Source organism: Grampus griseus, assembly GCF_964374135.1.
Source record: "Grampus griseus genome assembly, chromosome: 5".
Taxonomy (NCBI): domain Eukaryota; kingdom Metazoa; phylum Chordata; class Mammalia; order Artiodactyla; family Delphinidae; genus Grampus; species Grampus griseus.
Window position 1 is genome coordinate 134,834,397 of NC_138998.1, and position 71,819 is coordinate 134,906,215.

The following is a 71,819-nucleotide window of genomic DNA, read 5'->3' on the forward strand; positions in this document are numbered from 1 at the left end:
CATGTGGCCTTGCGTTATCCTGATGGAAGACTATGTGTTTTCTTTTTTTTTGATAATGGCTTTTTTTTTTTTTTTTTGGCTGTGTTGGGTCTTCACTGCTGTGCGCAGGCTTTCTCTAGTTGCGGTGAGTGGGGGCCACTCTTCGTTGCGGTGCACGGGCTTCTCATTGTAGTGGCTTCTCTTGTTGCGGAGCATGGGCCCTAGGAACGTGGGCTTCAGTAGTTGTGGCACGTGGGCTCAGTAGTTGTGGCACACGGGCTTAGTTGCTCTGTGGCATGTGGGATCTTCCCGGACCGGGGCTTGAACCCATGTCCCTGGCATTGGCAGGCAGATTCTTAACCACTGTACCACCAGGGAAGTCCACTATGCATTTTCTGTTAACTAATTCCAGACTTTTCGTTAGGTGCTTTCAGTTGGTCTAACTGGTAATAGTACGTGTTGGAATTAATCGTTTGGTTTTCTGGAATGAGCTCATAATAGAGGACTCCCTTCCAATCCCACCGTATACACAATATCATCTTCTTTGGATGGAGACCGGCCTTTGGTGTGGTTGGTGGTGGTTCATTTCACTTGCCCCACGATCTCTTCTGTTCCACACTATTGTACAATAACCACTTTTCATCACCCGTCACAATTTGTCGTAAAAACAGAACATCTTTGTTACATTTCAGTAGAGAATTGCATGCAGAAATACGGAAATACGGTCAAGAAGGTTTTTTTTGCTTAACTTATGTGGAACCCAAACATCAAAGTGATTAACATAACCAAGCTAGTGCAAATGATTTTCAGCGCTTGATTTGGGTATTTTGAGTATGTTGGCTATCTCCCGTGTGGTATAACGCTGATTGTTCTCAGTGAATGTCTCTATTTGATCGCTATCAATTTCAACTGGTCTACCTGACCAAGCAGCACGGTCCAGTGAGAAATCTCCAGCATGAAACTTCGCAAACAACTTTTGACATGTTCAATCGGTCACAGCACCTTCTCCATACACTACACAAATCTTTTTTGGTATTTCAGTTGCGTTTTTACCTTTTTTGAAATAATAAAGCATAATATGCCAAAAATGTTGCTTTTTTTTTTCATCTTCAATATTAAAATGGCTACACAAAAATTCACCAATTTTGATTATTTTTTTTATTTTTTTTTTTTGTGGTACACGGGCCTCTCGCTGCCGCGGCCTCTCCTGTCGTGGAGCACAGGCTCTGGACGCGCAGGCCCAGCAGCCATGGCTCACAGGCCCAGCCTCTCCGTGGCATGTGGGACCTTCCCGGACCGGGGCACGAACCCGCGTCCCCTGCATTGGCAGGCAGACTCCCAACCACTGTGCCACCAGGGAAGCCCAATGTTGTTGTTTTTTTAAGTGCACGCTGATATGACAGCTATCACTATGCAATCTAACAAAATTGTTTCAAATGAAGTTAAGGACAACTAAGTGCTACTAGAGCCATCTTACAGAAAAAAACCAAAGGAACTCTTTGGCCAACCCAATATTTAGCATATAGTAAATCTGAAGTAATGTACGCCAAACTGTTTATATGTTCTGGTAAAGGTATTGGGGTAAATTTTATGTTTTATATTTCTGTATTATTTGAATTTTTACAAAGAAAATGTATTTCTTTTACAATTATAAAAACGCAGTGAATATTTTTAAAAACCTTTTAACTCTTTCTTTAACCACAGTATCTGACAGCCCTTGACTTATTCATTTCTTTCTTTCTCCCTTCCTTCCTTCCTTTCTTTTTTTTGCCACGCCTCATGGCATGCGGAATCTTAGTTCCCTGACCAGGGATGTAATCCATGCCCCCTGCCGTCTTAACCACTGGACCACGAGGGAAGTCCCAACTTATTCATTTCTATATACTACTAACTTAGCCCAAGGCCCAGCTCAAAGTCGATACTGAATAAATGTGCACGAGCAAAAGGACTCAATAAGTTGCAATATGAGAAAGGACTCTTTTTATCAGGATGATAATTTTCAAGGTACATCCCAAAAGTACAGTCTTCATTTCATTAATAAGGTTTCAAATCACGTTGACACTGGTGGGCATGTGATGGCGTTCTTCAGTGTAATTCATGTCCAGCCTGGTCAAGCACCTCAAGTGCACATTTTTGGGTCACCAACACCCATGGCACCCGGCTTCAAACTTGGGGCCCTCCAGCTGCAAAAGGAAAATCAAAAAGGAGTAGGTGTCGCTAAGAGATCTCTCTAAAATGGAGCCAGAGGCCACTGAGGAAGTGACTTATGCATGTCTCAGCCCAGATAGAATCTGACCTTTTGACCACCTATCTATCGTCTAACAAAGGTATCCAGCACGATGTTCCAGAAATTCAAGATACTTATCCAGCCCTTACCCTAAATAACTAGTGACAGTCTATCCCTTAAGGACAAATATTTCCTTTTTACATCAAAGTCAATCATAATTCCTGCAAGACAACTTTAACAACCTTGTGGTTTTTGCCTTTATAAGCCTCTGACTCTTTCTCTTTCCCAAACACTCTTCCTATTTTGCTGGCACCTATCCCCAGTTGCAATTCCCAAGATCCCAAATAAAGCTCTTTGCGGCTTCCATGCTGATTACTGTTTGACAAAGCCTCTAGGTTCAGTTACCGCAGTCACCCATTCGAGCCTACGGGTGCCTCACGCATGCGCCCTACTCTGCAGGGCCCCGGAGCTCGCCTCCTATCTCTCCCGCTGTCCCTGCTCCCTTAACCCCCAGTGCGATTTACCTTCCCTACACTCCCAATTCCACAGCGCCAGGAGGCGGAAGTGAGTGGGCGGGGTCACCCGCGCGCTCCGCCCAGGAAGTGGGAGGGACCTCGCGGGCTCTACATTTGTCGCCCGCCGCCTCCCAGTCGGATTGCGGCCGAGGCCGGTCCTGGCTTTGTAACTTGCTCAAGATGGCGGCGCAGCCACCCAGCGGGATCCGCCTCAGCGCGGTGAGCAGCCGCGAGGGGTGGAGCGGGCCGTGTCCCAGGAGGGCGGGCAGGCGGGCAAGCGAGGGGGGGGCCGGCAGTGGGCGGTGGCGACTCGTCGGCCCGGCGCGGCGGCTGGGGCCGCGGCGGGGCCGGGGGAGGCGGCGGCGGCCATCTCGCTACCGACGGCGGAGCTGCTCGGCGGCGGGCAGGGCAGGGCAGGGCCGGGCGGCGCGCGCCGGGCTGCGTTTCTGTTTTGCCTCCGCGGCTTCGGGGCGGGTCGGGGCCGCGGCCCCTCCTCCTGGCTCCCTCTTGGCTGCTCCGCAGCTGTCGTCCGAGGGCGAGGCCTCGGCGGCCAGTCGGCCCGCCCCTCGGACCGCGGGGCCTCTGACCCATCCCGGCCTGCGGGCCCGCGGAGTGTCCCGGAGGGGGAGGGAGAGGTGGTCTGCTGCCAGAAATGCCCAGCGGCCTTGACCTCCTGGCGGTGGGACGGGGTGCTGCGAGCTGGGACTAGTCTTCCTGATTCATTTAAATTCCTGCCGCTTCCCTCCAGTTAAGCCCTCGGGCCCAAATCGCTACTAGGTCACCACCGAGCTCTCCCGTTTCCCCTCTAGTCTCCGGGTCGTGTCTGTTCCGGAGCGTCTCGGGTTCTTGGGGATCCTTGAGCATGTTTTTTGTATCTGTGAGTCTTTTTCGGAGGGAGCGGTCACACAATATGAATTAAAATTTCACAGCCTAAGGTGTGGGCGTGGCCTCCCTACATGATTCTCCTTAAAAAGTTGGCGTTGTTATACAAAAATGTACCTCTTCTCTGAAGGGTGTTGGTGCTGGCCAAAGAATTGCTGCAGCAATCTCATTATTCGAATGGTAATACCATTGCGTTAAAAATGGTATTTTGCCCATTGACTTGCATTCATTTAGCCAGATTCCTGCCAACATCTGTATCATTAGACTTTAACGTTTTTCCTGATGAGTGTGAAATGGTATCTGTTTACTTTACGTTTACTTGACTGAAGTTGAAAGTTTGTCACATTTCACCCTTTTTGGTTTGGGATTTTAAAAAAAAAAAAAACAACTTCATCTCCTTTGCCCATTTTTCTATTTTCTTTTTCTTTGAGGGGTATTTTTATTGATTTGTGAGTGTTCTTTACATATTAGGAATAAAGGCTCTTTGGTTACCTAACTGGTTTATTGAATGAGATAGTATTTAGTAGATGGAAGACAGAGAGGAACTTTACTCTTTCTTACCACTGGCTTTAAACATTATTTGCTAATTCACCTGGGTGAATCTGGACAGATTCTGATGCTTTCCATTAGCCTCAGGTACACTTAAGTCAGACTTTAACTACTTTTAAAGCTCTTATTCATTTTAAAGCCCTGCTCTTTCCCCTCATATTGGGCCAAATTCTGGCCCAGAAAACTGTGGTGAGAAAAAAGGAGTGAACTGGGTTTTTTTTTTTTTTTCTTGCTATTTCTGCACTTTGATTCTTTTCCCCATTCCCCAGCTCCTCCCAAGTTGCTATCTCTGTCTCTTCAAGATTGAGAAGACCGGGAGCAAAGATAAGGGTCAAACAGTCTTGAGAGACTGGCATTGTTAGTTAGCTGGCTCTCTGGGTGTAGCAGCTGTCCATGTGCTAAATCTTTCTTTTGTGGGTAATAATGGGCCGTTTGGAACCTCATTGACAGAAATCTCCCATCTGCAGCTTCTGGAGTGTATTTACACTGGTCTTTTGCTTTAGGATAGGAGTTGGCAAACTGCAGTTTATGGGCCAAATCAGCCTGCCACCTGTTTTTGTATGGCACACGATCCTTAAATGGTTGGGGGGAAAAAGATAAAAGAATAATATTTCGTAACATGAAAATTATGTGAAATAGACATTTCATTTTCCCTAAATGAAGTTTTGTTGGAATAAAGGCTTGCTTATTCCTTTGGTATAGCTCTGAAATGCTAATACCATTTTGTGACTGAGAGCATTGGTTCTGGAGCTCACATGCCTGGGTTCAAATCCTGACTGATAACTGTATATGTGACCTGAAGAGTGGGAATAATAATCTTACCCACTGGAAAGTTAGTTTAAATGAGCCAGTGCCTGTAAAAGTCTTACAAAAGTCCTGTTCACGCCATAAATACTCAGTAAATATTTGCGGCTTTTTTTTTTTTACTGTTCGCAGTGAAGCCTATCCATTTTTCCAAAAACAGGTGTAGCTTCTTGAGAACAGAGTACATGGGAAGAAAATTTATGTCTTTTCTTGGAAATATGTTTTTGCTACCCTTGCTCTTTACATATAATTTGGCTGGGTTTGTAATTCTAGATTAGAAATTATTTCTTTTTAGAATTTTAAAGGCATGCTTTATTGTTTAATAGAGTCCTATGTACTGGTAGTTAGGCTGGAAACTCAAGTCCTTAATATATGGAAATTTTTCTCATTTATTTGGTGACAGTTTTCCGTTTATTTTTCTGGTTTCTTTTGTCTCCTGTTTTCCTTCCCATTGCTTTTTCTTTCTGGGAGATTTCCTCCGTTTCATCTCCTACCTTTCTCTTACCATATATTTAATTATTATAAACACTGTCTTATTCTCTGAATATCTTTTAAAAATCTTTCTCAACAAAATATTTGTTTTTATCTCTGGGTATATTAATCATAGTATTTGTGAAGTTTTCTTTTGCTCACTGCATTGCCTCTAGTTTCTTTACATTCTTTTTACTGTATGTTTTTTGTTCTAATTTTACACATTCTCAAATGTCTGGAGATGGTCAGCCTTCTACTTATATCTCCAAGTGAGACACTAAAAAAATGGATGTTCATACCCGAGTAGAGCTAGTCCTTTGGTGGGCTTCAGTGTTGGGTGATCAGGTAGAAGGAGCCAGCAGTGTTGTTGGAGCACTCTCTGTCAGTATCTGTTGACCGTAAAGAATGGAAGTGTTAGACCATAAAGTAAGTATGTTTAAAATAACTTCTAAAACTTGTAAAATAATTTTTTTTCAAGTGAGGGATAAAAAAAGCTATCCAGAATGGCCTGGCACAATTGTAAAAGAACCAGATAGAAATTTTAGAAATCATTCCGTTTTCCGGAGAGGAATTCTACATCTAGTCTCCTGCATGGCTTATATAATCCTGGCTGCTAGCTCTTCTGAAGCAGGGAAAAGGAGATAGGAGTATCCCATTGTTCAGTTTGCATATTTGGTTTTCATTTGTTTACTATTATGGTAAAATACACATAACATAAAATTTACCATCTTAACTATTTCTAAGTGTGCAGCTCAGTACGTTAAGTACATTCACATTGTTGTACAACCAATCTCCAGAACTCTTCATCTTGCAAAACTAAAACTCTGTACCCATTAAAAAATAACCCTCCGTTCCCCCTTCCACCAGCTCCTGGCCGTTTTACCTTCTGTGAATTTGACTACTCTAGGTACATTATGTAAGTGGAATCATACATTATTTGTCTTTTTGTGATTGGCTTGTTCCTCTTAGCATAATGTCCTCAAGGTTCATGCATGTTGTAGCATGTATCAAATTTTCTTTCCTTTTTAAAGCTGAATAATATTTCACTCTATGAATATACTACATTTTGTTCATTCATCGATGGACATTTGTGTTGCTTCCACTTTTGGTTATTATGAATAATGCTACTGTGAACATGGGTGTGCAGATGTCTCTTGAAGACCCTGCTTTCACTACTGTATACAAAATAGATAAATTTTATACAAAATAAAAAACAGTAAGGACCTACTGTATAGCACAGGGAACTATATTCAATATCTTGTAATAACCTATACTGGAAAAGAGTCTGGAAAAAGTATGTGTGTATACATACCTATATATATATCTATGTATGTATACACACACATGCACACACATATCTTTGTGTGTGTATATATGTATGTATGTATAATGGAATCACTTGGGTGTACACCTGAAACTATCACAGCATTGTAAATCAACTATACTTCAATTAAGGAGGAAAAAAAAAGACCCTGCTTTCAATCCTTTTCAGTATATACCCAGAATTAGAATTGCTGGATCCTATGGCAAATGTCTATTTAATTTCTTGAGCCCCCTCTGTATTTTCTACAGTGGCTGCACCATCTTATATTCCCTCGAAGGGTGCGCATGAGTTCCAGTTCCTCCATGGCCTCCCCAACACTTACTTTCCGCTTTTGTTGTTGTATTTTTTGTTTTGATTTTTAACAATACCCAACCCTTTGAGTGTGAGGCGGTATCTCGTTGTAGTTTTGATTTTCATTTCCCTAATGATTAGAGATGTTGAGCATCTTTGGAGAAATATCTGAATCCTTTGCCCATTGTTTAATCTGTTTGTAGTCTTCTTGTTGTTGAGTTGTAGGAGTTCTTTGTAAATTCTACATATTAACCCTTCATCAGATACTTGATTTGCAGATTTTCCCCCCCATCCTGTAGGTTGCCTTTTCACTCTGTAGATTGTGTCCTTGGATGCAGTGGTCCATGGCCTGCTAGGAGCCAGGCCACACAGCTGGAGGTGAGAGGCTGGCGAGCGAGTAAAGCTTCATCTGCTTCATCTGCGGCTCCCCATCGCTTGCATTACCGCCTGAACCATTTCTTCATCCCCACCCCCCGCTTCCCAGTCTGTGGAAAAATTGTCTTCCAGGAAACCAGTCCCTGGTGCCAAAAACGTTGGGGACTGCTGCTTTGATGTACAGAAGTTTTAAATTTTGGTGATTTCAGAAGTCATTGCCGAGTCCAATGTCGTAAAAGGTTTCCTCTATGTTTTCTTCTAAGAGTTTTATGGTTTCAGCTCTTTGATCCATTTTGAGTTAGTTTTTGTTTATGGTATAGGGTAAGGCCACAACTTCATTCTTTTTATGGATATCCAGTTTTCCCAGCACTATTTGTTGAAAAAACTGTCCTTTCCTCATTAAATGGTCTTTATACCCTTGTGGAAAATCATTTGACCATATATGAGAGGGTTTATTTCTGGTCTATTTGCTGACCTGCTTTTAACCCACCTGCTTTTGATTGTCTGTGAGCCTGCCGCTGTCAGTTTCTCCAGAGAACAGACCTCCAGCCTTACGTGGTTTGCTGAGGGTAGTTGAAGGGCTGCTCAGGTTAAAAGAAGGATCTGGGGAATCTTTCTTCTTTTAAAGACTTTCAACCTATCTTGTTTTCATACAACTTCTAGTATCTTTTACTTCAAAGGTACAAAGTCTAATTTCTAAGACTTTCTGGGGTTGCCAAGGTTCCTGACCTGCTTCTGGTTGGTTTTCTCATCTCCTACAGGCTTCGGATTTAGCTTTTTCCAGGCTATTAAATCAGTTGTCACTAGTCTGTGCTTTCCAGTTTCCAAACTACTGACTATTTTGTCTGCTATTAGTAATCACTTCTTTGATTCTTGTTGTTCTTCTGGGTTTCTGCCCCTTTTTTTCCTTCATTATAGAGCGGCTTCGGGAGGCAGCAGAGGTAAACACTGTCCATGTGTTCAGGCTTCCATCTTATATTTAAATGATTTTTTAAATTTGTGACTATTTGTTGACTCTAAAAGTTCTATTGATTCTTTTTTTTAATATATATTTTTTATTTATTTATTTTTGGCTGCGTTGGGTCTTTGTTGCTGCGTGCGGGCTTTCTCTAGTTGTGGTGAGCAGGGGCCACTCTTCATTGCTGTGCATGGGCTTCTCATTGTGGTGACTTCTCTTGTTGCAGAGTATGGGCTCTAGGCATGTGGGCTTCAGTAGTTGTGGCATGCGGGCTCAGTAGTTGTGGCACACAGGCTCTAGAGCGCAGGCTCAGTAGTTGTGGTGCACGGGCTTAGTTGCTCCGCGGCATGTGGGATCTTCCTGGACCAGGGCTTGAACCTGTGTCCCCTGCATTGGCAGGCGGATTCTTAACCACTGCGCCACCAGGAAAGTCCCTCTATTGATTCTTTAAAATATGTGTGGTCTTCGTTGTATGTCATTTTTGTGTGTTTTTTGGAGGGGAGGATTCCTTTTTTTTTTTGCGGTACGTGGGCCTCTCACTGTTGTGGCCTCTCCCGTTGTGGAGCACAGGCCCGGCGGCCATGGCTCATGGGCCCAGCCGCTCTTCGGCATGTGGGATCTTCCCGGACCGAGGCACAAACCCGTGTCCCCTGCATCGGCAGGTGGACTCTCAACCACTGCGCCACCAGGGAAGCCCGAGGATTACTTTTTAAATGTCTAGTTATTTCAAGAGATTCCTGTTTTATAGGCTGTTATTTCTTTTACCTAGTGTTGGGGGGCAATGCCTAATACTACTGTATCTTGTCTGCTCATATTTTCTCCTGGTGGATTGTTTCCTTAAATGTTATTTTAGATTGTGTACTCAAATATTCCCCAAATAATGTCTCTGGGAGAATCCTATGCAGTCTGGTTGAGGCTGTGTCTCCACAGTGGTTCTGCAGGTTATATAAATTGAAATGCTTAACCCAAGTGAAGGCATGCCTCTTTACAGAATTTCATGTTACACTTTTTTTGTTTGATTTTAACCTAGAGTCCAGAGCAAAACAGAAAGCTTCCCATTGGGCATATTCCCCCCACCCCCTTTTTTACTGAGGAAGTAAGAGGGGGCAGTAACTTCAAGTGCGTGCTTCTCTTCTGCCATGTCTCCTATCCTTGAGTCACCATTAAAATTGAAACCTTTGTATTCCATTTAAGCACCCCACTCTAATCCACATTTTCAAATTTTATTTTAGTTTTTAATTCCTTCTTTACTTGAGGCCCTTGAGGATTTTCTTTATTTATATATGAGCTCATTTGTGCCTTTAAGGGTATACTTACCTTTTTAAAAAAACATACACTTATAATGCTTATTATGTCCCAGGTGTTCTTCTAAGCATTTATAAATATTAAGTTTTTTAATTCTCTTAATGTCTTGGTAACCTGATATTATTATCATCCTCATTTTCACAGATGATAAAACTTGAGGCACAGAGGGTTAAGTTGCTTACCCAGGATCACACATCTAGTTAAAGATACTCCACAGTCCATGTCGCGTGTGTGTGTGTGTGTGTGTGTGTGTGTGTTGGCTGTTGAAGGGTGTTTTTCTTTCCAGCTGATGACATGTTCGAGAGATGAGAATTAAGAGTAGTTGAAAATAATGCTTTTGTTTAAATACCCAAAAAGCCACTGTTTAGCATTCATCTTTTCTTACTGATGCCTTCTTTGCTTTGTTCCCCCGGGACTCTTACTCAAGAACAATGTGTGCCATGTCAGTTTGGAGTTGGTATATAGGATGAAGTTATTAAATGTAAGTTGACAGTCTGCCCACAGTCTGCCGTACATCTAAAATCAAAGTATTACAACATGGACCAAAATACCCAATTTCTAACTCCAGACTTCAAACCTAACAAATTCATAAAATTGAGAGCAAAGACAGAAACTATTCTAAGGGTTTCTGGTGTTGATTTAATCGTTTTCTGCTTTGGTAGCCAGAGGCTTTACACCCCAAAGCCATGCCCCATAGTAAGATTTAGAATGGGTGAGGAGTACACTATGTATTCTTTTATAAATGGAGGACTGAAGATTGTGCAAGGGGAGGGCCTGGGACAGGACTCAGGTATACTAATTTGACAAAAGGTTTCTTGTAGAAGATGAAGGCCTGGAAATTGATTTTCTTTATAAAAACCCTTGTTTTAGAAAGTTGGGGAATTCCTTATACACCATTATTACGTGGATGTATGCTATAGAAAATATGCCATAGAAGGTCTGAATTACATATGCTCCAGTTCGAAGACCACTCTTCTACAGAATACTATTTTTCACATGTGTACTTTAACCTGATAGTAAACAAATGCTTAGGGATTGTCTAAAATCGAGGGTGGACAGAGGAAAAGTAGACCTCTTTCTGACACCTTGTGGCAGCAGCTGAACACTGTAAATGCAGCTGGTTGGATTTATAATCTAATCATATTTCTAGGGCTCTTCACATGAAACACTTTAAGTGCCTCTTTTTTCCCCCTTAAATATGAGATAATCTGTTCAAAATGAACACAAAAAAGTCCTCATTTCATGGAAATACTCTGCATATTGAAATTTCCAAGCCTCAGCCTTTTTAAACCATTTGTACATTTTTAGGCATTTGATATCTGCACTACTCAGGAATTTAGAGAGTTCCCTATAGCATGAGGTTGATTAACATACTCTTCCATACTGTATTACCATGAATCAGACATAAAATCTCTGGAGGTCAAGAAGGTTTGTTGCATTTGAACTGTTATTTGACATTGTTTGAAGGCTTTATAGATGTATACTGTTCCAGGGCTGCAAGTTCAACTGTTGATATAATGAACTTGGAGAGACCATGAGAAAAGCCTGTTGATTAATAAACAAAGCTAAGTTTCCTAAGCGTAATGCACTGAAGGAGAAAACACCCCTTTGACAAAGTCTTAGTTTTATCTCATGGTAATTTTGAGGTAGGTCTTGTAGGGTGGATAGCTTTGGGATTGGGCACTTAATGATATGGCTCTGGATTGGTGGACACAGGAGGCAAGGGTTTTGCAGCACAGCTTGATGAGAAACTGTTTAGTTGATTTACAGCCATATCTTCCAGGAATCTCATTTTCCGGGTTATGTCTTCCAGGTATATCCTGACACAAGCAGCTAAGTCATTCTTGCTTGGTCTCTCTTAATACTGGGACAGAAAATTATTTTGGCGTCTGTTCTCAAAAGTAAGACCTTAATTAATTTACGTGAATCATTGGTTTATTTCAGCTTTGCCCGAAGTTTTTACATACAAATTCTACTAGTCACACTTGGCCATTTAGTGCGGTTGCTGAATTAATAGGTAAGTAAATGCGTGTTTCGTATATAATCTGTTGCTTGCAGTTGAAGTTCTAAAAAGCTTTTTATTGAAAAATAGTATGCAGATGTGCTTTTAAAAAAAACCAAAGTGTATCTCAGCGATAACATTGGTAAAGGTTACCTAGCATAACAACTATTCAAACTGATGTCAAGTTAATCAGTGCTCAGCCTTCCCTACTCAGAGTATTTCCCTATATTACTATCAAAGTATTTTAATTTGCAAAGTCCTAAAGCATTTATGTTGAAAATATTTTTAGTCCATTATAAAAGAAATACGTCTATTGCCAAAAAGTGAGAATTATGTTTTTTTTAATAGTCTGAAAATATTTTATAACAGTGGATTAATTTTTCTGGTGTTAGTAACTAGGAGGATTATATTATGTTAGATTTGTGATAATAAATTCTTGGTTTTTCCAGTAGATAGAATGATCAAGGTATAAGATTATATTTAAAAGTGTTTTAATGAACATGAGGAAAGAGGCAAGGTTGTGTTCAGATTTGCATTATGGGTCATGATTTTTTTCTTGGTAAAATTAGTGCACATGAATTCTTGGGAATTCTTTAGATTCATTATCAAGAAAGGGTCCTATGTTGGATGTGCAAGGAAAAGAAAAGAAAGAAAATTTGAGAACCCTTCTTTTCTTTGGTGAAGTTAGATTTTCCAGAGTCTCTCAGCTAACATGTGCTGTTCAGATGTAGACTCTGAAGTGCAAATGAGATAACGTTGCAGCTATTCACGGTCATTCTTTTTCATGGCAACGGGAGGAGCTACTTAGCCTGGGGTTGTTCATCATAGTGCTTCTCTAGCTTTGGGTTTGGGCAACTGAAAGTCATGGTGCTCTTTGTGGTGTATCGGATTTTTAAGTTTTTTTATGAAGCTAAGGTGGTTGATGAAAAAGATTATTTGATTTTAATTGAGGACTTACAGAAGCATAGTTTGAGAACCATTATTTATATTATAATGAAGACTTGAAAATATACCTCAAAAGTATTTTTAGTCAGGGATATTCTGATAGATCTTAGATAGTTCACAAGTTGATTTTATTACTGCTACTGTTGAAAATTTTTTCGTTTTTCTTTGATATATTCCTCATACTTACCTGTTCTGAGAGAAACAAGTATGCTAGGCAAGGGTGTTAAACGGTGAGGTGTACAGAGATTAGAAAAATGTACCAGCCACCAGAAACTTCTGTCAGATTGAAAAGGGCTACAATTTGAAGAACTGGGTAGAAGTGAACCTTCATCTGTGTGTATAGGTTAGCATACTGCTTTCTCATTTATTCAGTAACTGTTGTGGACCTTTCATGTTAACTTGCAGTGCTGTTGACACTCAGCTCTCAGTTTCCCTTTCGATAGCTAGGCTAGTTCTTTGGGCAGAAGAAGACCTTCCTGTCTTGATCATCTCTTCAGTGCAGCGATTCTTCTGGCTTTACACTTTTTCAGTGTAGTGGGTACCAGTCTCTGCTCTCTATATAACAAATGGAGGGCTTTAGATAGAGTTAATTCTGTAATAGTCAATGAACGATATATAGCATGGTACAGTTTAGTTTCATGTTGTCAAATCTTAGGAGTTCTAAAACATTTCAGCTTTTAAATTTTCCTTAAAATATATTATTCTGTTGCTTGTCAAAGTGTTGTTCTGAACTAATTGCTCTTCTTCAAAATGCAGAATCAAAATTTCGCAAAACTTTCGTTTCTCAGATAATGCTTACGATCCTGATGTGAATGCTAAACAGATATGGATTGACAAAACAGTGATAAATGACCATATATGCCTGACATTCACTGATAATGGGAATGGTATGACTTCAGACAAATTACATAAAATGCTGAGGTATGTAAAGTGTCACACTCCTTAAAATCATTGCTTTTACCTAGTTCAGGTGTTTCATGTGTCATACTTAGACCCTGTAGTTTTTGTTTTTTAAACATGAAATGCTATACCCACAGTGTGCTCTATTCTCCTAAGTCTTCTGTCATTTTCTACTACTGTTAGATTATTATTATTTTTATTTTTATTTATTTATTTATCTTTTGCGGTACGCAGGCCTCTCCCGTTGTGGAGCACAGGCTCTGGACGCGCAGGCTCAGCGGCCATGGCTCACGGGCCCAGCCGCTCCACGGCATGTGGGATCTTCCCAGACCGGGCATGAACCCATGTCCCCTGCATCGGCAGGCGGACTCGCAACCACTGCGCCACCAGGGAAGCCCTACTGTTAGATTATTAAGCAGTCCCTGCCATTCTCATCACCCGCTCCCCATTTCTGACTTATCTAAAATTCCACCATTCCTTTAGAGTTGTAGCACATTGACATCAGTTGTTTGTGCTTTAGTGGAAATAGTTTTAGCTACTATTTCCTATAAAACTTACCACTTTGGGGAATGGGGACTGGTAATTTTAAAGTGACACAGGATGAGGAAGTAGCGTAATTGTAAGGGCTTGGGCTCTAGGGTCACAGAATAGGATGTCAGGATGAAGCCAACTGTGCCTGAAATAGAAGCTAAGATACATAGTACAGGTATGAGGTAGAGGGAGGATTTGCCTCAGAGGCCTTTCTGCTGTCTCTCAAATACTCCTTACACTGATAAAGTCAGGTTCACCCGATCGATAATCACAGTACGGCAGGCTTGCTGAGAACAAGAGAACCCTTCACACTTAGAGGAAGAGATTTCATGGGGTGAAATCTCAAGGTCCCTGGAGCCTAAATTATAATTCAGCCATTTAGCTGGGATGTGCCAGGCAATGAGCTCCTGTTTTAGTATGTGTAATCTTTACATCCCTATAATGTGGATTTGGTTTCCTTCTTTTCAGAGATAGGGAAACACATCAATATAGATTAAAAGTAATTTGCCCAAGATTGTACAGCAAGGAAGGATGAGGCTAACATTCAAACTTAGGCACTTTACTTGGTATTACAGTTTTTGAATTAACATAAATGAAGATTATACATACTTATTAAATTTTTTTTTCTTTTTAGCTTTGGCTTCAGTGACAAAGTCACCATGAATGGTCACGTCCCAGTTGGATTGTATGGGAATGGCTTCAAGTCAGGTTCTATGCGTTTGGGTAAAGATGCAATGGTTTTTACCAAAAATGGAGAAAGCATGAGCGTGGGCTTCTTGTCTCAGACCTACTTGGAAGTCATAAAAGCAGAACATGTTGTTGTCCCAATAGTGGCATTCAACAAAGACCATATCCTTTTGATTTTGAAATTGAAACTATGAAGAAATAATCTGAACCATTCCATCCTTCTGCCCTCCTCCAGATTCTTGTTTTTTAATCATACCTTCCATTCTAGCTCTTGTTCCTGTCCACTGCCTCTACTCTACATCTGGGCTAAATGTTTGTCCCTTTGTTTTCTCTATTGGAATTGTGCCATGGAAATCCTTAGCATAAGGCGATTGCATTTTATGTTAAGCTTCTTTATTTCAGTCTTTTTGTGGTCTGATAAGCTTATGATCTGGCTTGATACTTTCACCAAAAAATGAAAAAGCAAGATATCCTTAGGAAAATGTCTTCTGTATAAACATTCAAATATTGGAAATAATTAAAGTAGGAATAATAATAAACTTCTTCATACTTCATCCTTCTTGGTGTTCATTTGAAATCACACTATCATTTTAAAACTTAGAAAATAATTTAGGAAATGGTTTTTCAGTTAGTTTGAGTTGGTTTCCATATTGTAATTGTGAAAAATACGCCATTGGTCTAAGTCTTTAACTTAGGATATACGACAGATAATTAATTTAACAGAATCGAAAGCAAGTCTTGCTGCAATTCTGGAACATTCTCTGTTTTCTACGGAACAGAAATTACTGGCAGAGCTTGATGCTGTCATCGGTAAGAAGGGGACAAGGATCATCATTTGGAATCTCAGAAGGTAAACGGTAGACCTCAGCTAGTTGTTAACCATTTGGGAAGTAAAGCGCATGTGTGGGAATAATTTCATTACGTTCATGCTTTGTCACACAAGAGTGCAAATATATTGGAAGGTCCTCATTTTATGGCATAGTTAATGATTTACCTTTTCCAAGGGTATTTTATTGAGGCTACTTTGGCTTCAATTTGAGATAATTTCATATTACTAAAAATAAATTTCCTAGCCCTGCTATTCTGTCTCCATAGCACTCTATTTTCGCTCTTGGTTATACCATCTCTCTCCTCAAAAAAAAAAGAGAAATGAAACGAAAAGATAAAGCCCAGCCAACAAGTCCCAACTTGAGTAAGTTAGAGAAATCTTTGTCTGTTTGGTTAATTACATAAAGCTAAGCACAATTCAGCATCTGTTGAGAAAAATAATACAAATGAGACTTCTGTGTTGCTAAATCTTTGTGAGGATAAAATCCTTTGCAAATAAAGTTCTAAAATTTAGGGTAAATGTGTGATATTGAGAGACCTAAGATCTGTTGAACCATAGGAATAAAGCACACGTAGTGATAATCCTAAAATCTTTTAATTCTTGTGCTTTTCTGACCACTTGTATTCCGTTTTTCTTTTATTTTCTTTTTCTTACTTTCTTCCCTGCCCCTCCCATCCCCCCCACCATTTTTTCTTTAACTTTTAATTTTGAGCTCATTGTAGATTCATATGTAGTTGTAAGAAATCTCATGTACTCTTTACCCAGTTTCCCCCAGTGATAACTTCTTGGAACACTACAGTGCAATAGTACTGTTGATACTGACATTGATACAGTCAAGGTACAGGACAATTTCATCAACTCAAGGATCCCTTTTATATCCACACCCACTTCTTCCTTAATCCCTGGCAACCTCTAACATGTTCTCCATTTCTGTAACTTTGTCATTTCAAGAATATTCTGTAACTGGAATCATACCGTGTGAAACCTTTTGGGATTAGCTTTTTTCATTCAGCATAATTTTCTGAAGATTCATCCAGGTTCTTGTGTGTCCGTTTGCTTCCTCTTACTTGCTGAGTGGTAATTGCATTGTATGGATGGACCACAGTGTGTTTACCAATCTGGTTGTTTACAAGTTTCATTTATTACAAATAGAGCTATAAAACAGGGGTTCCCAACCTTTTTGTCATCAGGGTCCAGTTTCATGGAAGACAGTTTTTCCACAGGGTTGGGGGGGTGGGGTTCAGGCAGTAATGCAGTGATGGGGAGCAGCAGGTGAAGCTTTACATCTCCTGCTGTGCGGCCGGGTTCCTAACAGGCCCAGGGGTTGGAGACCCCTGCTATAAAATGTGTGCATAGAGACTTTTGTGGGAATATGGTCATCATTTTGTGGGCTAAATGCCCAGGAGTGTAATTGCTGGATCATATGGTAGTTGCATGTTTATTTTTTTAAGAAACTATCAGAATGTGGCTCTATCATTTGACATTCCCAATGGCAATGTGTGAATGAATACAGTTCTTTCCTGTACCTTCTGGGTTTCTTTTCTCCCTCTCTCCCTCCCTCCAACTCCTCTGACCTTAACTGCCACCACATGTTCGTGTTTTGTTTTGCTAACTGAAAGTTTTTTGCTTGCTTATCTTATGGTGAAGTTAAAATTTAGCTCTTATAAAAAATTATTTTTGCAGCTACAGAAGTGCAACAGAGTTTGATTTTGATAAGGATAAATATGACATTAGAATTCCAGAAGATTTAGATGAGACAGCAGGGAAGAAAGGGTACAAGAAGCAAGAAAGGATGGACCAAATTGCCCCTGAGAGTGACTATTCTCTGAGGGTATGTATTTAGCTCTCTTTGTGGGAGTGAGAAAATCATCAGATAATGGAAATTGTTAACCACTTGTATTATAAATGCTGCCAGAAATCGCTAAGTATCTCAGACATGAACCAACTTATTAAATTTGTCTTGTGTGCACTGCTTGTTTTATTTGCCTAGAAAAGTTTTTTAATTGCGAAGTCATCAGATCTAACAGTGCTTGTAAAAGTTCTTTCACTGTGTGGTTAATTATTTGAATTGGGAATACTAGAATCAGTTTGTCCTGTGATGGCCATATTGATTGATTCAATCAAAACGCCAGATTCAGAGTGTGTCTTTTAAAATTTAAAATATTCTCTAGAACACGCACACACACAGATACCCTAAAGCAATAAATTATGTATAGCCTATACATAATGCACGTTAGTATAATTTTGTGATAAATATCTTTGAGATTTGACCTTAGAGATGAGAATGTTTTTAAGATTGAAGGAATTCATATCTCAATATAACAGTGTTGATATAATAAGAATATTAAGTTTCGGGCTTCCCTGGTGGTGCAGTGGTTAAGAATCCGCCCGCCAATGCAGGGGACACGGGTTTGAGCCCTGGTCCGGGAAGATCCCACATACCGTGGAGCAACTAAGCCTATGCGCCACAACTACTGAGCCTACGCTCTAGATCCCACGAGGCACAATTACTGAGCCCGCACGCCTAGAGCCCATGCTCCGCAACAAGAGAAGCCACCACGACAAAGAGTAGCCCCCGCTTGCTGCAACCGAAGAAAGCCCACGCAGCAACAAAGACCCAACGCAGCCAAAATAAATAAATTAATTAAAACAAAGAATATTAAGTTTCTTAGTCACTATGATAAGACATATAATACTATTCCCTTTTTTTTCCTTCTTTTTGTTTTTCTTGGCTGCACTGTGGCATGTGGGATCTTACTTCCCCGACCAGGGAGAGTGGTCCTAACCACTGGACCACCAGGGAATTCCCCTTCTCCCTTTTTTTGTGCTAAAATTATTTCATAACCCCAAGCTAAGGATTCATTTGACGTTTACAAGTATACTATGTAATTTTTTCTGAGATTCTGGCAATTGGAATGGCAGCTATTACTATTCCTTGATATACTCCAGTGTGTTAGTGAAGTATGTCCTAGTTGTTAAGAAAATCTTAACTCAAGAATATACAGAGGTCGCCAGAGCAGATGGTATAATTGTTAGTGTACCATGAAAAAAATGTTTTAAAATATCATTAATGAATTTTATAAATGAGCAAAACACCACTAATTTTGAAATCAGGAGTCAGGAAAAAAAACAAGAGAAATGTTCAAGTTTTAGTTTTGTGTTGAACTTTTCATATATCCTCCTTAAGTTGTTCAGTTCATTTCCCTCAGAGATTTCTGATATCTTGGAGACAGGCACAGGAGATCATATTTTAACATGTTTTAGGATGCAAAGTTTGGTCACAATTCTAAGGTATCTAAACTTCCATGTATTAAGAATTGAAAACACGTTTAGGGAATTCCCTGGCGGTCCAGTGCTTAGGACTAGGCACTTCCACTTTCATGGCCCATGTTCAGTCCCTGGTCAGGGAACTAAGATCCCGCAAGCCTCAGTGCGGCCAAAAAAAAAAAAGAAAGAAAAAAAAGAAGACTGGAAAACACATTTAGATGACTGCTGATTTTTACAGCTCCATATGGAAGAAGTGCTGTTTGTCTACTGTGCTGAAATGTTGGTGCATTATTTATGATTTTTTTCCTTTTCAAGCTTATAATAGTCCCTTTTGTTTATATTAGATTTTGCTTATTTTTGCCGAAATAAAATTTATTGATGCTTTAAAAATTATAATAGCAATATATAGTTTTGACAGGAGAGTCAGAAAATAGTCCTTTTTGTACACATAAACATATTTTTAAAATTAAAATGAGACCATACTATACATGCTGTTTCTTAACTTTTTTTCACTTAACATATCAACATCTATGTAGGTCAGTAGATTGTTTTCTGTAAGTCATTTTTACTGGCTACAGTATATTGAGCTTGTTTTTAATAAAAAGTATTTAGATATTAACTAATACACCTTTATAGTCTATAGTATTTTATTGAAGAGTTAATATGTCTTTTATCAAAGCAAGGCGGTAGCTTCCTTTTTAAATACATGCATAAGTAATGTTGAACAAATCCATAGATAATTATGTGGAAAGGACAGATAATTGTGTGTCTTTGCAGGCTTACTGCAGTATATTATATCTAAAGCCACGAATGCAGATCATCTTGCGTGGGCAGAAAGTGAAGACACAGCTAGTTTCGAAGAGTCTTGCCTACATTGAACGTGATATTTATCGACCCAAATTTTTAGTATCCTTTATTTTGCTTGTTATGATGCTGTATATAGATACGTATCAGTCAAGTGTACTTCCCTTCCCCCTTTCTCCTTTTATCTTGATAGAGTCAATCCTCCAACTTTTGCCCTTTTTTGCACCTTTGGATTCAATAATGAGGGCTTCCCTGGTGGCGCAGTGGTTGAGAGTCCGCCTGCCGATGCAGGGGACGCGGCTTCGTGCCCCGGTCCGGGAATATCCCACATGCCGCGGAGCGGCTAGGCCCGTGAGCCATGGCTGCTGAGTCTGCGCATCCGGAGCCTGTGCTCCGCAACGGGAGAGGCCGCAACAGTGAGAGGCTCGCGTACTGCAAAAAAAAAAAGAGGAAGGGTGGTTTGAAGGGAATGAGGAGGTGTGTTCAGAATTTTCCTTAACATTTAAGACTAATAAAACTGTGAGAATTACTTTTGGATTCAACTGCAGAAATAAAGATCATTATGGGATAATGATGTATCACAGAAATAGACTCATCAAAGCTTATGAAAAAGTTGGATGTCAGTTAAGGGTAAGTTTATATCTGAAAATGTCTGTATCTTTTATAAAAGTTAGGATAACAGGGCATCCCTGGTGGCGCAGTGGTTGAGAGTCCGCCTGCCGATGCAGGGGACACGAGTTCATGCCCCGGTCCGGGAAGATCCCACATGCTGTGGAGCCGCTGGGCCCGTGAGACATGGCCGCTGAGCCTGCGCGTCCAGAGCCTGTGCTCTGCAACGGGAGAGGCCACAACAGTGAGAGGCCCGCGTACTGCAAAAAAAAAGTTAGGATAACGTTATCGGGTCAAATGTGTAACAATGTACTTTTTGCCTAATGACTTTTAAATGTCAATGTTTTTAATAACTGGTATGGCACTTGACCTTAGAACGCTTTTATATTAATTTGAGGACAGAACATTTTATCTCTTTTACAGATGAGGGAATTGGGGCTAATAAGTAACCCGCCTTAGACCTCAGGCACAGGTGCAGATATTTTCTCTACACTTGGAAAAGGATCCTTGATTTTTTTCATACTAGAATAAAATTGATTGGTTTTAATTAGTTGTTGACTCAATAGCCTAAAAAATAGTATCTAATAGGTGATTTACTTTTCTGGAGTTAGTTCCTGAATATATCAGAGTTTTCCTCCTAAGCCACTTCCATTGTTGTAGAATTCAATTTAGGATGGTGAACATTGCCCACTATGTCGATCTGTTTATCCTTTACCTGTTTTCACAGAAAATTTTTTTGTTGTGTGTGGGTGGGTGTTAAGAATTTGTGATAAATTCTGAAATTCAGCTTTGTTAAGGTTTTAAGTCCAGGCATATTTTGTTTTCCAATTCTATGATGTTCATTTTCTATTCATTTTATTTCATTCTAAATTGTTTGCAACAACATGGATGGACCTGGAGCATAGTATGCTTAATGAAGTATAATATGTCAGGAAAAGACAAGTACTGTATGTTACCGCTTATATGTGGAATCAAAAAAATAAAACAAGTGAGTGAATGTAACAAAACAGAAACAGACTCACAGACACGGAGAACAAACTAGTGGTTTCCAGTGGGGGCAGGGTGGCAGGGGGAGATAGGGGTAGGGGATTAAGAGGTACAAACTACTATGTATAAAATAAATAAGCCACAAGGATATATTGTACAGCACAGGGAATATAGTGAATATCTTATAATTTTAAATGGAGTATATAAAATGTTGAATCACTGTGTCATACACCTGAAACTAATATAGTATTGTAAATCAACTATATTTCAATTTTTGAAAAAGTAAATGAGGGCTTGCTTGGTGGCGCAGTGGTTGAGAGTCCGCCTGCCGATGCAGGGGACACAGGTTCGCGCCCCGGTCCGGGATGGTCCCACATGCCGCAGAGCGGTTGGGCCTGTGAGCCATGGCCGCTGGGCCTGTGCGTCCGGAGCCTGTGCTCCGCAACAGGAGAGGCCGCAGCGGTGAGAGGTCCGCGTACCGCAAAAAAAAAAAAAAAAAAAAAAGTAAATGAACTTTGTTGGGCTCTTCTTTGTAACCACTGATTTCAATTAGAAATATAAATCCAGAAATATGACAACCATGATACAAGGTATCAATAACTTTTATTTAAAATGCTAATTTTTATTTATAATTGGAATAGTAATTTTTTTTTTTTTTTTTTTGCGGTACGCGGGCCTCTCACTGTTGTGGCCTCTCCCGTTGCGGAGCACAAGCTCTGGATGTGCAGGCTCAGCGGCCATGGCTCACGGGCCCAGCTGCTCCGCGGCATGTGGGATCTTCCCGGACCGGGGCACGAACCCGTGTCCCCTGCATCGGCAGGCGGACTCTCAACCACTGCGCCACCAGGGAAGCCGTGGAATAGGAATTTTTGCCAGAAATACTCTATAATTATAAAGTTCTGAATTTCACTGGTAATTGGAAATGTATTTTTGGTAATAGGCCTTATTTCTCAAGTGTTTTGACTTAAGGTACATAATCCATTTTTCCAACCCAGTTAAATTTGCATTATATATAATTTCTGGTTAAGTTTAACCTTGTAAAAAATATGCTTTTACAGCCAACTTTTTTTTTTTTTAAATAAATGTATTTTATTTTTGGTTGCATTGGGTCTTCGTTGATGCGCACGAGCTTCCCATTGTGGTGGCTTCTCTTGTTGCAGAACACGGGCTCTAGGCGCACAGGCTCCGTAGTTGTGGCACACGGGCTTAGTTGCTCCACAGCATGTGGGATCTTCCCAGACCAGGGATCGAACTCATGTCCCCTGCATTGGCAGGTGGATTCCTAACCACTGTGCCACTAGAGAAGCCCTACAGCCAACTTTTAATGTTTTTCTTTACCAGAAGATGGACTGGTCGTAGTATTTGGATTCAGTAAACATTTATTAAATACTTGGTATGATTTTCCACGCTAGATGCTCAGCATAAAAAGATGAAAAGGTACACCACATGCCCCCAGAGCTCTTTCTGATGAGGGGAATGTGGTACATCCTTGGAGCAGCAGAAAGGGCTTCTTGTAGAAAGTGGTGATTGAGATGAGACTGAGTTGATTTACTGTTTGGGGAAGTCTGGCAAGAGCTTTCTAGACAGAGAAAGGAATGTCTGCGAAGGAAAAGAAAGAGGCTTCTGAGAGGATGGCATCATTAGGGGAGTTGTTATGCCTGGACCAGGTGGTAAGTGGGGAATGGGAGAGAGGAAGATGAGGCCAGAAAGGAGGTAAAAAAGAACTAAGATTGAAGGGTTCTGTGGTTTACAAGTTGTATGAAATGAGGAACCACTGATGGTTTTTAGTGAAGTAGCATTATGATTAGGTTTTCATGGTTTTGTCTATAGTTGCATCTATGAAAATTCTCAGAAGTCAGTATTCCACTTTTTCTCTTTATACTTAGACTCAGCTATAGTCGTGAACAAAATACATGTGTTAATCACATGTAGATAATCAGAAAATGACTCAGATACTTTGAGTTCAGTGTTTTAGCTAGCAGGTTTAAAAAATAACCTAGGTCAGTTGAATTGAAGTTTTTACTTCATCACAATAAACAACTGAATGTGTAACTTTGGATAAATGTCTTTAATTTTTATCTAACGAACTTACGGAATATTATGTGCCAAAAAGCCTTTGCTAGGCACTATGGATACTGGAAGGAGTTACTTGTGGTTTTTAGTAGCTAAGAAATGGCATCCCAGTAGAGGGGATCTTTTTTCCCTAGTATAAAATCGGGAATGATAATACTTGTCGACATGAATACTTGCTAACAGTGGAAGTGGTTTTGGAGGAAAGCTGCTGTTACATATTTAGGAGTTAGCTCCCAGAAAGGTAAATTACCTGCCAGACACTGTATTTCAATCTAAATGTCATGAGCATCAGATAAAATATAGGAAAATGTTTCATGCAGATCTTAAATCTTGGTGAAGGGATAATTGTTTGAAGCATCATGTTTCATGTTTAAAATGCCAGTTTTATTTTTCAGGCAAACAACATGGGTGTTGGAGTAGTGGGGATTATAGACTGTTATTTCCTAAAGCCGACTCATAATAAACAAGATTTCGATTATACTAACGAATACAGGTATGTTACCTATTTAAATGACTGACTTCTTACTATTCATTTTGGAAATACTTTCATAACTTTTTCTAAGCTGGATTTCTTTCTGTTTTGTGGGAAGCTTGCATAGAAAACACATGTAATCATTTTCTCATCCCTGGGGATTGTATTCTACTCCGTCACAAATAGAAATATATTCTCCTCTGTCTTTACTGATGAAGAATTTTTGAGATTTGTACTAAATAGAGGAAGTTCCTGCTTTCTTGGTAACATTTTTTTGTGTAATATAAAATCCAGAAACTCTGATCTTGGATGGGAACTTTAAGATAACTTAGTCCTATGTACTTGAGACAGAAGTGCTCGTATCTTTTAAGAGTGATCAGAAGCCATAAAATAAATATGACCATCAATTTTACTTGTAAATTTAGGAAGCACAAACAGTTGTCCTAATGAGCGTATATTATGAAGAAGAATGCAAACTTCATATAAAAACAAAGTGGAAGGAGGGAAATGTTAAAGAGCAAAATCAGCAAATTAGGAAACACACAATAGAGAAAATCAATAAATATTCAGAGTATAGTCCTGAGACAGAAGCTACCCCTGTTATTTGAACAGGGAAAATATAGGGAGTTGTTAACCAGAATAGTAGAAGGTGATCACTCAGAGAGGTGAAAGAGAACAGTAGATGTCCAGAACTAGCTGATACAAAAGAGCAGCAGTTACCTCTAGGTTGAAAAAGAGTAGACAATAAAGGAACTAAGAGAGGATCCTGGGTCCCTGATGTCAGAGATTCAGATCTCTTTGTAGAGGTCATAACAAACACAGCAACAGGCCACCTGCCATGGCAAGAAGCTTGCCAGAAGGCCTGGCCAGTCTGGGTCTGTAGACATGGCCTGCTGTTGCCAGGGGATGTGGTTGGGCTTGGGCTGGAGCTGTTCTGTAGAGGAGACCTGTCTGTGCCCAAGGGTGTGAGTATATGCTGGAACTGGTTCCTGCTGCTGGAGGGAAGAGCGTGGCCTGAAAGCACAGCTGGAGCTCCTTTGGGAGGCCATGGGCTCCAGCCAAATAACAATGAAGCACCAGACCTGAAGGCCATGTGTCTTGCTGCTCTCACCTGGTAGGTTCATTGCCCCGTTAACCCGGTGTAACATTCCTCAGGCTGGCAAAGGATGAATGTTTACAGGATCAAGCTCCATTATCACAAAACTGAACCCAAAAAAACCCTGTTTGGAACGGGAAGACAATAAGTTGATAATTGACACAATCAAAAGCCCAAAGTTTCTTTTTGGTAAGATTAACAAAGTCTATAAGCATCTGGCAAGACTAAGGAAAAAGAGAAAACAATAATCATCAATATCAGAAATGAAAAGGAGGACATTACTACAGATCTACAGACAGAAAAACACAGAGGGGCAGCATGAACAATTTTAGACCATTTTAGATGATATGGACACCTTCCTTTCAAACTGAATCAAATTAAAAATTTCCCACATACTTTCAAACATTTAAGGAAGTGGCGGCGCCAGCTTACACAATCATTAAAGGTTTTAAAAGACCACATAACTAGTAGTGAACTCACGAATGCATTACAAGAAAGGAAATTTATGTCAGTCTCTCGTGATTTAAGATATAAAAATCTTAATTAAACAGCAAATACCATTTAGTAACTTGTAAAAAGAATAATACATTAAAACCAAGTGGATTGTATTCCAAGATGGCATGGGTGATTTTTACTATTCAAAATTCAATGTAATTCATCATGTTAAAGAAAAATCTCATGGTTATTTTCATAGGTACAGAAAAAGCGCTTGAGAAACTACAGTATCAATTTGTGATGTAGGAAAAAAGGGAACTCTTACAAAACCATTAATAGAAAGGGCATATTAGCAATACCGACTATTTAGCAAAAAACAGCAGTTCCTAATGGTGAATTATTGACAGCTTTCCGCTTAAGAGTGGGAGTAAGATAAGGTTATCAGCTATTCACCATTGTTCTTGAGGAAATAACCAGAACAAATAAGGCAAAAAAGAAAGAAGTGAAAGAATAAGCGTTGGAAAGGAATAAATAATTTTCTGTAGGTGACAATATCAAGTATATAGAAAGTCCCAAATAATCTGCAGTGTAATACAGAGTCTAAGGTTGCTCGATAAGAAGTATTCAGAAGTTTGCTTACCAGCCAGAAAAAGAAAACCAGCCATGCGATTCAAAAATTTTTATACATAATAACATCAAAAAAGCAAGTGCTTTGGAGTAAATAAAATATGCAAAGACCTCAACACACTAAAAACTATAAAACATTGTGGAGTGAAATTTCAAATCTGAATAAATAGGTATACCAGGTTCAGGAGTTGGTAGGCTGAATATTATAAAATGTTGTTTTTTTCTCCAAAGTAATTAAATACAATTCCAGGTTAAAAAAAAATCCCAGCAGGTGTGTGTGTATGTTAATAGGCTTAATTTAAACTTTATGTGGAAAGTCAGAAGACCAAAGATAGTTAAGACAAAGAACAACAAATCAAGAGGACTCATACTACTAAATATCAGTACTTAAAAAGCTGTAGTGAAAGTGTGGTATTAATGAAAAAATAGTCTAGTGAAATAGAATAGAGAAGCCAGAAACAAATCCCTGCTTTTTATACATATGGTCAGCTGATTTATGACGAAGGTGTAGTAGGAAAATGATCATCTTTCTAAAAATGATGGTTCAGCATTTTGTATGAACAAAATGAACGTTAACTTCTCACTCTTATATGAAGCAAAAAATCAATTGCAGATGGATTTTAAGCCTAAATGAGAAAGGCAAAAACAAAATGAAAACAAGAATAGTTTCATAACCTGTAATTTAGGTGGTTTTTTTAAAACAAGATGCAAAAGTATTGATACATTAGATCAAAATGGAAAAATTATCTAAAATGAATAAGATATAGCAAATGTTGGTAAGATGTAGGGCAGTTGGAACTCCTGTATGTGCTGTTGGGTGTGAGAATTGTTGATCATTTTTGAAAGTTATTAGACTGTATTGAGTAAAGGTGGACATGAGTGCCCACCCCTGTGACCCCGCAGTTCCACTCCTATAGGTGTATTTTCAACAGAAATGGGTGCAGTCTCATGGATTGAGGAATAGAGGTGATAAGAAAAGGAGATGAGGAAGAACTGAAAAAGTGATATGAAAGGTGAACCATGTTTGGGAGGGGAGATGATACATTCTTATTCGGATGTTTATGTGTTGTTATAGTGGGGCTTCCTGGTGGGGAAAAATAGAGATAATGAATGGATGGATATGTCTGATATTAACCTGTCAGTACAGAATTTCAAATCTTGATTTTTATTTATTTTTTAATTAATTTATTTTTTGGCTGCGTTGGGTCTTTGTTGCTGCGTGTGGGCGTTTTCTAGATGCGGCGAGCGGAGGCTACTCTTCTTTGCGGTGCGCAGGCTTTTCATTGTGGTGGCTTCTCTTGTTGCGGAGCACGGGCTCTAGGCTCGCGGGCTTCAGTAGTTGTGGCGCACGGGCTTAGTTGCTCCGCAGCATGTGAGATCTTCCCTGCCCAGGGCTCGAACCCGTGTTCCCTGCATTGGCAGGCGGATTCTTAACCACTGCGTCACCAGGGAAGCCCGAGTCTTAATTTTTAAAAGCTTTATTTACTCCATTGAAGTATACTTGATTTACAATATTATGTTAGTTTCAAGTGTACAGCAAAGTGATTTGGTTATATGTATATATGTACGTCTATAATTCTTTTTTTATTCTTTTCCATCTTAGTTTATTATAAGATATTGAAATAGTTCCCTGTGCTATACAGTAAATCCTTGTTGTTCATTTTATATATAGTAGTATGCATCTGTTAATCCCGTACTCTCAATTTATGCCTCCCCACCCCCCTTCCCCTCTGGTAACCTTAAGTTTGTTTTCAAAGTCTGAGTCTGTTTCTGTTTTGTAATAAGTTTGTACTATTTTTTAGGTTCCACATATAAGTTGATATATAATATTTGTCTTTGTCTGACTTACTTCACTTAGTATCATAATCTCTAAATCCATCCATGTTGCTGCTGATGGGACTATTTCATTCTTTTATGGCTGAGTAATATTCCATTGTATATATTGATGTATACACCACATCTTCTTTATCCATTACTCTGTCGATGAACATTTAGGTTGCTTCCATGTCTTGGCTGTTGTAAATAGTGCTGCACATGTGGGGTGCATGTGTCGTTTTCCCCCCCTCACCCCCTGCCGTGCCATGTGGCATGTGGGATCTTTGTTCCCTGACCAGGGGTCGAACCCATGCACCCTACATTGGGAACACGGAGTCTTAACCACTGGGCTGCCAGGGAAGCCCCAGGTGCATGTATCTTTTTGTTTTTTAATTTATTTTATTTATTTATCTTTGGCTGCGTTGGGTCTTCGTTGCTGCTGCGCGGGCTTTCCCTAGTTGTGGCGAGCGGAGGCTACTCTTTGCGGTGTGCGGGCTTCTCATTGTGGTGGCTTCTCTTGTTGCCGAGCGTGGGCTCTAGGCGCGCAGGCTTCAATAGTTGTGGCATGTGGGCTCAGTAGTTGTGGTGCACGGGCTTAGTTGCTCCATGGCGTGTGGGATCTTCCCGGACCAGGGCTCAAACCCGTGTCCCCAGCATTGGCAGGTGGATTCTTAACCACTGCGCCACCAGGGAAGCCCTATCTTTATGAATTATAGGTTTCTCCAGATGTATGCCCAGGAGTGGTGTTGCTGGATCATATGGTAACTCTTATTTTTAGTTTTTTAAGGAACCTCCATACTGTTTTTCATGGTGCTTCCACCAATTTACATTCCCAGAAGCAGTGTAGGAGGGTTTGCTCTTCTCCACACCCTCTCCAGCATTTATTATTTGTAGACTTTTTGATGATGGCCATTCTGACCGGCGTGAGGTCATGCCTCATTGTTATTTTGATTTGCATTTCTCTGATAATTAGTGATGATGAGTATCTTTTCATGTACCTGTTGGCCATCTGCATGTCTTCTTTGGGAAAATGTATATTTAGATCTTCTGCCCAAGTTTTGATTGGGTTGTTTTTTTGTTATGGAGTTGTATGAGCTGTTTGTATATTTTGGAAATTAAACCCTTGGCAGTTGTATCCTTTGCAAATATTTTCTCACATTCCATAGGTTGTCTTTTTGTTTTCTTTGCTGTGCAAAAGCTTGTGAGTTTGATTAGATCCCATTTGTTTATTTTTGCTTTTTTTTTTTCCCTTGCCTTGAGAGACTGACCTAAGAAAACATTGCTACGATTTATGTCAGTGTTTTGCTTGTGTTCTCTTCTAGGTGTCTCATGGTGTCATGTCTTATATTTAAGTCTTTAAGCCATTTTGAGTTTATTTTTGTGTGTGGTGTGAGGGAATGTTCTAACTTGATTGATTTACACGCAACTGTCCAGCTTTCCCAACACCACTTGCTGAAGAGACTGTCTTTTCTCCATTGTATATTCTTGCCTCCTTTGTCAAAGATTAATTGACTATAGGTGTGTGAGTTTATTTCTGGGCTTTCTATTCTGTTCCATTGATCTATATGTATGTTTTTGTGCCAGTAGCACACTGTTTTGATTGCTCTAGCCTTGTAGTAGTTTCTGAAGTCCAGAAGGGTTATGCCTCCAGCTTTTTTTTTTTTTTTTCAGGATTGCTTTGGCAATTCTGGGTCTTTTGTGGTTCCATATAAATTTTAGGATTATTTGTTCTAGTTCTGTGAAAAACATCATGGGTAATTTGATAGGGATCACATTGGCTGTTTTAAATTTAAGATGTTACACTGACTGTATCTTGTGTGTGCAGACAGTTCCTGGCACAGTAGGTACTTAACTCCTTAACAAATGATTATTCAGTTGTGACCACAGTCATGTTTATCTCAGTAAGTCCTGTTGATTTGCTTTTTTACTGACACCTTATTGTGGGAAAAGTGAAAGTCTTAATTGTGGGACAGAAGCTATTTTGAATTATACTTGCTGGTAATGGTTGCATACTTTTATAAAGCAAACAGCTGCATTCTGGTTTGCATTGAAGCTTGTAAGTTTGTTGGTTGGGGTGAAGTTCAGAAAGCCTGTGGTTTTCCCAGTAGCTGGTCTGCAACACACTTCCTCAACAGAGGACCTAAAGTGTTAGTATTGTCCATCTTATTCCTAGATGGTCCTGGCTCTGTTCTATGAACTCATCTACATCCTTAGAGAAAATTGCCATTACTTTAAGTTTTCTTAACTGTGCCTTTTGGAGGCCCCTCCCTCCGTGTTCACATGATCAGTACCAGGTTGTTTATTCTTTCTCTGTTTGTCAAAGATTTAATCTTTATCTTTTTTTTCTTGAATTGATTTTATAATTTACTTTTTTTTAAGGCTTACAATAACAGCACTAGGAGATAAGCTCAATGATTACTGGAATGAAATGAAAGTGAAGAAAAATGCAGAATATCCTCTGACTTTGCTGGTTGAAGATATACAGTAAGTACATTTAAAAAATAATAAGTGACTATAATATCAAGATGTGATATTGGAGGGCATGGTGATTCTACAGTGTTCATAAACTTTTTAATCTAATCCATAGTAAGAAATAAATCCCACAACTCGAAAGCCTTTTATAAACTAAAAGAATATATACATTTAAGTTATTCAGAGAGGTGCTATAATAGAGGGTAAAATGTAATACAGTTATAAAAATTGCTTGAATTACAGTAATAGAACTTGCCTATTTTCTGTACTTTGAATGGTTTATTGTGCTAATAAGTATATTAGATTTGACACTGCAGATGCTAACTTAACATAAATTTCAGGGCAAGGCATTTGTAGTATTTTCTAAGTTTTTTAGTTTTTATTATAGAAAAAATGTAATAGTATGCTATTAAACAAGACTAAGTCACTTTGTTTAAATTGGTCTGTCACTTTTAACCTTCAGTGGTAGCCAAAATTGTTGTTTTTAAAATCTTAACTCACTGTCAAACGTTCCGGAATTTTCAGGGACAGAATTAAATAATAGGGGCATTTTGTGGTAGAAATGATGTGGAAAGTCTAGTGAAGTACTTAGATCCATATTTCCATGCTAATATTTAGTTGCTATTTTGTTACAGGAAACGTCCTGATCAGACATGGGTTCAATGTGATTCCTGTCTAAAGTGGCGAAAATTACCAGATGGGATAGATCAACTTCCAGAAAAATGGTATTGCTCCAATAACCCTGACCCACAGTTCAGGTACCATATAGTTGGTAGTAGCCTTTTTGGAAAGGCAGAAAGTACTGTTCAAGGTGTATGAATAGGCGCTGGTGACGTGTTATTCCCATGTGATTTTTCTGACTAGAAATTGTGATGTTCCAGAAGAGCCTGAAGATGAAGATTTGGTGCATCCCACTTATGAAAAAACCTACAAAAAGAAGTGAGTGTTATATTAATGTATGGTGGGAAAATAATACCCAGATCATCAACAGTGGTGTGTCTGTAGCATTAGTTGATATTTCTCCAAGATAAAGCAGTATAGCCAAAAAAGATTATGACTCCAAAAACAAAGATATGATGTGGAGTGCATAACATCAAGTGCTTTTAAAGTTTATACTGTGAGTACCTGCTGTTTATTGCTGTCCTATCTACAGGATACTTTGAATATACAGTATAGTTTTGTTCTTTTGGACTATACACCAGTGAATCAAAAGTGAATACTGCCCTTTATGAGCTCATGGTCTAACGGGGAAAGTGAGATGTGTGTATTATCAATTTGAAGTTGACGACTCCCGTAAAAGGCATGATCCAGTCCTGTGAGGAACCCCATAAGGAGAAATTACTTCTGGCTGGGGATGGGGAAATGTATCAGGAAAATCCATGAAGGACATTTTTGTAATAGGCCTTGAAGGAAAGGTAGGATTTGTTGGGTAGGAAGCAGTGGTTTGTTCAGCTTAACTACAGTAAATATGTGAATGGGGGATAATGGAAAATAGAGGTGGGAGAGAGAAGCTGGGGAACGATAGTGAACCACGGGGAACGTTAGGCTTATGTACTGCACACGGAAGGCTGAGTTGATGAAGATCTTCTGGGTGGTTTTGATTTATAGTACACTGTTCTTAAAGATAAATCCAGTAGCAGGAGTGGAAGACATTAGGGTGTTGCTGAGATAAGAGGTGGAAAGTACTTCCCTGCCTGAGGCCTTACCACTGATTATAACGAAATTGAAGCAAAGTTCAGTGTACCTATCTTATTGACTTAGTAGTAAAATGGCAAGTATGGCATTCGAAAACAGAATTGAAAAATCATAATGAAGTAAATTTAAATACATTTTTCTTTTCTCTCTCCTCTTTTTTTTTTTTTTTAAGAGACAAGGAAAAATTCAGGATCAGACAACCGGAAGCAATCCCTCGGGTAATTAGGCCTTCCATTTTATAGCTGTGTCTTGTATTGTGTTGTGATTAATTTAATACTCAATTTTTTTCTTTTTTCGGTATGCGGGCCTCTCACCACCGCGGCCTCCCCTGCCGCGGAGCACAGGCTCCAGACGCGCAGGCCCAGCGGCCACGGCCCACGGGCCCAGCCGCTCTGCGGCACGCAGGACCCTCCCGGACCAGGGCACGAACCCACACCCCCGGCATCGGCAGGTGGACTCCCAACCACTGCGCCACCAGGGAAGCCCTAATACTCAATTTTAAGCTTAGGAGTTACATAACAAATGGAAGCAGTCTCGTTCATTCAGTTCACATTTCTCTTCTCTTCCTGTACCCCTTCTTACCCTCTTTCCCAATACTGACTTCTAACCCACAGCTTCACTCAAACTTCTCAATTTTATTATACAGTTGGGCATTTTCTGAGGAAAGGCAGATATTCTTTTAAGAATCTCATTGTTGGGCTTTCCTGGTGGCGCAGTGGTTGAGACTCCGCCTGCTGATGCAGGGGACATGGGTTCGTGCCCCGGTCTGGGAGGATCCCACATGCTGCGGAGCAGCTGGGCCCGTGGGCCGTGGCCGCTGAGCCTGCGTGTCTGGAACCTGTGCTCCGCAGCGGAAGAGGCCACAACAGTGAGAGGCCCGCGTACCGCATTAAAAAAAAAAAAAAGAATCTTATTGTTAAGGAAAAGTTCATAGGAAGACCCAGGCAGCCACATGGTAGTACTAACGTGGACCAAAGCTGTAGTGTTGACCCTTCAACCATAGTGTACGGTTGATTTACAATATTATATTAGTTTCAGGTGTACAACATAGTGATTCAGATTCTTACAGATAATACTCCAATAAAAGTTATTACAAAATAATGGCTATAATTTCCTTGCTGTACAATATGGCCTTGTTGCATTTATTTATTTATTTATTTATGCATTTATTTATTTATTTATGGCTGTGTTGGGTTTTCGTTGCTGTGCGCGGGCTTTCTCTAGTTGCAGTGAGCGGGGGCTACTCTTCGTTGTGGTGTGTCGCCTTCTCATTGCAGTGGCTTCTTCTGTTGCGGAGCATGGCCTCTAGGTGCGCGGGCTTCAGTAGTTGCAGCACATGGGCTCAGTAGTTGTGGCTCGAGGGCTATAGCGCTCAGGCTCAGTAGTTGTAGTGCACGGGCTTAGTTGCTCCGCGGCATGTGGGATCTTCCCTGGCCAGGGCTTGAACCGGTGTCCACTGCATTGGCAGGCGGATTCTTAACCACTGCGCCACCAGGGAAGCCCATATCTATTTTATACATAGTAGTTTTTATCTCTTAATCCATACCCCTATCTTTTTTTTAATATATATATTTTATTTTATTTATTTGGTTGGGCCAGGTCTTAGTTGCAGCAGGCGTGCTCCTTAGTTGCGCCTTGCCGGCTCCTTAGTTGTGGCAAAGTCTTAGTTGCAGCATGCATGTGGGATCTGGTTCCCTGAACCCAGGTGCCCTGCATCAGGAGCGTGGAGTCCTAACTACTGAGCCACAGGGAAGTCCTTCCATACCCCCTACATTTTTAATGCTTAATGGTGTTGAGCTTTTTCTGAGTGTATAAATAGGTAGTTGTACTTCTTGTATCAGAAGTTGTGGTCTGTTGCAGTTGTGTATGTGTGCTTATCATTACATTGAATTGTTTTCTTGTGTAAAGGCTGAGGGTTTGAGGGCGAGAACAGAACTGGGAGAAAAAGAATAGTGGGCTTACTTTGGTTTTTAAAGGCAGTGTCTTTGTGAGTTTATCCTCAATTTCTTTCTCTTAGAAAAATAAGTTTTTATTATATGTCTATACGTTCTGTATAGTCCGAGGTCAGCAAATCTTTCAGTAAAAGGCCAGATAGTAAATATTTTAGGCTTTGTGGACCATATACAGTCTCTGTGGCATATTCTTTCTTTGTTTTGTTGTTTTGTTCATGTATTTAAACATGTAAAACCATTCCTAGCTCACTTGCAGGCTGGGTTTGGCTCTTTGGCCTATTGTTGATCACTCTCTGGTCTGGTGTAGCACAAGGAGTTTATGTGGTTAGGATAGTTCTCAGTGCGTCCTGGGATGGCGGAAAGGGGAAAGAATATCTTGTGTTTGGAACATGACACACTTTAAAAATTTCTTTAAGATCAGTTTTTTTTCCTTCAACAGATTCCTGCTGAACTCTTGTTTCCAACAACTCCTGTGTCAAGTCAAAGCTTTCCTCCCGTTAAGGAAAATGTTCCAAGAGCACATCTTTCAGAAGCGGCAAATACTTATGCAACGAGACTTATAAATAATCATCGAGGTTCACCCCAGTCTGAACCTGAGAATAACAGGTCAGTGGCTAAAATGTGTTTTTCCATTTGGGGAATAAATATTAAACAGCTTTACTTGACACTTCAATGCAGTAATACACTTCTAAGAAAGTGTAGTTGACATGCATGTGAAAAGTCTTAAGGACAAGTTACTTTGCTTTCATTGTCTGAACTTACCCCCACTCCATTTACGTTACCTGTTTAAATCAATTAAAAGAACATTAATTGTTTTTATTGTGGAGATTGATCAAATTGTCACCTCTTTGAAATTCTGTATAGTATGAAAATTCCTGCTTTTAAGATTATCAGTATCTGAGTAAAGAAAAACCTGAAGCAATTAACAGTACAACGCTGTAATGTCAAATGTGACCCATACGTTCTTAGCATAGCCCATGACATGCTGTGCACTTCGGATGAGTGGATGGAGAAGGAAGAGGAAGAAAGGTGTGAGTGATACATGAATTGGACAGTCAGCTCTTTTGACTGGAGTGGTCGGGAAGGCTGTATGATGAGCTGGTACTTAGGTTGGTCACTGAAATTCTGAAAGCAGTAAGTGCTCTGCACGGTGGCCCATTCGAAGGGGATAGAATGGACACAGGGGAAAAGGCGTGTGACGCCAGTGAACTAGTACATTAGACTGACTCCATCTGATATTTGTTATCGAAAGAGAAACATTGAAACAAGATTCTCTGAAATAGTGAGGCCAGACGTTCCGAGAGGTTTTGTAGCCTTCATTAAATTCTTAAAAGGATTTTTGAAAATTCAGAAAAGATTAGAAATTGTCTTAATGCATATATACATCAGGGAGGGCATGTTTTGAAATAGTTTGCTGTTTATAGCCTACATTTTGAGGTCTTAGTTTGTGGCTGAATTGCTCCTTAACTGAGAACATGTGTGAATTTTTTTTAACTAGTCTCCATAATATTGGCTTTTCTTCATAAAGATGGTTACAAAGTAAGAAAAAGTAAAATTTGTAATGTTACAGACGTGATAATGGAATTTAATTTCGGATATGACTGCCATCAAAATGGAAGAAGAGAATAGAGTAAAACTTTTCATTAAATTTAAAAAATATATATTTATTTTATTTTTGGCTGTGTCGGGTCTTAGTTGCGGCACATGGACTCTTTGCTGCAGTGCCTGGGCTTCTCTCTAGTTGCGACCTGTGAGTTTTCTCTCTTTGTTGTGGTGTGTGCTCCAGAGCACATGGGCTCTATAGTTTGCAACACGCAGGCTCTCTAGTTGAGGCACGGGGGCTCAGTAGTTTTGGTGTACGGGTTTAGTTGCCCCTCGGCATGTGGTATCTTAGTTCCCTGACCAGGGATCGAACCTGCGTCCCCTGTATTGTAAGGAGGATTCTCTACCACTGGACCACCAGGGAAGTCCCCTTCATTAATTTTTAAAGCCTGTATTTATTCTTAAATTCATAGAGCCAAAGTCTGTGGAAAGGTGTACCTAAACTAAGTCTTGAGAGAGACAAATAGGAATTGGCCTGGTAAGAAAAATAATAGGACAGTTTCCAATTAAATGCTTAACTCCGTTGATCCCTAGACAGTCTCAGAACTTGGAAGCATTGGGAACTTCTGAAGGTGGAAAATAGGGGTGAGAACAGGAAGCTTGTATGAAAGTTTAAGGAAGAGTAGTTCCCTGGACCTCTTCCCAGCCTGCGAAGTCCAACAGTGCTGCTTCTCCTCCTCTGTCAGAAGGCAGGGAGTTTACTTTCTGGAGCAGTTTCTACTGCTGAAGATGTGGGTGAGCCACTGTTTTGGAAGCAGAAGTAAGGGAAAGTTTGAATGCTGAGTGGAAGAAATCCCCCTCCCTTCCTTGCCTCACTGGGCTCCCAAGAGAAAAGCTGTAGAAGATGATGACAGCCTGAGCATCCTTCACTTTCCCAGACCTCACTGCTTCTAGTCTGAAATAGAAATATAGCCAAGGGTCCCCAGATGTACAAAACTGAAACAAAGGGAGTAGAAGAAACCATGTGAAATTTATTGAGAGGTGGGTAGATGTTTAACAGATAAATCTCCTAGAACGAAAAGATAAATGGTTGGAAGGTAGAAAAAAGAAGAGACGACGTACTGGAGGGGCCAACATCTGAGTAAGGACATTTCAGAGTGGGAAATCAGAACAAAGGGAGAGAAATAATATAAGAAAGACTTAATTGCCACTAAATACACAGCATAGTGGCTGGAAAAGGTAAGAAATATCTCAGAGAGGAAAAACACAGACTATATTCAAAAGATCAGGAATCAGAATGGCAGGAACAATGAATGGTAGATAACAATGGATTGATGCTTTTAAAGTTTTGAGAAAGTAATTCCCAACCTGGAAGTCTATATTTTTCAAGCCAGCAGTGAACTTGAGAGGTGAATAAAGATATTTTCACCATGCAAAATTTCACATTTCTTTATGTCATATGTACCCTTTCTCAAGATTTTATTGGAGATTATGTCCTCTCCATATGAGAGAGTAAGCCTAAGAAAGGGGAAAATCCTTCTTGAGAAATGAGGTCTTAACACATAAGGCCCAAATAGCGAATCAGTACAGATATCCCTCTAAGTGGGGCAAAAAGTAATCAATTGGTGATAAATTCACAGAAAACTAAGCAGATGAAGAAAATGAGGCAATTTTTAATGCAGGGGAAATTGTTTTCCATGAAAGGATAGGGCATGCTGGTTTACTTTGTGGTTCACCTTTGATCACTGAACGTTTATAAAAATTCTGATGGGCAAACGGGAATGGCAGTGTCATTCACTGAGCTCTGGAATTCAGAGAGCAGCCCTGGGGTGGGTGGTGGCATTCTGTTTGGACATGTTACATTGAAATGCCAGAAGGCATCAAATGAAGAGATATTTGGCAGTATAAGGATGTGCTACTTTTTTTTTTTTCTTTTGCGGTACGCGGGCCTCTCACTGCTGTGGCCTCTCCCGTTGTGGAGCGCAGGCTCCGGACGCGCAGGCTCAGCGGCCATGGCTCACGGGCCCAGCGGCTCCCCAGCATGTGGGATCTTCCCGGACCGGGGCACAAACCCGTGTCCCCTGCATCGGCAGGCGGACTCTCAACCACTGTGCCACCAGGGAAGCCCAGGATGTGCTACTTTTAAAAAGAGGTCTCAATAGTTGTTTCCTTATCTGTAAAAGGAGAAAATAATCTCTACTTGATTAAATCATTGGGCAGTACTGTGTAATATATCATTTTTTTTTAAATGAACATGGCCATTTCTTAGAATTTCAAGATAGATTACTTCAAGGTCGTCTATTTTTTCCATATCTACATTTTATAATCTTATATTTCATATATGAAATTTTTTCCAGCCTGAAACGGAGACTCTCTACTCGTTCCTCAATTTTGAATGCAAAGAATCGGAGATTGAGTAATCCAGCATTTGAAAATTCTTATAAAGATGATGATGATGATGAAGATGTCATCATTTTAGAAGAAAACAGTACTCCCAAGCCTGCAGTAGACGATGATATTGAAGTGAAATTGCAACAGAGTCACATGGAGCAGAGCGGTGTTCAGGTGGAGCCTGTGGGTGATAATGAACCGTGTGGCCAGACTAGTTCAACAGGCACCTCATCATCCAGGTGCAATCAGGGAACCACTGCAGCCACCCAGACTGAAGTACCAAGTTTAGTCGTTAAAAAGGAAGAAACTATTGAAGATGAGATAGATGTAAGAAATGACACAGCCATACTGCCATCCTGTGTGGAAACTGAAGGAAAGATACGTGAAACCCAGGAAATCTTTGATAAATCTGCTGGTGATGCTGGTTGCCAATTAAATGAACTAAGAAATGAGCTGCTTCTTGTCACCCAAGAAAAAGAAAATTATAAAAGACAGTGCCACGTATTTACTGACCAAATCAAAGTGTTACAGCAGAGGATACTGGAAATGAATGACAAATACGTGAAGAAGGAAACTTGCCATCAGTCTACTGAAACTGATGCTGTATGTTTACTTGAAAGTATTAATGGTAAATCTGAAAGTCCAGACCACATGGTGTCTCAGTATCGGCAAGCTTTGGAAGAAATAGAAAGGCTGAAAAAACAGTGTAGTGCTTTGCAACATGTAAAGGCTGAATGCAGTCAGTGTTCCAACAGCGAGAGTAAAAGTGAAGTGGACGAGATGGTTGTGCAGCTTGACGATGTATTTAGACAGCTGGACAAATGCAGTATCGAGAGGGACCAGTATAAAAGTGAGGTGAGTTGCATCATTCAGCACAGTGAGAGCCGTGGGAGTCCAGGGGCATCTAAAGCTTAACTGCCAGTTGCTAGGTGGGCATAAATCGTTTAATCATATTTCCATTTACCGACGCCACTGGTTCTCAACTGGGAGTGGCCCTTCTGGGGGCATGTGGAAATGTGTAGGGCAGTGTCGGTTCTTCAGTGTCTTGAAGGGATGGGCATTGTTGGAATCGGGTGGGTGGGAACCGGGTCTGGTAAATGTCCTGTAGTGCGCAAGGACACTGCTGTGCAGTGAGGGGTCGTCCTGTTCATTCCCACTGGGACGCTCAGTTACTAACATGCCAGGAGTTCTAGTCCGTTATTAATAAGCCTGCAAATAACCACACAGGGTAGATGACAATACCTTACTTTATAGAGGTACCCTGTATTACTTATGATTAGGTTCCTTTGAAGGTGACATAAAACCCCACATAACAGTAGCAGCTGCACAGTCATCAGAGACACAGGCTCCTTCTACATCGTTGCTTTGCTTCTCAAAGCAAAGCACTCGGACCACTGCGCTTGTGGTCCGAGATGGCTCTTCAGGTCCAGCCAACGTATATCTACATTCCAGGCAACAGGAAAGAGAAGGAGTGCAGTTTCTGAAAGCTGCTTATATGCCATCTGTCAGAACTTAGTCACCTGGCCAGTGGATGCCTTGGAAATGTAGTCTTTATTTGGGGGTTCTTTGACTGAGGAAGGAGGAGCCCCTAGTTCAAATTTGGGTAGCTCCTTTGAAAAATATTTTACGTATTATATTTACATGGTGTTTGAAAGGAGAGTTTCTCTGCTAAAAGGAATTTGGAAACGACAGTATGGTACCGAATTGCCCCTTCTTCTGGAAATACTGCCGACATAAATGCTTATTCAGACATTCCGCTTGATGTGTTGGCTCAGGAGCTAGATGACAAAATACATAAAAAATATAAGCTTTCTGTTTTAATTTACTGCTGGTGAGTGTGCAAGAAGTGAAAGTCACTATGACCTCAACATAATTTGGGCATTTTTATCTTGGTTTTTCAGTTTTTAGGTCTCATTTGTTTTTTTGTTTTTGGGGTTTTTTTTGGTGTTACGCGGGCTTCTCACTGTCGTGGCCTCTCCCGTTGCGGAGCACAGGCTCCGGACGCGCAGGCTCAGCGGCCATGGCTCACGGGCCCAGCCACTCCGCGGCATGTGGGATCTTCCCAGACCGGGGCACGAACCCGCATCCCCTGCATCGGCAGGCGGACTCTCAACCACTGTGCCACCAGGGAAGCCCCCATTTGTTTTTAGTCATGCTTTAATTAACATTTTGTATTCTTCTAATGTAAAAAGATATAGAGCTGAAACTAAGCAAATGAAGCTTTATTTATAGAAAGCTATTGTGTTTTGTGTGTGTTTTTTTGGTTTTCTTTTTGGAGCGGGGAGGTGCCCTAATTTTTTTATGGTAATAATTTTCATCAAGCAGGATTTTGTACATTTCTTAGCTTAAATTTGCACTTTGACATTAGTATTTTTAAATTGTACAGTTATAAAATTAATTAATTTTTTGTCAGGTTGAATTATTGGAAATGGAAAAATCACAAATCCGTTTGCAGTGTGAAGAACTGAAAACTGAAATCGAACAATTAAAATCTACAAGTCGGCAAATTGGAGATGTGTCAACGTCAAGTAACATCGAGGAGTCTGTAAATTATACTGATGGGGAAAGGTAATATGAAATGAGGCATTTGGCTAGGGCTGCAGTTCTGGTTAGCATGATACTTATTTGCTAGTGCACATCAAATATTGTTCTTGCAAAAGAAGTTATTGGCTGCTGTGATCCCAACGTTCTGATGGACAGAGATACAAAAGAAGTACATGTCATCATTCTTCCCTTCAAGGAACTAACAATTTTGTGAACTTAAATGAAATAGGAATTTCAAAGGAATTAAGCTCTGATTGGTCAGAGTGGTTTGGAATGTTTTTTGGGGAAAAGTGAAAATTGAGCCAGATATTGAAGGATGGGCTGAATTAGGCAATGACTAGAAGACAAGGGTCTATTTCATGAAACTTACTTTTTGACCTTGATTTCTTTAATTTCTGTACTTGGCACCATTTCTTTATGGTTTGCTACCTCATTTTACTACATGCCTTCCCCAATTTTAACTTTTAGGAAATCACAAAATTACTAAAAATTGCCATTACAGGTGATTCCTAATTACAGGTGATTAATTAGGAAGAAGTTCTGTGAAAATAAGAAAACAGTAAATGAATGATTACCCTCTCTCAGGAAGATATTAAATGGGCTTGGGGTTCTGACAGTATTGGTGGTCTGTTGATAACCATTCAAGAGAGAAAAAAACCCACAAAAATAGTCATTAAAAATAGTGCAACTCTTCTTGCTAGTATGATAAAACTTGATACCTAAAATGTACTATTGTTGAGAAATAATTTACCATCCTTACTTGACATTAATTATATTATGACTTAATTTTTTAGCTTAAGGTTTTAAAGGATTTCGTTAAATCTATTCATGGAAATAGAATGAATAGATCAGTACATATAAGCATGGGGGGGCAAGGGGTCAGAAAAAAAAACCCCAACTGGTGTTTCTGAAAATGGGAACCACAAGCCTCTGTGGTGCTTGTAAAAATGCAGATCCTTGGAGCACAGTGCAGTTGATTAAATTGGAAACTTTTAAACAATCTCCCAGATGACTCACTTGCACACTAAACTTTGAGTAACTGATGATCTTTTAGACCTGTGCTTTCCAAGACAGTATAGGCACATTTGGCCACTGACACTTGAAATCTAGCTAGTCTGAATTGAGATGTGCTTTAAGTATAAAATACATGCTGGATTTTGATGCCCTGGTATGAAAAAATAAATAAATAAAATGCCTCAATATTTTGGTTATATGATGAAATAATATTTTATATGTAACTAAAATTTATTTCATCTTACTTTTTAATGTGGCTATTTGAATATTTAAAATTGCATATGGAGCTCACAATGTTTCTCTCAGTCCTGTTCTGTGTACTAACATAGGGATTTGTGATGTGTCCTGTAGAGAGGAGGAATTAGCCAGGACAGTCAAAAGACTTTAAAGGATAGGATAGGTCAAAGATGGTTGTAGGGTCATACTGGTCTTTTTCTATTTTTTGTATAGAAATGGGCCTCTGATTGAAGATGAGTGGGAAAGCTTGGACAAAAAACAGCTGGTATGGGCATGATGTAAAATTTTATCAAAGGTCCAATGGAATCTTAACATAAGCTCACAAAAAACATATTTAAAATCACATTTTTATGCGTTGTCAACCCAAGGATGAGCAGCTCGCTCCTTCAGAGATTTCCACCCTAGAAAGATCAGTATCTAAACTAAATGTAGACTTCTTATATTTTGGGAGGGGGCAGAACAAAAACAACTGTAATATTCTCTTGACCTAGGCGTCTCAATCTTTGCCGCAAAGGCTGCTTGCTGTGTAGTTGTAGAAGTTTGAAGTCTAGAATGTGGATATTCAGATAGATACAGTATAGAAAACGGAAGGAATGATAATGATCATTTAATCCAGGGTTTCTCAGTGTTTATAATAAATGCATAGTAAAACGGATAGTTAGTGAACTTTAGCATGTGATAGGTTCAGAGAAATCCTGCATTTTATTTTTTTAAAGGCTTTTTTTTTTTTAATATTTATTTATTTGGTTGCACCGGGTCTTTGTTGCAGCAGGTGGGCTCCTTAGTTGCTGCTGCAGGGCTCCTCAGTTGCAGCTCACCGGCTCCTTAGTAGTGGCATGCGAACTCCCAGTTGTGGCATGCATGTGGGATCTAGTTCCCTGACCAGGGTTTGAACCCAGGTGCCCTGCATTGGGAGTGCAGAGTCCTGTCCACTGCGCCACCAGGGAAGTCCCAGAAATCCTGCATTTTAAAAAGTCTTTTTACCATTATTTAACCCAAAGTTGTATAAGCTTATTTGACCACAGGACCATTTCTTTTTCCTTTTATACTACTATGGATATCTCATAGAACATGTTTTAGGGAACAATTCAATTCACTTTGCTCAAAAGGAAGCTGAACTTCAAAGTGACACATTCTTATTAGTGAGAACCAGTGTTCTCACTAGTGTATCATTATTGTTTTCCAGGTGATAACAAGATTTTCAATTGTAAATAACATCTTGTAATTTATGTATTTTACCAGTTCATCTTTTCTCCAGTCGCGAATTAAAATTGTAATAGTTGGAACCAAACAGAGCTGCTAGTGTTTTGAAATACTCTACATACCAACAGATAAATATTATACTTAGTTATTAAATTATGAATTATTAAGTTAAATGAATTGTTAAATCTAGTTCTCTTGAGGAAGTTTTGCTTTTCATTTAGTTTGTATATCATTCTACAGAGATTCCATTTTAATGTTTCCCTTAAATTATAAGGCCTACCTGAATATTAAACTGTATTGTTATAATATTCGTCTAATAGGTGTAATGTTTGTATTTGCAGCCTCAAACTTCGATCTCTTCGAGTTAACGTAGGACAGCTCCTGGCCATGATTGTACCTGATCTCGATCTTCAGCAAGTGAATTATGATGTCGATGTAGTTGATGAGATCTTAGGACAAGTTGTCGAGCAAATGAGTGAAATCAGTAGTACTTAAAGTGTATTTTATGTGAGATACTAAAAAATATTTGCTCCGTCTTTCTGGTTGTATAGCTTTCAAAATTTAAGCAACTTTGTTATAGATATGATACGTAACAGACTGAAGAACCATAATCTTTTCTGTATTCTATGCATTCAAGTGTGGACACAAATATTGTGGACACACTATCACACCTTTTGAAATGCCTGTGAATCATTGGTATTGAGCAGCTACATAGCTAACTCATGATTCTGCTTTGAAATGTAAATATTTATAATTAAGTCACACATATTTTTTTATTACCCTAGAGGACTCAAGTGTTTTTCACCAAGAGGTTTTCAGGATTCCCCTAACCTTTGTGCAGTCTTTTCTGGTTCCCCAAAGTGTATTTTTCTCTGACTTGAGGGCTGTGCCATAATACAAATGGAAATGTTACCTTTGATTTTCTTACAGAGAAGTTTAAAACAGGGTTTTTAAAAATGGAATAACCCTCCCGATAAGTTGTAAGTAATTGAGCATTAATGTTTCTTTTCTATAAATTCTTATCTCCTGAAATATTTTATTCATGAAAATAAAGTAAGCAGAAACTCCATCCATTTTGCCAGGATTTTTTTGTGTGTGCTGAGATTGCCGATCATGGTTATTAAACACAAAGTGTTTTTACAGAAAAAAATAATGATTTTTAGTATAAAAATATTAAATGCCCCACCACATTTACTTGGAAGCCCATTTTTGGCTGCTTAGTCCGCATGGAGTGGGCACAGTGATTGTTTACTATTTCTTTTTGTGAAATTTCCTGTACAGCCTTTTGTAGGAGTACTACAGGTTAATATGAGTTGAGGAAGACAATCTTTCTCCAACAGTACTGCATACCTTTTATTATATTACAAACCTAAGTGTTTTATATCCTGGAGTTAAGCAACAAACAACCTAGGATTATAGTATTACATGCCATAAAAATTATGCTTTACTGGTCCCGTGTTTTGTGCAATTATAAAGAGATGGCTTTCTATTAAGTATAACTGTATATAATTAAGAATCATATTTTCCACAACTAAAATGTGCATTATTTTTTTCAAAGTTTTATCATTGCTATTTATTTTTACTTTTGTTTCTGAGCATTGAATACATGTTCCTTTTGTATGCTTAATTACATGTTTGTCATGTACAATATTAAATTTTTACTGTACATTAACTTCTAGAAAAAGCAAATAAATTTTTATTTGCTTGATAAAGTAATTGAAAGTGTATTTTTGGTATGAAGCTGGTTTTCTGTCACAGTTGTATCTGCTCAAATTTTAAAATATCTTGTAATAAAATAAAAATATATATGATGGCTCACACTTCAGATACTACTTTTAAGGAGTTCTGTATTCAGGTTATATTTTGAAAAGTAAGATTGTGTCTGTTAAGACCCTCAAGTTGAGCTCATTTTACTGTATTTATTAGAAGTTACATTTAGAAGATATAATTTCTAAAAATTTAGAAGTTATATTTACTTCCATTAAGGCTCTAAGACTGGGCTCACCTTGAGAGTGTGTGCGTGCATTTTCCACTCAAAAAGATACTGTGTAAGTCATCTAAAGAAACCTTGCCTAAATGGTAGCAGCTGTGTATAGCATGTCTAAGTCTGTGAGTATTTATGTAGCACTTATTTCTGGAATTTGCTATTTTTCCCTTCCTTTTGGTCAGCTATATTCTTGCAAAAATACGTATTTTATATGGCTGTTAACTGGCTTAATGGCAAAGTTAATCATAGATTTAGAGAAACTTGCTTGCTAAATCGATTCTTTGGAATTACTTAGCTAATATTCACTCTTTAAGAAAACATTGCCAAGATATGACTTTGTGGCTAGCAAATTTAACAGAAGAATGTACATGGGCTTTCATGTCATCTATTGAGGTAGCGATACCTGTCTTTTTTTGTCAAGTTAAATTTGTTCAAAGGCTAGTGTGGGGGAGGATAGTGTGGCTTAAACTAATTATTTAAAACTTAAAAGCAGTGTGAGGACGTAAACCAGAATAGTCCACAGTCCCTACAAACAGGACCTCAGCTAAGACCACAAAATCAGTGAAAGCTAATTTTCACACAGCAGGAGAGGTGTGGCATATGGATGTGGCCTTTATTTGGGCCTCAAATTCCTAATGTGGGCAGGAGGTGCTGGTGACTCTGCCCATGGTCTCAGACACTTGATTCCTGCTGTCATACAGCCCATTAGGTCGTTATTTGTCATGGAGGAATAATTAAAGTGACATGTACTGATGGTTCTTACCACTCACTGACTGCATTTTAGAATCACTTGGGCGGTTCTTAGGAATCCCAGTGTGAGGATGCACCCTGTACTAATTAAGAGTTTTGGGGGTTGGACCAAACTGTCAGGCTTCTTTTCTTTAAGGCCTCCCAGTGCACCGTCAGAGCTGAGAGCTGTTGATCTATACCCTCCAGTGATGAATGTTTGTAAGTATTGAACTCAAGTGGTTCCTGAAACAAACTCAGGAACTGCATGACCACTTTCTCACTGGGGTAAGCAAGGACAGGGAGAGGGAAGCAGAGTTGATGACCAAGTTAGAAATGTAAATACAACAGAATGATATAAAATGAAAAGTGTTTTCTTACGTCCTTCCAGAAAGTATTAGCTGCCTACATACACACATTCGTATATATATATGCATTCAGTTTATATTAAGTTTTATATCTTTGTATTTGATTATATATTTGTATCAAATCTACACAGGTATCACACCATATAATTGGTAACATTTCCATATTACTCTTTTGAACAGCTTTAGTAGCATTTTATGACATGAATATGCTCCCAGCCCTCATTTATTTCTCGTCTTTTGATATTACTACAAAAGCTGCTGCTGTGAAAATACACAGCACACATACTTTTTAAAATACATCCAGAATGTAAATACCTTGTAGTGAATACTGGTAGGTCAAAGTGTATGCCGTGTTAATCTTAATAAACGTCGCCATCCAAAAATGGTTGCGAGTATTTATACTCCTATGAAAAATAGATGTATGAGTGTGTTTTTTCCTATCTCCATCAAACTTGCTGATATGTGGGAAAGTAGCAGCTTGCATTTCTTTGTCTCAGGTTGAACATGTTTTCATATGTTTTATTGGCCATTTTAATTCCTTTTTCTGAGTACCCTGTCATATTCTCTGCCTATTCTTTTCTGTTGGGTTCTTTGGTTTATTGCTTTAAAGAAGCTAAATGCCTATTAATGTGGCCACAAACACTACCCAGACAACTCTTAGCTTTCAGAAGTTGGTTCAGTCTTACTTTGCACAGTGTCACATAGACTCATTGGAATGGAGTGAGAGACCCACTGGATTCATGTCTTTTTATATGAGGCTGCCCCTTGAACAACTTGGGGCTTGTGGGCTCTGACCCCCATTTAGTCAAAAATCCACGTATAACTTTTGACTCCCCCAAAGTTGCTAATAACTGTTGACCGGAAGCCTTACAACAATGAACAGTCAATTAACATGTTTTGTCTGTGTTACAGGTATCATTTACTGTATTCCTAGAATGAAGTAAGCTAGAGAAAAATTGTTAGAGAATCATAAGGAAAATACAGTACTGTACTGCCAAATTCGTCATCTGTTTACGAGATGGACCATCAGTATGTACATCTGTATTATCTTAAATGATAGACAACACTAGATGTTACGTGTACCCATTGAAAATGAAAAGGTGATATGAAAAATTCGTTTATTTACAGGTATAATGATTCATGCACTGGTAAGAATCAGCAAGGAATATGATTGCTTTTTGGTAGCCTGGTGTAATCAATACAATTGCTTCACGGTTGCCTAGCCTATATACTAATCGTTATAAAATTTTTAAAAATTTATTTATTTTTGGCTGCATTGGGTCTTCTTTGCTGCGTGTGGGCTTTCCCTGGTTGTGGCGAGGAGGAGTTAATCTTGATTGTGCTGTGCAGACTTCTCATTGCGGTGGCTTCTCTTGTTGCGGAGCACAGGCTCTAGGCACATGGGTTTCAGTAGCTGTGGCACACGGGCTCAGTAGTTGTGACTCACAGACTCTAGAGTGCAGGCTCAGTAGTTGTGGCGCACGGGCTTAGTTGCTCTGCGGCATGTGGGTTCTTCCCGGACCAGGACTCAAACGCATGCTTCCTGCATTGGCAGGCGGATTATTAACCACTGCGCCACCAGGGAAGCCCGTTATAAATTTTTTTTTTTGGCTGTGTTGGTTCTTCGTTGCTGCACGCAGGCTTTCTCTAGTTGCGGCGAGCAGGGGCTGCTCTTCGTTGCGGTGTGCAGGCTTCTCTGAAGTGGCTTCTCTTGTTGCGGAGCACCAGCTCTAGGCATGCGGTCTTCAGAAGTTGTGGCTCGCGGGCTCTAGTGCACAGGCTCAGTAGTTGTGGCATGTGGGCTTAGTTGCTCCATGACATGTGGGATCTTCCCAGACCAGGGCTCAAACTCGTGTCCCCTGCGTTGGCAGGCGGATTCTTAAACACTGTGCCACCAGGGAAGCTCGTTATAAAATTTTTATGGCATACAGTATTACAGTTATATTCTTTTTTGAATAGTTTTTTTTTTCATAGATTATTATTTAATTTATTTTTGGCTGCGTTGGGTCTTAGTTGCAGCATGTGGGATCTTCATTGAGGCCTGTGGGATCTTTCGTTGCAGCATGCGGGCTTCTCTCTAGCTGTGGTGTGTGGGTTTTCTCTTCTGTAGTTGTGGCACATGGGCTCTGTAGTTTGCAGCATGCAGGCTGTAGTTGAGGCGCGTGAGCTCAGTAGTTGTGGCATGCAGGCTTAGTTGCCCCGTGGCATGTGGGATCTTAGTTCCCTGACCAGGGATCGAACCCATGTCCCCTACATTGCAAGGCGGATTCTTTACCACTGGACCACCAGGGAAGTCCCTACAGTTATATTCTTAATACAGTATTGGAAATGTTACATATTTTAAAAAACCTCTTACCTGTGATGATATGCAGTTTCTCCAGTTACGAGAGAAGCGTACTGTGTGGTAATGTAATTCTTTGAAAGCAAAGTTATAGAACAGGAAACTTACATTAATTTTATATTAAATATCACCCCCCTTATACCTATGTAAGGATAGACTAGTATCTACATATATTCTGTGCATTCATGATATACCTAAATTTTTCTTATGTTTGTTTATTACATGAAATCGTGCATTTTATTATATATTTATTTTGAAGTATAAATGATTTACAATGTCATGTTTCAGGTGTACAGCACAGTGATTCAGTTTTTTATATATATATATTTTTTCAGATTCTTTTCACTTACAGGTTATTACAAAATATAACTATAGCTCCCTGTGCTATACAGTAGGTCCTTGTTGGTTATCCATTTTATATATAGCAGTGTGTATATATTGATGCCAATCACCTAATTTAACCCTTCCCCCAACTTTTTCTTAAATTTTTAGATATTTCTAGGTTATGCACTTCATCTGCATTTTTATTTTTATTTATTTATTTTTGGCTGCATTGGGTCTTCGTTGCTGCACGCGGTCTTTCTCTAGTCGTGGTGAGCAGGGGCTACTCTTGGTTGCCGTGCATGGGTTTCTCATTGCGGTGGCTTCTCCAGTTGCAGAGCATGGTCTCTAGGCATGCAGGCTTCAGTAGTTGTGGCTCACGGGCTCAGTAGTTGAGGCTCGCGGGCTCTAGAACACAGGCTCAGTAGTTGTGGCGCATGGGCTTAGTTGCTCCGCGGCATGTGGGATCTTCCCAGACCAGGGCTCAAACCCGTGTCCCCTGCATTGGCAGGCGGATTCCTAACCAGTGTGCCACCAGGGAAGTCCCTGTATTTGTCTTTGGGACATTGGTCACGGCTCACAAAAAGAATGCCATTAATATCCATCCACTTGGCATAGAGGAAAATATATATGCATTGCTTTTTTAGCATTAATTTTGTGGTCATGAAGTTAATTTACATATACTGGCCTCTAGGGAGAAAGTCAAGACCCTTGAAGACAAGTCTTGGTAAATTCAAGCCATTCAAATGCAGGTGAAGTTTTTAGGTGAGTGTGGTCATAGAGAATGAATTAACCATTACAAAACTGGAGTGTGAATCACAAGTAAATTTCCTACACAGGCATTCTAATCAGAATGGGCTGAGTAAATACAATTACCTATTTCAAACATGTAAAACAAGTTTAACCTCAAAGTTCAGTATTAATTTCTTGCAAAGCAGTCAGGACTCATTATGGTAATGATATATAGAATAGACTCCAAAGAACTTTTTACCCCAGCTTGGCTAATATTTAGGTTATGAGTATCTTCAATTATGTAAATATTACCCAGAATTCAGCTGTATCTTCATAGCAAAGTGTAACGGTGCTTTATATTCACAAAGTACATGAGTCATCAGTCTTCCTCATTCATGTTAAATGCTGTTGAAAACTGGCCTGTGTTTTGAACTGTGTGGCCTATGTTTTGAAAGTTTGTACCGTGATCTGAAGCAGGGCTGACTGGAAGTAATTTGATGTGGGCTTTTCTTTTTTTTTTTTTTCTGGATAGGCAGTTGTCCCATGTCTTTGCGATTCCCTTGGTGGAGTATCTCAAACTGTGGTGTTCATGCTGTCTGCATGACGCTTTCTAGACGCTAGAAAGCGCTCTTCCCAACTTGCTGTGTGACTTTACAGTGTGAGTTGTCTAACCAGCTGACAGCCAGAGAAGTGACGCAGTCTGACATAACTAACTATACCTGTTACCTCTTTTCCTGGGCAGAGAATTACAGGGGTCTAGGACAATAATAAAAATCATTACATATGGGCTTCCCTGGTGGCGCAGTGGTTGAGAGTCTGCCTGCTAATGCAGGGGACATGGGTTCGAGCCCTGGTCTGGGAGGATCCCACATGCCACGGAGCGGCTTGGCCCGTGAGCCACAACTACTGAGCCTGCGCGTCTGGAGCCTGTGCTCCGCAACAAGAGAGGCCGCGATAGTGAGAGGCCCGTGCACAGCGATGACGAGTGGCCCCCGCTTGCCACAACTGGAGAAAGCCCTTGCACAGAAACGAAGACCCAACACAGCAAAAATAAATAAATTAATTAATAAACTCCTATCCCCCCCCCAAAAAAAAATCATTACATATTATAATACTTACATATAATTATGTTATATAAAGTATATGATAATAGTATTATACACCATATTCACCATCATCACTTTAACCAGTAGTTTCTCATTTCCCACTAATTTACTGTGTCCTTAAATTGATTTTTTTCAGTATCAGATATTTTAAGCTCTGTAAAGGGAATTTTTTTTTTTTTTTTTGAGGTACGCGAGCCTCTCACTGCTGCGGCCTCTCCCGTTGCAGAGCACAGGCTCCAGACGCGCAGACCCAGTGGCCACGGCTCACAGGCCCAGCCGCTCCGTGGCACGCGGGACCTTCCCAGACCGGGGCATGAACCCTTGTCTCCTGCATTGGCAGGCGGAGGACTCTAAACCACTGCGCCACCAGGGAAGCCCCCGGGGATTTTTTTTTTTTTAATTTTTTGGCCATGCCAGGTGGCTTGCGGGATCTTAGTTTACCGACCGGGGGTTGAACCTGGACCCCCAGCAGTGGAAGCTTGGAGTCCTAACCACTGGACAGCCAGGGAATTCCTTCTATAACGAGAATTTTCAATTGCATACAAAAGTAGAGAAACTGTTCATTGCAGCACTATTAACAATAGCCAGGACATGGAAGCAACCTAAATGTCCATCGACAGAGGAATGGATAAAGAAGTTGTGGTACATATATACTGTGGAATATTACTCAGCCATAAAAAAGAACGAAATAATGCCATTTGCAGCAACATGGATGGACCTAGAGATTGTCATACTGAGTGAAGTAAGTCAGAGAGAGATATATGATATTGCTTATATGTGGAATCTACAAAAGGGTACAAATGAACTTCTGTACAAAACAGAAATAGAGATACAAATGCAGAAAACAAACATGGTTACCGGGGGTAAAGTGGTGGGCGGGAGGGATAAATTGGGAGATTGGGAGTGACATATACACACTACTATATATAAAATAGACAACTGGGCTTCCCTGGTGGCACAGTGGTTGAGAATCTGCCTGCCAATGCAGGGGACATGGGTTCAAGCCCTGGTCTGGGAAGATCCCACATGCCATGGAGCAACTAGGCCCGTGAGCCACAACTACTGAGCCTGCGCGTCTGGAGCCTGTGCTCCGCAACAAGAGAGGCCGCAATAATGAGAGGCCTGTGTACCGCGATGAAGAGTGGCCCCCGCTTGCCACAACTAGAGAAAGCCCTCGCTCAGAAACGAAGACCCAACACCGCCAAAAATAATAAATAAATTAATAAAAAAACAACAACTAATAAGGACCTACTGTATAGCACAGGGAACTCTATTCAATATTCTGTAATGGCCTATATGGGAGAAAAATCTAAAAAAGTGGATATATCTATAACTGATTCACTTTGCTGTACACCTGAAACTAACATAACATTGTAAACCAACTATACTCCAATAAAATTTTTTTTAAAAAATAGAGGAACTATTACAATGAGCTCATGTGTACCCATCACTCTGCTTCAACAATTTCCAACTCACGGTCAATCTTGTCTTATCTGTATCCTCATTAACTTATCCCTCCGGTAATATTTGTGTGTGTATGTGTTGTAAATATTAACGCATTAATTTTTTTATTGTGGAAATATATACATTACATAAAATTTATCATTTTACCATTTTTAAGTGTATGATTCAGTGGCATTAAGTACATTCACATTGTTGGGCAAGTATCACCACTATCCTTTTCCAGAACTTTTTCGTCATCTCAAATAAGCTCTGTATCCACTAAACAATAACTCCTCATTCCCACCTGCCCCCCGGTGGCCTCTACTTTCTGTCTCTATGAATTTCCTTATTCTAGGTACCTCATAGAAGTGGAATCATAACATATTTGTTCTTTTTATTTTTAATCTATGTATTTTTGGCTGTGTTAGTTCTTTGTTGCTGCGCGTGGGCTTTCTCTAGTTGCAGCGAGCGGGGACTACTCACTCTGGTGGCTTCTTTTGTCGTGGAGCATAGGCTCTAGTCACGCGGGCTTCAGTAGTTGTTGCTCGCAGGCTCTAGAGCGCAGGGTTAGTAGTTGTGGCGCACGGGACTAGTTCCTCCGCGGCATGTGGGATCTTTCCAGACCAGGGCTTGAACCCATGTCCCCTGCATTGGCAGGCGGATTCTTAACCACTGCGCCACCAGGGAAGTCCCCATATTTGTTCTTTTGTGTCTGGCTTATTTCACTTTGCATAACATTTTTAAGGTTCATCCATCTTGTTGCATGTATCAGTTTCATTCCTTTTTAAGGCTGAATGATATTCCATTGTATGTATGTACCATATTTCGTTTATCCATTCATCCATCCATGGACATTTAGGTTGGTTCCACTTTTTGCTATTAATGCTGCTATGAACACTGCTGTATAAATATCTAATTGCATCCTTGCTTTTACTTTTATTTCTTTTCGGTACATACATAGGAGTGGGATTTTCCTTTTTGTTTTTTTTTTCTCTTATGTGCGCTTTTCAAACAATCGGATTATCTACAGTACATATTAGTCATTCCCAGTCCAAGTTCTCGAAATCCTAGCCATGACTCAAGAGAGAACATCTAAAAACTACATATCTGGATTACATTATCCTAGCTTTCTGTAGGAAACAGGCTTAAGGAGCCTCCTGTCATTTTTGTCAACATGAGACATCCATCTGTAGACAATTTCTATACCTTTCATGAAACCGGCTACAAGCATCAACCAGCATTTATATAAGAATCCATGTCAATTCTTTTTCCTAAAAATGCCAAAAGAAAATTGTTTTAAAAAGCCAGGAAGAATTGGCTCCTCAGATGAACCTGTATGTTCCTTTGATCAATTAAGGCTATGCATCACAAGGGATTTTTTTCCTGGCCTTCTGGGAAACTCACAGATAAAATGTCACATTTGGAAAATTATCCCATTTCAAAAGGCCTGCTGCATCTATTTCTGCCTTCTGATTTACAGCCTCACTTTAAAATGTTAAATTCTGTTCTTAAAAAGTGTCTGTAACCACATCTGCTAATTGAGGTATACTGTAAGCAATCCAGGTACTGAACAATCACATAGTTTTGAATGCTCCAAAACGATCTAGAGCCAATATATATCTTTAAAATATATTAAAAAAACCCCAAAATCTCAGTTTTTGTTTGCAAAAGGAGAAAGAGACCTGGTTGAATTCAGGGCCAAGATATCCAGAGAGAGAGAGGAGGGGAAATGTGAAGAGTGGGAGAGTCACCTGGGGGAGGCTGGCAAGCTGTCTTCTGCAAGGTTGCACAGGGTAGCCCTCAGTTTACAAAGCCCCTTGGCCTTGAAGGCCCAGAAACCTGCTGTTAGGCAGCACAAGGAGATTGTCCATTTATCCGGGCCAATCTCATCTCAGGGAAGCTCCCAGAGTAATGTATGCAACCAGGATTCCAGTTAATTTAGAAGGAGAGTTGAAACTGCCTTTGAAACTTATGTGCATATGACTTGCTTATTCATGTCCAAAGGCTTCTGGGTCATTGACCCATCCATCCTTTCCCATTCATTGCCAGGTCCCATTGCTCCTCCTTTGTGCCTCTGTTGTCAACAGTGAGTTTCTTTACCTTCAATTCTCATTTCCCAGAGCTGCTCATCCGAAACTCTATCACTTGAAGCCCACTTTAAATGCCCCCTTCTCTTCAAACTTCCTTTGAGCCTTCAAATTCAAAATAACCTCGCACTCAGAACTGTAAGAGCACATTGTTCCTTTCACACTCCTTTTCACTTTATTTTTTAATTATAATTATTTGTGTACATGACAGGAAGCCCGAAGACTGTTTCTGTGTTTTATTTATGTTTGAAACACCAGTGACCAAAACGGGGGCCTGATACAGGTTACAGCTGTCAAATATTCGCTGCACCAGTGAAAGACTTGGTAGTCTTGGGCGGGTCTCAAGAGTTACAGCCTCCCCACCTGTCCTACAGGACGGCTCTTCTTTTCCTTTTACCGGACTGTAAATTCTCTTGAGGGTAAGTCTGAGTCAGCTGGGCTCTCCACTGTGTATCCAGGGCTGGCACAGGGTTCCGCATATAGCAGATGCTCAGTAAATGTTTCCTAAAAGAATGAATTAACAAGGGAATAAGTGATTGAACGAATGACTCGATGGACTCCCCATTTCTTCCACCTGTGCATCTGTCCGCAGGGAATTAATAAACCCGCGGGATCCAGCCCAGATTCGCAGGACTCGCGGCGCTGGACCAGCCTCTGCGGCGGGGCGGGGCCTCCAGGGAGTCCCGCCCACGAGGAGGCGGAGAGTCTCGGGAGTCCCGCCCATGCGGAGGCGGGGCCTGCAGCGCGCGGGAAGCGGCGCGCGCGGCGGCGGGAGCTGGCGGCCGCGGGGACTGACCACGTCCCTATAGGTAAGGCTTCCCCGCGCTGGCTTCCGCGTCCCCGAGGTTTCCCGGCTGGACCTGGGGGGCGAGAGGCTCTCGCTGAGGGCCGGCCGCGAGGACCCGGGATAGCTCCTGAAAAGCGCGCGTCCGCGCGGCCGATCCCCGCCCCGGCCCCGAGCGGCCTCCTCCCAGGCAGGTCCGGTCCCGGCTTCCCGGGCCCAGCGGGAAGGGAGCTGCCTTCTCGCCTCCGACCTCGGTCCGTTCCCCGGACAGGCCCCTCCCCTGGGCGGCCTCCTCCCCCCAAAGAGCCCCCTCCCCCGCGGTCCCGGCCCCTTTCCCCGGGTAACCCCCTCCCACGCGGCCCACTCCCCCAGGCGGCCCGCCCCCAGCTCTCCGGGCTCGCCCGGCAGCCTCCACTAAGCGGGCGCGGGCGCCCAGCCAGGCCCGACCCGGTGCCTTGATTTCCTCTGCCCGGGTGTCCCATTTTGCTTTTCCGGAGGTAGCAGGAGAATAAACTGAACAGCCACGACTCAGCGAACCATTTTAGGTGAAACTTGCTAGGTGTTAACGTCAGACGTCAACAGTAACATCCTCTCCCAACGCAGCGTGCGTTTTTAACGGTTAGCAGAGTTCCTGGCTCCTACTAAGCGCTCAGTACGTCGATCCTGCTATAATATTCACCTCATTACCGACGATTTTCAGCTTTCCTCTGTCTTTGGAGAAAGAACGGTCCCCGAGGAACGGTATTCTGCCCCTTGAAGACTCAGGAGGATGAAACTCATCACTTGTGAGATCGCCTGGCATAACAAGGAGCCAGTGTACAGCCTGGACTTCCAGCACGGAGCCGCCGGGAGGATCCACAGGCTGGCCTCCGCGGGGGTGGACACCGCTGTCAGGGTAAATGGGGCCGAGGCAGAAAGGCCCAGGGAAGCACTATTGAAGCAGCATTCTCCACTCTTCTATTTATAATGAGTGTCAACAGACACACACTACTTAGTTATGTAGCCCAGAGGGCTAAATTCTCAGGGCCTTGAGTCAACAACGAAAGCAAAGGAGAGCACCTTTCTTCCTGGGGTGATGTCACCGGATGCCCATTGCTGTAGAACCCTGAGCCAGTTTCCTCCTGGGAAACAGTTTGCACAAGAAAGAGGTGGGAGGCAATGGGACTGTAGGTTTATGTTTCAGATAGGAGTTCCTTCCTCTTACATTTCAAAAGAAAGACTAAATTTTCTTTCTGAAAATCAGCGTAGTGATGTTTTCGTCGGTACAGTATGGTGCGTGCTCACTATACGTTTCTCTGAATGAATGTGTTCGTATCAGCAGATCTGGAAGGTAGAAAAAGGACCAGATGGAAAGGCCATTGTTGAATTTTTGTCCAATCTTGTTCGCCATACCAAAGCTGTCAATGTCGTGCGTTTTTCTCCAAGTGGGGAAGTTTTAGCATCAGGAGGGGATGGTGAGTATTGTACTTCAAGATTCTTCAGAAACCAGATACCCATGTGTCTCATATTGAAGAGTGAGATTTGAGCTAGACATACTTTGTTATTTTAGAGGTCGCTTGACCCTCTCAATCTGTCATTTAGATAGTTTAGTAAAATAATGTTGTGGGGAGTGTGAAGGGGTGGAGGATGCAAAGCTTAAACCGAGAAGACCTGTTTGAAAACGGCCGCTTTCCCACTTGCTCTCACTGGGCCGATTGGAGACAAGTAGGTAGGTGCTTACCATTCTAAGTCCCAAGGCAACTGGCCTGGCCTTGTTTGGCTGTCAGTTTAGCATCTGTAAGTGATCACAGTCAGTTCCATGTCTCTCTGTAATTAATGAATTAATTGGCTTAGGGAGTATAGTCTAAACAACCCTCTAAATTATGTTTCTTTGGTGGGAGTAGATTGATTCATATTTCCTCCTTGTGCTTATTTTTTTTTTAATTTATTTATTTTTTGCCTGTGCCACGCGGCATGCAGGATCTTAGCTCCCAACCAGGGATTGAACCCGTGCTCCCTGCAGTGGAAGCGCGGAGTCCTAACCACTGGACCGCCAGGAAATTCCCTTGCTGCTTGCGCTTAAATGGCATAAAATGATACAGAAGAAGTAAATCTTTTTATCATGCTCTAAAACTAAGATAGTCTAGAAGCCAGAATAAAAAGAAAGAAGAAATCTCAGATGTTGTTTGAAGAAGGAGGGAAAGAAGCCTGGTTGAATTCAGTGCCCTGATGTCCAGTGTTTCCGTCGAGGGGGGAGGTGGGGAGTGGCAGCAGCACAGGGGGCAGTGGGGAGGCTGGCGGGCCGTCCTCTGTGAGGCCGCACAGGGCAGCCCAGGTCCTTTGGCCTCGAGGGCCCGGAAACCTGTTGTCAGTCAGTCAGCACGTGGAGAGTGCCGGTCCGTCAGGGCCAGTCTCATCTCAGCCAAGCTCCCCGGATTCCAATGAATTTAGAGAGAGAACGTGTGTGTCCACACCACCGGCTCCTTCACTCTCCTCCTTCGGGCATTCCTCGAAGGGAAGCCACGTCTTGGTCAGAAGGTTATGTGGTGAGCGTGGCGTCAGAACGTGGGGAGCTAGAGGACTCAGACAATTGGTGACATCACGCTAAGGGATCTGACACGTCCATGGTGTTAACAGCTGACACATGCAAGGGCTCACCATGTGCCGGGCATCGTGGGGTAAGTGCTTTATGCATTTGCCTCATTTGATGCTCACGATAGCTGATGAGCTAGGCACTGTTATCCTTCTCATCTTACGGGTGAGGAGACCGAGGCATCAAGATGGGAAGTGACTGGCCGTAGGTTACACAGCTAGGAATGATTTGCCAACCCTTGCGTTGGTGCCTCTGTTGTTTCCTTATTCGGCCACTTACAGGTTATGCCTGTGGATTTGTTAATGTAGTCAGTCGCTTTGCAGTAGTGTTTTGCTGGCCTGGGGACACTTCTGTTTAAGGAGACCTTGTATAGCTCTGATCTGGTATGAGTTTGATTTTGGAGTTTTTGTTCGGAAGGCAAATTTGCTTTTCCTGCAAATTCTTAGACGTAAATCCTTGTGGCCATAGTGTCTATTGAACAACATAGATATTATTTAATACCCTAAAAATCCAGAAGTGAAGGAGCCATGCTTTGTAAAGCGTGGCTTATCTTTAACTGACTCGCTCCACAGATGCTGTCATTCTTCTGTGGAAGGTGAATGATAACAAGGAACCAGAACAGATCGCTTTTCAGGATGATGATGAGGCTCAGCTGAACAAGGAGAACTGGACTGTCGTAAAAACACTGAGGTAACCTCGGGAGGGGCCTGGGAGGGATTTATCCTTATGACCTGTTGTGGCCTCTCCCGTTGCGGAGCACAGGCTCCGGACGCGCAGGCTCAGCGGCCATGGCTCATGGGCCCAGCTGCTCCGCGGCATGTGGGATCTTCCCGGACCAGGGCACGAACCCGCGTCCCCTGCATCGGCAGGCGGACTCCCAACCACTGCACCACCAGGGAAGCCCGCATTTTGACTTTTATAGCTCACTTAAAACTTTTACTTATGCAAGACAGTAATACGGGCATAGTTTAAAAGATAAAAATATGATTAAAATGGATTTTCTTAGTTTGTCTTATAAAATTTTCCTTAGTAAACTTGAATCAATTTTAAAGATACAAATATCCTTGAAGGTAGTAGTTTATAGCTATAGCTAATATAGCTCTAGTGGAAATTCCTAAAGTCCCACTGTAATGTATGGTCCCTGAGTGTGCTTTTAAATTTTTGACAATTTTTTCTCTCCTTGAGACAAGAATTGCTTTTTCTCCTCTTTGGATTCTAGGGGCCACTTAGAAGATGTGTATGATATTTGCTGGGCAACCGATGGGAATTTAATGGCTTCTGCCTCTGTGGATAACACGGCCATCATATGGGATGTCAGTAAAGGTAGCTGATATGTTTTTGTTATTATCGGGGGAAGGACTATTCTAAGTGTCTAAAAAGCCGAACCTTTAAAGGCTTCAGAGGAGTTTTTTTAGTGAACTGGAATAGGTGTTTGGCAGGACAGGTTAGGGATTAGCCCCATATGCCATGGATCCACTGCATTTTTAAGGGCCAAGTCAGAATGTATGAGGCTTAGCAGTGGTGTCATGAGTTGCTGGTGCCAAAGCAAGGTAGATCGCACACGCCTGGGGGAGCAGACATGACGGGGCCGGCGGGGCGGCATACGGCTGATCCCTGTCGTCCTGGAACTTAGGGTCTCGGGAAGTTAGCAAGTCATAATCAGTGAGGCATTGCATGCTCGATGTTGGGGTCGGTGGGATCAGGTTTCCATTTCGGGACATCAAGGCAAGCCAGGGACACCTCACTGCTTTGAAAGAACCTGTTCACTGGTTGAGGGGACAATAAACATGTAAGAAGTTACCGTAGGATGAAAATAGCAGTGAAATGCCAAAAGCCAGTGGTGGCTGACGCCTGACCACTTTTACCCCCTGCAGTCCTGTACTCAAGCTTGATGTCTTCTCCCAAACCTCTTCTCTTCTTCTTTATCTGCTGATTCTCCTGCAACCCAAGTGCCCAGGTCGGGAGTCAGGCAGTGGCATTGGCATCCCCTGTGGTGTCAGCACTGCATCAGCCCAGTTTTCATCCATGCTGTAGAGGCCTCTGTTCTTCGTTCTGTGCGGTCCAGCTGAAGCGTCCTCTCTCTTGCCTCATTTCCGTCATGCTCTTTCTTATCAATCCCAGACACTCGGCAATGGGGAGGACCAGTGTCACTGTCTTCTTTTTCCCAAATCTGGCCGTGTGTTGGGTAATTTCAGTGTCTGTTGACACTCCATCAGCACCCCCTGAAGCCAGTTGTAACGATCTTGAACACTGCCAGCAGGCTGGGCACTCTTGCAGGTGCTGGAGGATGCGTGAATACAATGGCTACGTCCTAGTGGGGTGTCAGACGAATACACAAACGTATGATGCCAGGAAGTGATAGCGCTCTGAAGGGGTCCGGGAGTGATAGGGTGATCTGGGAAGGCTTCTCTGAGCTTGTGGAGTTTGAACAGAGACTGGAATGAATCCGAGGAGCAAGCCGTGTGCATTATTTCATGGGAACGGCATGTGCAGAGGCCCGGCGGCCGGAGCTGCTGCTTGTGTCCCAGGAGCAGGAAATCACCGGACGGCTGGAGCAGGAGGGAGGGGGGACCTGAGGCTGGAGGGTGGTGGGTCCTGGCCACAGGGTCGGGTCTCAGATTGTAACCAAGGTGTGACCACGTGCTGCTGATGGGTTTTAAGCAGTAGACTAATGTGATTTCGCTTATTTTTTTAAAAATATTTATTTATTTATTTACGTATTTATTTTGGCTGCGCCGGGTCTTAGTTGCGGCACGCGTGCGGGATCTAGTTCCCCGACTAGGGATCGAACCCGGGCCCCCTGCCTTGGGAATGCAGAGTCTTACCCACTGGGCCACCAGGGAAGTCCCTTACTTATGTTTTAAAAAGATGTCATTGGCTGGCATGTGGCAAACTCTCCCAGGACAGCACAGCAGGTAGCGGGGTGGGGGGGAGGAGCGGTTTTGAGGAGCGTGGAAATCAAGACCACGTCCTAGGCCTCCATCGTTTTTTTTGTCTTAACGTGTAATGTGGGCAAAATTGTTTAGAGTCGGTACGTTTTTATTTATGGAAGTTCACATGCTGTGATTCCTTCTGCCCATCACCTTAGTTCCTCCAAAGTCTGTGTCATAATCTTCAAGGTGGCCCTTTAGAAAGAACGCCCGCTTGATCCACGCTTGTCCTGTCGGCCAGTCCACTGTTCTGCAGCTGGACTTCTTTGAAGGCCTGTCACTTAAGTGCTCTGACAGTGACGTCGTAGCCAGGCGTCCTGCTCTCCTGACAAGACGCCTCCTTCAGGCCCCTCAGCACCCCTGCTTCCTGCTAGAGCCCTCAGGTCCCCTGAGCCCTCTCGATTCCTGCTCTGCCGGCCCGTCTGACCTCTTATTTTCTCTCTCCACTTTGCTCCCCAAGGGGATCATTTATGTACATAGACCCTTTTCTTTCACCCGACGGTACCAAGAAAACCCCAGCCCAGGATTGGTGCTACAATACTGACAGTCTCCTGGTCCCGGGCTGAGCACAGCTGGTCACAAACCGGCCACCCTGCATATTGGGCCGCTATAAATTCGTCCTCACCAGCCTCCGATGGGGTCCTGGGGTCCCAACCCCTTTTGCTTGTGAGGTTCGATCCCACTCCTGTTCTCCCCGGCAGCTCCCCCAAACCTCCGTAGGTCTCCTTAGCCTTCTTCTTCACCCCTGGCCACCTTAATCTCAGCAGACTCCCCTAAAGGCCTTCAAGAAGGGGAGGGGGAAGGAAAGTTAGCCTGACATTTGTGCAGTGTGTAAAGTCACCGGCAGGTCACCAGCGACTTCAGGGCCAGGGTGGGGCAGGCAAGGAGCGGGAGGGAGCCCACGGCAGAGGGTTGAGTGAGTGGTCGGGAGAGCGAGTGATGGGGTGTAGACCGCTCCCCAGAGAAGAAGGTTTGGGGTTTTGTTTTTTTGGTTTTTTTGGCCTCATCATGTGGCATGTAGGATTTTAGTTCCCCAACCAGGGATTGAACCCGCCCCTTGCAGTGGAAGTGCAGAGTCTTAACCACTGGACCGCCAGGGAATTCCCTGGGTTTTGTTTTTTTAAGACTGGCCAAGGCTTCCTAACTCCCTCCTCTTTTTATCCGGGTAATCTCTGTGTGCTGCTGGTTTTATCTTCTAAATGTTTCCCCCAAAGCCCTTTTCCCGTCCCTGGTCACAATGCTCTGGTTCAGGCCCTCATCTCTCACCTGGTCTGCTGTCACCTCCTAACTAGTGACACTTCTCTGTGCTCTCTTCAACCCTCAGTTTCATCTTTATAATGCAGGTCCCTTCCCAGCTCAGCGTTGCTCTGAGCCACACCATGAACCCCCAGAACCGTTTCCTTGCACACGAGGGTCTTGCACACACCAGCAGTCTCGGCTACTTGTCACTGCTCCAGTGGCCTAAACTGACTTTCACCCCGTGGATTTGCTCAGAATACCTTCTTCTCTCCTCATCGGCCCCATGTATCCTGCCTGACCTGGAGAACCAAACTCTGAGCTCACTCCTCGACCTCACCCCGGCTTTGTTAGCTGCCCTCTTCTCTGCGTTGTGTCACAGTGCGCATGCTGGTGGTGGGTCTGTCCCCACCATGAGCTGTGAGCTCCCTGGGAGGAGGGGCCATGTGAAGTCATCTTTGGTCCCCAGAGCCTGACGTGGAGTTTGGTAGAGTCTAAGTTACCAACTGCTGAATTATGGAACGGCATAAAGGAACAATACTTAAATTGTAGTTTATACCATTTGTGCATTAGTGGGTTTTGGTAATGTGTGTGTTGTGTGCTTTATTCGTAGGACAAAAGATCTCAATTTTTAATGAACATAAAAGTTATGTACAAGGAGTAACCTGGGATCCTTTGGGTCAGTATGTTGCTACCCTGAGCTGTGACAGGTAAGTTAGTATTTGGCAAGTTGTTTTCACCTCTGTTTGCTTGAAATTTTCTTCAGAGGTATTTTTGTTACAGCTTAACCAATGTAAGCCACAGTCTGGCTTTGATTCTTTCATTCTTGGTTTCGTATAAAGCGTTTTGTTTTACTGCTATTCTTACAGCATAATAAGAAATTGGCAACTAATTAGGACAAGAGCCTTACACGAAGTTAGTACTTAATAAATCTTTATTGAGTGGGTGAGTGAATGCAGAAATAGCTTTGAATTAAATTTAAACTTCTTGGGCAACTTTTAAAGAAAAAGTCTTTTATAAATACGACTTAAGCAAGAAGAGATAACTAGTGGTAGGGTTGGATAGTTATTTCATTTTTTTTATTAGAGTTTACTGCTATAGTGATTTTAACAACTCCATTTAAATTAATATGAAAATAAGATATTTTGTCTTCTCTGAAAGGAGGTCTTGTTGCTGTGTTTACCGGTACATTTAAACACAATATATATTTTTTTAATTAATTAATTTTATTTTTGGCTGCGTTGGGTCTCCGTTATTGCGCTTGGGCTTTCTCTAGCTGCGGCTAGTGGGGGCTACTCTTCGTTGCGGTGCACGGGCTTCTCATTGCGGTGACTTCTCATGTCGCGGAGCACGGGCTCTGGGCACGCGGGCTTCAGTAGTTGTGGCACGTGGGTTCAGTAGTTGTGGTTCACAGGCTCTAGAGTGCGGGCTCAGTAGTTGTGGCACATGGGCTTAGTTGCTCCACGGCATGTGGGATCTTCCCGGACCAGGGCTTGAACCCGTGTCCTCTGCATTGGCAGGTGGATTCTTAACCACTGCACCACCAGGGAAGCCCTAAACACAATAATTTAATTGTGTTCCTGGAACAAAAAATTAAAAAAAAAAAAAAAACCAGGGATGCCAAGCATATCACTCACCAGTCATAATAGTCCTTTATAATATTTATCCAACTACTTTTAACTATAACAAACTGAATTTCAAATGGTGCTGGAATGAAAGCACTAAGGAAGTGTTTATTTTTCGTAGAATCTCCTGTAACATTCCAAATGTCATTTATTTTCTGGTATACGTGGGTTTTTCTGTTCTTTTTTTGTGTGGCCATGCCGAGTGGCTTGTGGGATCTTAGTTCCCTGACCAGGGATCGCACCTGTGCCCCCTGCAGTGGTAAGCACAGAGTCCTAACCACTGGACTGCCAGGGAAGTCCCCTGGTATATGTGTTTTATTCAGGCAGTCAGGAGTGAAACAATTTGATTAGCTCAGGGAATAATATGAACTACCAACAACCAATTTACTTGCTGCCGCTTTCCTTACTCCTGCAAATCCCTGAGGGCGAGACCGTTCCACACAAAATAAACTTCACTGCAGTCATACAGATGGCCACTAAGCCAGATGCCCAAGACCTGAAAAATAAGGCCAGGCTTACAAGTTTATGTCCATTGACAAGTTGAAACATTCAATAGAGAATGAAATTATGACGTATTTCCCCACTTAGTTAGTGATATCCTTCTGGTTGTTAATATTTGCCTCTGTCATTCAGTTAAGTGTGAAAGTCATTGGTCAGTGGTTTTGCAGGCCAAAAGTTGTTGAAGCAATCTTCAGTTCTGGTAATAGATTGTTTCTCTGTGAAACATAATTCGTTTACTAGAAGAGATAAATCAGACTTTTCTTCTTTATTTAGGATCCTGAGGGTGTACAGCACACTGAAGAAACGTGTGGCTTTTAATGTCTCAAAGATGCTGTCTGGAGTAGGGGCTGAAGGAGAGGTACAAAATGTTTTGACATTCCATCTTAGCCGTACTGTAGTTGGGACTTAGGAAGTTGTGAGCTCCTCCATCGCTCGTAGCTACACCCCTGGTTTCCAGGACCCGACACCTGAACTGCAATATGACTTCCTCTTAGACCACCAAGTCTCAGTGTGGTGGTCTGGGCTGGCCTGTACGGAGGTGTGGACGTCTGGGGGCCAGGGGAGAGGTGATGGTGGAGGACAGTGTTTCCAACCCTGGCTGAACTATGGAGTCACCTGGGAAGCATGTAAAAATACGGGTGCCTGGGCCCGACCCCAAGAGCTGTGATTCACTTGGCTTGAAGCAGGCAGGGCCCTCACAGTCTGAGGTGCAGTGAGGTTCAGGAACCACTGACTAGGAAGCCCACAGCACTAGGCAACAGGAAGGCAGGTGGATCCAGCACCGACGCTACACCTTCTTGGCAGGTGGAGGGGGACTCTCTGGCCATCGGGCTGGTACTCAGGAATGGAAAGGATTTTGATTTTTGAAAGAACTGGTAAATGAAGATAGCACTCTAATCCTAGTAGGTGAAAGGGAGCAAGTTGGTTACTGTAACAAAGCGGATAAACAACAAGGTCCCACTGTGTAGCACAGGGAACTGTATTCAACGTCTTGTGATAAGCCAGACGGGAAAAGAAAATGGAGAAGAATACACACACGTATAACTGAGCCACTTTGCCGTACCGGAGGAGTTAGCACAGCATTGTAAGTCAGCTCTGCTTCAATAAAGTTAAAAACAAACAACAACAACAAAAACCAGAGATGAGCTGCAAATCCAGTCCTGGGACAGCACGTGAGGCAGAGTGGGCTTTGTGAGCCGGCCGGCGCTGAGAGGTCACATGGGTAGTTAGGAGGGTCACGCCTGGTTGAGGATTAAATGCTTAGTGTTCATAAAGTGTCAGCGCATGGTAGCAAAGACTGTTCCACACAGGTGTTCAAGAAATGTTGTCTGAAAAGATGATAGGATTACTATTTTCTTTTTAAAAAGGGTTCATTCGGTTGGAGATTCTAAACATAAACACACAGATAACAAGCAAAGGGCTCCTAGTCACCTTCCTGCCTTTTCCCGGTCTCATTCCCCAGACAGACCACTGTTGACAGTGTGGTGTGTGCTCTTACAGAGGGTTATTTGTATAATAAGTATAGAACCACACAGACACGTAGACACACACACACACACACACACACAGCTTTCCTTAACAAAAATGGGAGATCAGTTCACGAGTGATTGCCCTTGCAGACTTGCGTGATTATTTGATATGTAATTTATTTCAGTTTCATTTATTACTATGTCAGTAAGAAATGACAACGTGTAGAGAAAAAAATAGGAATTGGTAAGCCCTTATTGTGAATGCGAAGGTTTGGAATAACGTTTAGACTCTGTGTGCCGCAGGCGAGAAGTTACCGGATGTTCCATGACGACAGCATGAAATCATTCTTTCGTAGACTTAGTTTCACTCCTGATGGATCTTTGCTCCTCACACCAGGTGTGTTTAACAAAGCTTTTGATTTAAGGGCATGAGAGCAGCGGTGGTGGTGTCTGTGCTCCTGATTTTGTGATGCTCTTTGCAGCTCAGGGAATTCTGATGAAAGCAGTGGTCCCCAACTTGTCCGCACATTGAAACCTCCAGGGAGCTTCAAAAAGTGCTGGTACCTGGGTCCCACTCCCAGAGATTGTGTTTTAATTGGTTTGGAGTGTATGGTCTGGGTTTTGGAATTTTAAAAAGATTTCTAGTGATTTTAATGTACAGACAAGTTTGGGAGCCACTAGACTAGAGTGATAAACATACTCCCTTAGGCAAATTCAACTTAAAAAAAATTTTAATGAGTGCCTTTTCCCTAGACATGTATGTGGAGGTCATCGTTCTAAAACTAATGATAAAGTGCCTTTATCATTTTTATTCTTAATGAAGCAGCCTGTTGTGACAGGGTCTAGGCACAGACAAGTCTGGTTGGAATAACTTGTGGGAGTGTAGTGGTCAAGCCTGACAGGTCAGCAGAATCAGCAAGGACACGTCAGGGTCATTTTCAGCAGGAGGGTGAGAGGTTGAGTCCAGCAGGATTATCCAGGGCAGTGCTGTTGCCAACATGGTCTCAGAGGAGACCGTCCCCTGCTCTCCATGGCTCAGATACCATCCTGTGTATGATACGATGACATGACCCGGGGCTGGGCCAAACGGGAGGGCACAGGTCAGGTTTGCCACTAAGTGTCCCAGCCAGGCTGGGCAGAGGAGACCCCAAGAGTGTGTGAATCATACACACATGTGTGGGTTAGGCTGTAAAAGGACATTGGGGAACACGTGGGAATGACATTGGCCTGCGGGGGGGGGGGGGGTCCCAGGACCAAGAATAAGTAGTTGCTTAAGTATATTTAAAGTTGTTTACTAAACTCAGTAGCAGGTCCTTTCCTAAATGGCAGCTCCAAAAATATTTTCATTTAAAATCGGGTACCAGATGGGTTATCTGCTGCCACCATTATTATTCTTGGTGGTGTTAATAAATGCAGGAAATGAAATTACAGAGATTAGAAGAAATAAAACTTTGTGATAGGTTTGTGTTTCTAGAAAATCCAAGAGATTTAAAAAATACTCTCAGAATAAAAAAAAGAATTTGATAAGGTAGATAGATATTATAAAATACACAAAATCTGTATCTGCTACAGTAGAATAAGTACTTAGAAATGTGAAAAGGATAATTGTTCCATTCGTAACAGTGCAAAACGCAGAAGACATGGAAATGCATAGGAAAAAATTTAATAAGGCATAGAGCCTTTATGAAGAAGACTAGAAGGTCTTATTGATGGTTATAAAACAAGTTCTGAACAAATAGAGAGATTTCGTGTTCTAAAAATTAACATGATAATTGATTTCCAATTAGGATCCCATTTAAGGTTTTTTTTGTTGTTGGTTTGTTTCGGTTTTTTGGTTTTTTAATTGGATGACATCTCGGATTTGTTTAGGAGAGTAAATGCAAGGAATAGTAAAAAAGTATGAAAGATAAGAATAATACTTGAGCAGGCATTTTCCTGTCTAAATGTCAGAGATTCTGTAGTGCTATTGTTATCAAATCAGTATGGTATTGGTATAGGAATAAACATATAGCTTAGTGGATCAGAACAGAGAATCCAGAAATAGATTCTGGGATAAAAGGGAATTTAATAGGTGACCTGAGTGGTATTTCAGTGGGAAGAATGGATTTTTGAGTGAATGGTTCTGGAGTGTCCAGCTGTCTGGAAAAAAATTAAATTGGACTCTTAGCTTATCAGATGGATAAGGTGGGCTTCCTGGGTGGCAAAGTGGTTAAGAATCCACCTGCCAATGCAGGGGACACGGGTTTAAGCCCTGGTCCGGGAAGATCCCACATGCCGTGGACCAACTAAGCCCGTGCACCACAACTACTGAGCCTGCACTCTAGAGCCTGCGAGCCACAACTACTGAGCCCGCGTGCCACAACTACTGAAGACCACACACCTAGAGCCCGTGCTCCACAACAGGAGAAGGCACTGCAATAAGAAGCCCGCGCACCACAGTGAAGAGTAGCCCCCGCTCACCACAACTAGAGAAAGCCCACGCGCAGGAACAAAGACCCAGTGCAGCCAAAAATAAATAAATAACATAAACTGCAGGTGAATTCAATACTTAAAAATGGTAAAAATGTAAAACACTTGCAAGAAAATCTAGGAGGACATTCTAGGACTGGGGAAGACCAAACTAAGACTGGAAACCCAGCAGCTCTTAAATGATAGACCTACTTTGCTGTATTTGAATGTAGAGCTTTTGTATGGCAAAAGACGCAGTAAGCAAAATCAGTAGTCGTATGATGGGACTGGAAAATAATGGTTATGGTACAGAAACGAGAGCGCTGACAGACATCATATACAATGGCTCTTCCAAATTGGCAAGAAGAACAAAAAGACAAAAGGAGAAAAACCCAAAAGAGAAAAACGAGAGAAAGGTACAACAAGGCGGCTCATAGAAGAGCAAATCTGGTGCAAAACTGGCACACACGGGGAGGTGTTCGGAAACCCGACAGTCAAGGCAACGCAGGTTAATGTGACATCAGTAGGTATCCCTTTATTCATTTCAGGCTGGAAAAACGTGAAAATATCTGTCGCTGATGGGCATGTGTATGGCTGTTGCTGGAGAGAGAGTGGATTGTTAGAGCCTTTTGGGAAGGCAGTCTGGTAACCGTTTAATGCATGTACTCTTCAGCCAATCCGCCCCTTGTCTGACATTCACTTCCTTAAGAAATGAAAACAGTACATAAGAGTGTATGTCCAGGGATGTTTATTGCAAGCATAGCTTTTTTTTTTAAATGACACTTTCTCTTTTTTAAAATTAATTATTTTATTTATTTATTTTTGGCTGTGTTGGGTCTTCGTTGCTGCGCACAGGCTTTCTGTAGCTGTGGCGAGCAGGGGCTACTCTTCGCTGTGGTGCGCGGGCCTCTCATTGCAGTGGCCTCTCCTGTTGCGGAGCACGGGCTCTAGGTGCGCGGGCTTCAGTAGTTGTGGCGCGTGGGCTCAGCAGCCGTGGCTCGCGGGCTCTAGAGTGCAGGCTCCGTAGTTGTGGTGCACGGGCTTAGTTGCTCCGCAGCATGTGGGATCTTCCTGGACCAGGGCTCAAACCCGTGTCCACTGCATTGGCAGGCAGATTCCTAACCACTGCGCCACCAGGGAAGTCCAAGCGTGGCTCTTAGTTGTAAAAAAACAAAAACAAAACAATACTCGTTAACAGAGAACGGGTGAATAAATTACGGTATTTTCAGACCAGCGCATAGTAGGTAGCTACTGAAGAAAGGGTGCATTAGTGTCACGCAGGTTAACTGTCATGAGTGATTGACTGAGAAAAGCAAAATGAGCAAAAGTATAAATAATACCCCATTCTGTAAAATAGATTTAAAAAACCCACCATATGAATATACAAGCGATTGAGTTATAACTGGTTGGAACAATTATGTGAGCATGGGGGAAATACAGAATGACCTGATGGTTTGTTAAAATGGATTACTTGGGGATGGAAGGATGGGGTGAGATGGGAAGAGAGTAGAAAGACTACTGGCTGTGTCTGCTGCCCCCCCCAAGCGGGTATGAAATGGTCACATGGAAGATTACATACGTGTGTGTGTGTGTGTGTGTGTGTGTGTGTGTGTGTGTGTGTGTGAGGAAATGTTAACGTAAAACAGGGAGATGCTCCCAAGAGCAACTGTGTGTGACGGTCATTCTCCAACAGGATCTGACCTGGTTTTGAGTACAGCCTGAGGTGAGTGTAGAAGGGCTCTCAGATGTGGGCTGCTCCCCAGGGCAAAGGCAGCTTCTGCAGGGGCTGGAGATGTCAGCAGAGGGCTGGTCTCCTGGCAGCCTTTGGGCTCCATCAGGCTGATGGGAAAAGGCCTGAGTCTCAGGTTTTGGGTGGCAACTGAGGTCAATCCAGGGGACAGAGAGCCAGGGGTCTGATCATAGCACTTCACTAGCAGGAATTGGCTGGATTCGCAGGCAAAGGTCTGCTGTGGTCAGGGCTCCCTGCTTTATGTTCTTCCCACCCAGGCCTGGAAGGGGCTCTGGGGCAGCTGAGCCCCTTGGGGAGGTGACAGGTGGGTAGAACTGGAGTAAAGGGCTGAGCCCAGGCAAGGACAGGGTGTTTGCATTTGTCCTCAGTCACAGAAACATTGTCCAGGTAATAATGTTCCGGGGAGAATCTTTTACAAACCAGAACTGATGCTCATGTGTCTTTGCTGATGAACAGTTTAATAACACATGGCCTTGCCTTCCTCTACTGCTTCCCCAGCTGGATGTGTGGAATCGGGTGAAAACGTAACAAATACAACTTATGTTTTCTCCAGGAAAAATCTTAAAAGGTATGTAATTGAAGAAATATTTGAAATGTTTACCCTTTCTTTTTGCTTTTGTTGAGTGACGGTGCTTTTTTGCAAAACCACGATTCATCTTGCAGGCCTATCGCCCATCTTCCGTGTCCTGGGAAGGCGACGCTCGCTGTCCGCTGCTGCCCCGTCTACTTTGAGCTGAGGCCAGTGGTGGAAGCAGGTACCTTAGAGCCACAGGGGTGTGTCACGTTCTCTGAGGCAGGTCACCAGGGTGGGTGGGGAGAGGTGAGTATGTGGGTTGGTTCAGTTTGGTCAGTCTTGAGAGCAAAGACTGATGTTATCAAAATACGTGTCAGATTTTGCGTTGTCTAGAATACACTTTCTTTGCTGCAAGCAACTTTAAAGGGCTAAAAATACTAGCTTTGTTTCTCTACTGAAGGAGGTTGAATGTCATTTATTAGTGATTTCCTATGCAGTGAAAATTATGGGAAAATTATATGAATTGGATTTTTGTTTCACTGTTTTTCCACCTCCGGCTGCTTTTAAGATTTTTCTCTTTATCAGTTGGCTTTCAGCAATCTGATTACGGTGTGCCTGCTGCCGTTTTCTTTATGTTTCTTGTGCTTGGGGTTCATTGAACTTCTTAGATTTACGAGTTTATAGTTTTCATCAAATTTGGAGAACTTGGCCAGTTATTTCTTCAGATACTTTTTCTGCCATCCCCCCTCTCTCTCCTCTTCTTCAGGGGCTCCAGCTACACACGTATTAGACGGTTTGAAGTTACCCGTGGCTTACTGATGCTCTGTTACGTGTTTCTTTCCTCTCTGGATAGTTCCTACAGCTTGTTTTGAGTTCACTGCTCTTCCGTGTCACCTGCCCCTGGTGCCAGCCAGTGTATTTTCTCTCTGTGACGGTGTAGTCTAGAACTTCTAGAGTTCAGCTTGGGTCTTCCTCACGTACCTCTGCCTTACACCTTCCCTCTTGCCTCTTGAACACGTGGAATACACTTGTTACAATAACTCTTTTAATGGCTTTGTGTACAAAGGATTGGTTTTGATGGATTTTTTCTTCCTCATTATGGGTCATATTTTTCTGCTTCTTGGAATGCCTGATAATTTTTTAAAAATTAATTAATTTATTTATTTTTGGCTGCATTGGGTCTTCGTTGCTGCGCGCGGGCTTTCTCTAGTTGCATCGAGTGGGGGCTACTCTTCGTTGCTGTTCGCGGGCTTCTCATTGCGGTGACTTCTCTTTTTGCGGGGCACGGGGTCTAGGCGCGTGGGCTTCAGTAGTTGTGGCTCGTGGGCTCTAGAGCGCAGGCTCAGTAGCTGTGGCGCACGGGCTTAGTTGCTCCACGGCATGTGGAATCTTCCCGGAACGGGGATCGAACCCGTGTCCCCTGCATTGGCAGGCGGATTCCTAAGCACTGCGCCACCAGGGAAGTCCATCTGATAATTTTTTATTAGACATTGTGGATTTTACCTTAGTGGATTCCGGATATATTTTTCATCCTTATAAATATCCTTGAGCTTTATTCTGGGATGCAGTGAGGTTGCTTGGAAACACTTTGCGTCTTAGGGGTCTTGCTGTTAGGCTTTGTCAGGTGGGATCACAGGGGCATTTAGTCTAGGGCTAATCTCTTCACTACGGAGGCAGAGCCGCCTGGATGCTCTAATTGATGCCCATGAAGTGGGCGGTTTTCCACTCTCGCTGGTGGGAACATGTGCTGTTTCTAGCCTTGTGTGAGCTTCAGGGGTGGCTCTTTTATTAAAAAAAATTAATTACCTAATTTTATTGAAGTATAGTTGATTTACAGTGTCATGTTAATTACTGCTGTACAGCAAAGTGATTCAGTTATACATATATACATTCTTTTTTAATATTCTTTTCTGTTATGGTTTATCATAGGATATTGAACATAGTTCTCTGTGCTATACGTAGGACCTTGTTGTTTATCCATTCTATATAAAAAAGCTTACATCTGCTAACTCCAGTCTCCCACTCCATCCCTCCCTGACCCCCTCCCCATTGGGAACCACCAGTCTGTTC

General features: G+C 41.7%; 2 protein-coding genes across 2 annotated transcripts in view; both read left to right on the plus strand.

Moving 5' to 3' along the window:
- The first annotated feature begins 2,839 nt into the window (after positions 1-2,839).
- MORC3 (MORC family CW-type zinc finger 3) lies at positions 2,840-44,619 on the plus strand. The gene is made up of 17 exons (XM_082655138.1): positions 2,840-2,940; positions 11,625-11,697; positions 13,416-13,548; positions 14,693-14,906; positions 15,447-15,595; positions 17,258-17,405; positions 19,619-19,747; positions 20,153-20,275; positions 23,710-23,807; positions 30,139-30,243; positions 30,867-30,989; positions 31,096-31,170; positions 32,099-32,144; positions 34,318-34,484; positions 37,778-38,666; positions 40,225-40,379; positions 43,151-44,619. The coding sequence occupies exons 1-17, from the start codon at positions 2,902-2,904 to the stop codon at positions 43,302-43,304; spliced, it is 2,820 nt and encodes a 939-aa protein (XP_082511264.1). The 5' UTR covers positions 2,840-2,901; the 3' UTR covers positions 43,305-44,619.
- Positions 44,620-54,674: 10,055 nt separating this feature from the next.
- CHAF1B (chromatin assembly factor 1 subunit B) overlaps positions 54,675-71,819 on the plus strand; it is a 23,514-nt gene continuing 6,369 nt past the window's right edge. Inside the window, exons 1-10 of the mRNA XM_082655030.1 lie at positions 54,675-54,729; positions 55,405-55,599; positions 56,026-56,158; positions 57,849-57,966; positions 58,496-58,599; positions 62,056-62,152; positions 63,842-63,926; positions 65,341-65,434; positions 69,734-69,803; positions 69,899-69,990. Coding sequence (XP_082511156.1) covers positions 55,474-55,599; positions 56,026-56,158; positions 57,849-57,966; positions 58,496-58,599; positions 62,056-62,152; positions 63,842-63,926; positions 65,341-65,434; positions 69,734-69,803; positions 69,899-69,990 — 919 coding nt within the window. The 5' untranslated portion in view covers positions 54,675-54,729; positions 55,405-55,473. The remainder of the gene's footprint in view (positions 54,730-55,404; positions 55,600-56,025; positions 56,159-57,848; positions 57,967-58,495; positions 58,600-62,055; positions 62,153-63,841; positions 63,927-65,340; positions 65,435-69,733; positions 69,804-69,898; positions 69,991-71,819) is intronic.

What these genes read in the sequence shown, in the direction of transcription:
- MORC3 (XM_082655138.1), top strand. Translation starts at nt 2,902, where the DNA reads ATGGCGGCGCAGCCACCCAGCGGGATCCGCCTCAGCGCG. An exon ending in AGAGTGACTATTCTCTGAGG is followed by an intron (nt 17,406 to 19,618) that starts GTATGTATTTAG and finishes GTGTCTTTGCAG; the next exon opens with GCTTACTGCAGTATATTATA. An exon ending in TCTGAACCTGAGAATAACAG is followed by an intron (nt 34,485 to 37,777) that starts GTCAGTGGCTAA and finishes AATTTTTTCCAG; the next exon opens with CCTGAAACGGAGACTCTCTA.